Source organism: Haliotis rufescens, unplaced genomic scaffold (assembly GCF_023055435.1).
Source record: "Haliotis rufescens isolate VD_foot unplaced genomic scaffold, xgHalRufe1.0.p SCAF_11, whole genome shotgun sequence".
NCBI classification, from domain to species: Eukaryota; Metazoa; Mollusca; class Gastropoda; order Lepetellida; family Haliotidae; genus Haliotis; species Haliotis rufescens.
This window is the reverse complement of record NW_025963791.1, coordinates 3698433-3770521: the sequence shown is the minus strand read 5'-3', so window position 1 is coordinate 3770521 and position 72089 is coordinate 3698433. Positions and strand designations below refer to the sequence as shown.

The following is a 72089-nucleotide window of genomic DNA, read 5'->3' as shown; positions in this document are numbered from 1 at the left end:
TACAATGAACACTTTAATAGTGTAACAAAAGGGTTAACATGCGTAATTCAATACAGATTTGTTGATATTCTATTTCTGATGACTGATTATGACAGTCATATAATCTGACAGCCTGAAATTATACTAAAGAAAACTCTGTGTGTATTAAACACGAGAGATATATTTTTACAGAATTTAATTGCCCATAATTAAGGGTGCATAAAACACAAGAGTGCGTAATATACAGGAAAAAATAGGTACATTGATCAATCTGAAGGGGTACTTATTGGGATTGTTCACTTTCCAATATATCAGCAAATATTGCCAAAGTCGCTTATTACTTCGAAAACGGTAATTTTCGAAAACATATCTTGCCCTATATCTCCACAACCGGTAGTCACATTACTTTCAAACTTTTCATGTTCCTGCTGCTTTAGGTGCTTAAGATTTTATTTTATTTGACTTTGGTTACGTGGTCTGGCAGCCATATTGGATTCAAGGTTTTCACGGTGTATTTTGCTTTGTTTGGGGTACATGTTTTCAAAATCATATTCCTCTGAATCTACTGCGTGAAATCGTTCAAACTGACAGAGAATGGTCTCCACACATAATACATCAAACTATTTTTAATATCTTTTTGGGATGCGGCCATATTGGATTTTATTTCTGATCAACAATTTCTCATAAGGTTTACTATCATAAGGGGGAATTTGTGGATTCAAACATAGATGAGGCCAGGCATGAGTTTATAACATCCTGGGACACCCCAGCACATGCCAATTTCGCAGCCGCGATGTCACTCAAGGGGTGCCTAACTTTTGGTGGTGTTGGTACAAGCAAATCAGTTGAGGATTTGAACATGGTCTCACCATTGTTTCACCCATATGAAACACACAATTATTTCACTACATGAACTTTGTGTTATTCTAGCGTATTTAGATGCTTTGTAGCATTGCTGGTTTATCAGAAATGATTTTTGTGTGAACATAAGGACAGAGTGTTTGTAACCCTTTAGTTGCAATTTAATTTCAAACAAAACCCTGTGATCATGGTGATCATGATGATAGTTTTATTTCCCAAGAAGGTTTATTCACTACTTATTACTTATTTATTTGGAGAAAAAGGTTCGAATGAGTGGGGCCAGTGTCTTTTTGAAATATAAAGTGCTCAAGCAAGTATTTGTGTTTCTTTTTGTTTGGTGTGATCTAGTTTTACCATCTTTACAGGATAAACATATTTTTGTTCTGCACAAATTTAGTTGTGACCGGGAAAAAATATCAGGATTAAATTGAATTTTCACACACAGAACATTAGTTCCATCCCGAACAAATATATTGCAAGTATTTGGTCCATGCTTAAAATTCATGTATCTTTTCTCATGCCTCCCAAACAATCCCAAACCCTCCACCCCCAAAAAACAAAACAAAACAATAAACATGTAAAAAAAAAAAAAAAAAAAAAAAATACCCAAGCCCCATATTTTAATATATCCCATCACAAAATCCCTCTTTTGGACACTTGACAGTTACACAAGGTAGGACATCTGTGTGAAAATTCATGTATGACCGGAACCATTTCAGTGTGAAAGAAACCAAAACTTGACGCGATATGCACCTCCAAAGGAACAAATGTTGTAAGTAAAAGTTTCGCCAGAACTTGTATGCGAATGAAACCAACCCTGAACTTGATCATGTCAATGTTGGAACTATGGGGAACTATAAATCATATTTGGGACAAAATGCTTTGTTTTATTTTCCTAGCCAAGCCAATCCAACTGACTTAATTTTGCAGCCCTGTTCCTCTCACCATGCATACCAAATTATTTATTTTTTTTATTTGCAAGATTATCACAGTTTGACATCTAGAAATGTCAAAGAACCAACAATTATATGTCCCTCACTGATTACATTCTTTGGCGCAGAATTCGGCATCATCCTCAAGTGACCATGTTTGTCCTCGCGGAGATGAAGGATACTGTCCGCCTTCCTCCTTGGCTCTTCAACCTTGACCAGAAAGATGCCATCATTGAAACCCTCAACAAAAAACTGGCAAACAAGGTAATCACAGTGATGTGTGGTCAAATGCAAAAAACATGATAAAGTCACACTTAATTCTGAACACCGATATTTCAACAAGGATTAACATGATTAAACATGTTAAACATGTTAAAATTGAGGAGCTTGGAAAATATGCATTTTGTTTATTTTGCAAATATGCTTTTTCTGCAATATGTTCAAGCATGTCCAATGGGGGTGTCAGATGCCTCACTCACAATATCTGCATTATCTCTCTGTCTGTATATTTTGATCAATGCCCAATGGGAACATGTTGAAATGGAGACTAAATGTGTATCATGTGTGTGGTGGATTGACAGGATCATGAGACGTGTAAATGTTCCTAAGTTAGCAGATGTGTGAACATGGTAAAATACTGATTAGTGTATTCAATCTTCAAAAAGGACTCTTGGTTTGCCAGAATGTTCGTGGTTTTATAGAAAAGTTACAAAGTTTAACATGAATTGTATTGTCATTAATTTGAAAAACAGACAGCCGTGTCTTATGTATATAATATGTTTAGCATGATTAGTATATTATGATTACAATATATTAGCATGATTATATCAGCTGACCACCTCCTGTTGTTTGCAGGTGGTGTACAATGTGGGTCTGTGCATTGCATTATGGGATGTGCAGAGACTGGAGGACAGCTACATCTTCCCAGGAGACGGAGCATCTCACACAGTTGGTATGTAACAAAATAAAGTGGAACTGTAAATCAGGGTGTGTGTGTGGGAGGGAGGGGGATCCAGTTTCCAAGTATGTACTACATATTTGTTGTGAGAATAAATTTTTATTTTCCCCGGCAACCTAATAATTTTTCCGTATGGGGCGATTAAATAGTTTGGGTGGTTATGCTTGGAGACTTCATTGATTGCGTGACCTGGATCATTGCTCAGAACATCAATCACTGTTTTTTCTGGTCCAGGCTAAATTCTTTACAAGCTGCCATCAGATATAGTTGGGATGTTTCTGAGTGCAGCCTCAAACTACGAACAAACAAATATGGTCTGGGTAGTATAAGCTGATTGAAAAGGAATTATTGAGGGGCTACCGTCTGTGTTCTGGCTGATTGTAATATTATCAGTCTCTGACTTCAGTAACTAGTCTTATGCTTGAGTCTTGTGAATGTATGGTTAGCTAGTCTACTGGTAATAATAGTCCATATGTTACTACTAAAGTCTACCCAAGTTGGGGCTTGTAGACGGAAATATATTTGGCACAGACTGTCTTGGTACTCTGGCATCATGGATTCTTGCTTATGTAATAACCACTTGGGTAACACGATTGTTTACAGGATGGTCACTCATAGCTTTAGTGTGGCTGACTTCTATGCACACTGACCAGAGAAGATCTGGGTTGACAACAGGTCTTCAGCAACCCATGCTTGCCGTATGAGGCGACTATGCTTAAGAGGCAACTAACAGGATCTTGCATAACTGGAAATTTTCAGGGGAGACAACTCTTGAACTCTTAAGACAGCCGTTCATCACATTAAACATCTTCAGATACTGCCCCAATCAACAATGTTGAATTAAATCTGGGTAAGAACAGGTCTTTGCAACCTATGCTGGTCGTAAGAGGAGACCGAGGGGTCGGATGGTCATGCTTGGTGACTTTGTTGATTGCATGTCATCTTACCACATTGGTGTGGATCATTGCTCTTAACATCAATAGCTGGACTGTCTCGTCCAGATTTGAATATTTACAGGCTTCTGTCATATACTTGGAATCATGCTGAGTGTGGCGTTACACAACACAGGACATTTGCTGTGTTTGCAGGGCTTGATACAACCGGCAGTTCATTAGTACATGTAAGAGTGAGAGTGAGTGAATATGGTTTTACGCCACTTTTAGCAATATTCCAGCAATATCACTGCGGGGGACACCAGAAACGGGCTTCACACATTGTAACCATGTCGGGAATCGAACCCGGGCCTTCGGCATGACGAGAGAACGCTTTAACCACGAAGCTACCCGACCGCCCCTAGTACATGTAGGACAAGACAGGAAAAAGGTTTCAAGAATGAGTACTTCTGTCACAGGCAGCTTGTCTTCAATGAATTATTGAGTATTTGGGCTCATTCCATGGTGTCTAACCCTGTATGTGCTACGTTGCATCTTGTCTACAAACACATTTTGAATATGTAGTACATCTGTCTATCTTTCAGTTCACTTCCGCTATGTTGTATTTCGGCCATTTGTGGATGAGGTGTTGATCGGGAAGATCAAGAGCTGCAGCAAGGAGGGTGTACAAGGTGAGACAATGAGTATCAGCTGTTGTAGATTGTAGCATTCCATCTGCTCATTTCTCTCGCAAAGCTCTGTCTACCGTATAAATCACATCAAAACACAAGGCATTTCTTCCTTTGAAAAGAAGTTTTATTGACGTGTTGTGTACTATTATCCCAGTAAAAACATCAAGGGGCCACAGTCACACATTCACAAAACAGTGAAAAAGTTGCACTATGCTAAGGGAGGTCATCCCAAGTTAAGACTAATTGCAAACCACTAAAACAACAGCTGTACTACTGGTATGTAGGCTATACACGAACACAAAGGAATCACATTTAGATAGTCATGCTGTCTCTTGATGTGATGTTTGCTCATGCTATGAACCACTGGTTTGCCTTACCCAGATTCCATTAATTACAGGCCGTAATAATGCTAGATAATAATGCCTAATTTAAAAATTATGAACTGTTTTTGTATGAGGGTATCCTTACCATGCTAACACATGAACAATTCATAACCATACATGCTTATCACTGATTATTGTGGAGCTTATATTTTACCATTTTTCAAAATTCAGAAAGTAGTTGAAATGACTTTTCAATAGATTTCATGAATTCCATTTTGCAGTGTCAATTGGATTCTTCGATGACATCCTCATCCCACCTGATGCTCTCCAACATCCATCCAGATTGTATCCTTGAATGGACATTGTCCAGTCTTGTTATCTCACACTCAACATGTGGGGCGGTCGGGTAGCCTAGTGGTTAAAGCGTTCGCTCGTCACGCCGAAGACCCGGGTTCGATTCCCGACATGGGCACAATGTGTGAAGCCCATTTCTGGTGTCCCCCGCCATGATATTGCTGGAATATTGCTAAAAGCGGCGTAAAACCATACTCACTCACTCACTCACACTCAACATGTTCAGTTGTTAATAAACTCATCTCATACCTATTCGTAGTCCTAATGATGCTTCTATATAATTTTTATATAATACTCAGTAAACAAATACTCATCATGCCTATAATAATGCTAATGATGCACTGCAACTGTTTCCTGATTGGCTGATAATAGGGGGGAGGGGCTTGTGTTGCATTTTTGTGCTTAGTGAGTTTTTAATATCTTTTATAAATTATTTATAAGAATTGACATATATATTTTTATGCTTATGGTATAAGCATTAAAACTATGTGCACACTTTGTGTAAATCCTTTATGCAGATTTACACAGTGAGCACAACTATTTTTACATTTATACTTCCATAAACACAAAAGATATTGGAGTCAATTCTTGAATGTGCTGGGCAGGAAGACAACAGAAGAATTTTGATTTGATTCCACATTTGGTCTGCAGATCCATGAACCAACAAATTACGAATACATGTACCTTGCATTATTTTGTATTTTCATACCGTGCCCACTCACATTGATTCTGTGAAAAGATTATATCCCACATCTTTAATATGGATGTTATGAAGAATATTCATGCTCATGTTGTGACCTTGACCTTGTGAGTGATGAGCAGGAGCAGCTGTGGGCGTGGGAGTACCAGCTGGAAGACGGCAACAAACACGACCTGTTCATGGACATTGGAGAGCAGATCAGGTGAGCTATGGTATCTATATGTCACCTGCCCCAATATAAAATGAATAAATAGCAAGCTTGAGTGATGAAGTGATGGAGAATAGGTATCCAGTATCCCATGTTTAACAACTTCTATGGTGTAACATGGCTGACTGATATGTCCTGGTGGGTTTCTGATGGAGAATAGGTCTCCTGTATCCCATGTTTAACAACTTCTATGGTGTAACATGACTGACTGATATGTCCTGGTGGGTTTCTGATGGAGAATAGGTCTCCAGTATCCCATGTTTAACAACTTCTATGGTGTAACATGACTGACTGATATGTCCTGGTGGGTTTCTGATGGAGAATAGGTCTCCAGTATCCCATGTTTAACAACTTCTATTGTGTAACATGGCTGACTGATATGTCCTGGTTGGTTTCTGATGGAGAATAGGTCTCCAGTATCCCATGTTTAACAACTTCTATGGTGTAACATGACTGACTGATATGTCCTGGTGGGTTTCTGATGGAGAATAGGTCTCCAGTATCCCATGTTTAACAACTTCTATTGTGTAACATGGCTGACTGATATGTCCTGGTGGGTTTCTGATGGAGAATAGGTCTCCAGTATCCCATGTTTAACAACTGCTATGGTGTAACCTGACTGACTGATATGTCCTGGTGGGTTTCTGATGGAGAATAGGTCTCCAGTATCCCATGTTTAACAACTTCTATGGTGTAATATGACTGACTGATATGTCCTGGTGGGTTTCTGATGGAGAATAGGTCTCCAGTATCCCATGTTTAACAACTTCTATGGTGTAACATGACTGACTGATATGTCCTGGTGGGTTTCTGATGGAGAATAGGTCTCCAGTATCCCATGTTTAACAACTTCTATGGTGTAACATGACTGACTAATATGTCCTGGTGGGTTTCTGATGGAGAATAGGTCTCCAGTATCCCATGTTTAACAACTTCTATGGTGTAACATGACTGACTGATATGTCCTGGTGGGTTTCTGATGGAGAATAGGTCTCCAGTATCCCATGTTTAACAACTTCTATGGTGTAACATGACTGACTGATATGTCCTGGTGGGTTTCTGATGGAGAATAGGTCTCCAGTATCCCATGTTGTTTGTGTGGGCAGACTGAAGGTTTTTAGGGGAGCTAGGTTTGGTGTCATGGCTGATTGTCTGTCATTGTGCCCTCATCAGACTGGTAATGTGGATTGTTGCTTGTCTACTGATTTCCCTGATCCAGAGTTGACTATTTACATGCAGATTGTGTGTTACTTAATATTTAAAGTTATGACATGTCCTAAGCTAAGCTCACAAAACAGAAAGATATATTTGCTAGACTCAGACTTGAGACTAGTGTTGGTTTGTTTGATAGTTGTCTATCACAGCACTTCAACAATATTCGAGCTATATGACTGCAGTCTGTAATTAGTAGAGTCCGGACCAGACAGTCCAGTGACTGATATTGTGAGCAACGGTCCATGCTGTCCGGGTACGATGACATGCAATCAAGTCACTGAGCCCAACTACCTGATCTATGTAGTCACCTCTTCATCTTCCCAAGGCAAGAGAGTTAACTGACTTTAAAAGTCCAGTTTCCACCCTTGCCGAACTAGGCTGGTATTATGGAGTTAGATTTTGGCTGGACTAACGAGTCTATGCATAGTCCAATCAAAATCGTGCACTGAAATCAAAATCCGGTTCGTAAACTGTCATGAGGAGTTCAGTCGATTGCAGGATTTGCACAGCATGTGCACTGCCAACTCATTGTCAACAGATATTTTCCAAATCTTTTCAAGTTTTTAATCAAGGTGCTCACGTGATTTACTGCACTTCGCGATGTAAGACCCGTTTTATTACAATATAGATCTTGATTGTCGATCAGAGCGTCTTGACTGGGCGCCGCAATTTCGTTTGAAGCAAATGCAGGTTTTACGAGAGGTGGAATCTGATTGGTCCATAGGAGAGGCTTAGAAGGGACATCACTCGAAATAGCCACTGGTGGCGCTATGATCGAGCCCAGGAATTCCAGCCTAGTTCAGCAAGGCTGGAAACTGGACTTTTAAAGTCAGTTAACTCCCTTGCCTTGGGAAGATGTCACCTCTTATGACCAGCATAGGTTGCTGAGGAGAAATTCTAACCTGGCATCTCAACGTGACTTAAGTCCCAGGCTGCAATACTCCTCAGTCTGATTAACTCACAGTACATAAACCTTTAAATGTCAAGCTACTTACTTTTTGACTGGATTACATTATGCCAACAATCAATAATGCTAAAAAAGAGGGAGAAAAGTCTTCTTCAGCATGGTATTTTGTAGCCATTAGTTTCTTTCATATTGATATGAGATACATGTTTACATTAACAATGATAAAGTTATGGATAAAGTTTTATAAAAATAATTCTGTAAACATGAGTGTAACGTATCCATCAAGTCTCTTAATTTCAGAGAAGAATGAAATAGGGATGAGAAGGAGATGAGGTTAGTGATGGGGAGATTGTTTTAGGTTGTCTAGGGTCTATTTGAGACTCATGTTCATGATATATGATACTTTTCATGCATCTTCCCACGTTCGGCAAGGATGGAAGCTGCTTTTTGAGTGTCCAATGTCGACTTCTTGTCAGTTATTTCATTGGTCAGCCAAAGTTTGCGAAATTTCGTTCTGTCATGACCTGTAATGGGATGTCCTCAGAACTCTGTTTAGCTGTAGCAAGAACTAATATCTGATGTTAATGAGATTGACCATGCAGTGGTGGATCCAACCAGCCCACACTTTATTCTGTAATGTGGTTTTCTTAAAATAAGTACATTTGGGGGAAAGAGAACATGTTCCTTGAGATTTTCCCAAGTCTCAGACTAATGGACAGGTTGCTGGTCTAAACTTGCCATGGACACCACACTTGGCATAAGAGCAGGGTCAGACAGGGCCACTTGTTTCCTGGCCCTGAGACCATGGTGCGACACCTATGCTATCCCACAAGGCAAGTTAAGCTTCATACAGGCTGTTCAAATAGTAGAGATTTTTAGCCGAGTGTGTTACCATATCATCAATATCATATACTAGTATTAGGAATAATGATTGTCTTACACGAGCCTTTGGCAAGCATAATGCATATTTTTTGTTCCTAAAATGTGATATTGATGATAGAGAAACACACGAGGGAAACAATCACTTAATGCCATACTTTAAATAATGGATGTTTAAGATGTAATTTCACTCAGTACAATGTTTGAGTAAAATGCCCAATTTGTCAATTAGTGACAAATGACTTGCTGCCATGTTTGTCTCCAGAAACACCATGACTGTCCATGCATATTTGGAATGTTAGTCAATGGTTCATTGAGAAAGAAGGCATTTCATCAATGTATGGAGCCTAAAAGTAGATCCTAACAGACGACCTCATTTGCATATTTATCCGATCGCGATACCGGATCGATATCACTACTCGTGAACCATAATGTGATACATGTAATACACTATTCTGATTGCCTTCTAGCAAGTTGAATGACTATGATTCATCTCTATGTCAAGATTTGTCAGCCCTCCAAGAAAACTTTCATTTTACGCATTCAGTGTGGAGGCTTCTACACTCCCAGTACAAGTTAGTGAAGCATTTGGAGTGGCATATCTGGTTTCTGTATCATGTAACTGAACAAATATGGACATTTCCAAATTGAGAGTAATAATAGCCGATCCCGGAGCTGTGGATACTGTGGGGTGCCTTGGCATCTACACACAAACATGACAACATGTTCGATTCAAGGACAGAGGTGTTACATACATTAAACAAGCAGTCATTACGACTGGCACCGGATTGTGTTGACGGCATTAAGAATGTTTTGAGGCCAAATTGTTTTAGAAAGCTGACATCAATATACACAATCTTCATTTTGATCGGTCAGTTTGCTCAGGGTTCCTATGAAATGTTTCTCTGATTTTGATGGGGAGAGTGGAGAGAGGTATTGAATGACAGTAACAGATCTTTACGAGACCAAAGAGTTGGCCTCATGACATTCTGAGAGAAGCACTACTATAATCATTGTGTACAGTCACCATGAAACACTGAGATGCCAACATGTTCTGCAGCAAATACGGAAGATAATTATATGTTCTGCAGGAAACTCCAAGAGACTTCAAATCTTTTAAGTTGGGTTCCCTTTTCATTGTTGTCCATCGACAGGCAGTCATGTCTCAGGTGGTCGCAACGGGGAAACGTCTTGTTACACGTTACGTCCTGTTTTCTGAACTGAAGTTTTAGAGTAAGAAACTAACTGAGATTCTTAGTAAATAGCTGGCTTTGATACGCAGAGTTTTCTTGGCATGTTGAAACCTCCATGTCAGTGTTTAAACTTAGATTTTTTACTACATGTTTTGTGCGGAAGTTCATTAATTATTGGTTTTTTTTGCTGCCTTGGTAGTTCTCCAAATGTCTATGTGACATTTAAGACATCCGCTGGATTGGGAGCTGCTGATTACAATGGAGATATTTACGTTTTGTTGGTTTTCTCTGGCAATAAAAACATGAAATGTCAGATGTTATGGTGTTTGATGCTTAAATTAGGGCTTTGTCCTGGCAGGTTGTTTTTGTTGTTGTCACGTTCAATAAAAATGGTTAGGAGTCACTAGCTGCTCTGAATGTCAGAAGACTAGGTTATTTCTGATGTCAGTCCTTATTTTGAATGTTAATGCGGTCATTTGGAGTTTGGTGAAAGTGGAATTATTGATTTGTCAAAGGTTAGATTTTTTTTAAAATGGTAATTAGACCGTATTTAATAAATACACCATACTGTAAATACTGTTCCATTAAATGTTTTATGTCTCTTGTACATCTGAAGATCGTGACATTTTGAGGTATTTTTGTTTGCTGAGAGGGAGCACCTGATCCAATTGGTCGCCTCGTAGGATCAGCATAGGTTGCCAGGGACCTATTCTAACCTGGAATTGGGTTTGTGGGGCAGCCTAGTGGTTAAAGCATTTGCTCAAGACGTCCCCTATCGTGATATTGCTGGAATATTGGTAAAAGCGGCATAAAACCATACTCACTCACTCACTCACAAAAGCGGCATAAAACCACTCACTCACTCACTCACTCACTCACTCACTCACTGACTCACTCACTCACTCACTCACTCACTGGAAACTTATCTGTGCCTCCCTTGGGGAGTTGTGCTCTGACTGTTTGAGTACAGGCCAGGTATTGATATTCTGGATAACTCACACCCTCCCATCTCTAACGTGTGTTGCAGACATGGATGAGAAATGCTACATAATGAGAGTGTAACGCTCAAAAGAAGTTTAAGTACACCTGACGCTTTCATATTACTATAGTTAATCTTTCATGGCATACTTTAGAGTAGAATAGATAATGCTATGAAAAATTGACAAAATGTTGATTGTTTGGTAGTTGCACGAGCCCCATAAGGGGTACGGTTGGGATTCCAGGACCATATGGGCCCTACTTGCCTTAGGAATTGACTAGAATTGGGGTTGGGCTTTACACCTGGTTGATTGTGTGTCATCGTGCCCTGATGGCAAGGATTGGGGCTCAGGCAATCAACTGCTGGTTTGTCTGGTCCAGAGACCCAATCGTCAAGGCAGTCTTAGTGCTTAGATGATCATAACTCCTTTACTTTAGGATAATCATAGCACTAAGGTTTTGTAGAATGGGGTCATGATGTGATAAGCATTGTTTGTTTGTTGTTTAATGCTACACTCAGCAATATTCCAGCTATATGATGGCGGTCTGTAAACCAGACAGTCCAGTGATTGACATCATGAGCATCAATCCACGCAATTGGGATAAGGTGACATGCATCAACCAAGTCATGTATCAGATGTATACTTGAGTCTCTTACAAGATAAATACATCTTAACCTTTGAACCTGGTAACCATACTTTGCCTGCTAGTTTAAGACGGGAAAATCATCCTTTTGCGTAGAAGCAAAGTTACAAATTCTATTTTTCTCACATTATTAACAGATTACATGATTAAAATTCATGAACTGCAAAATCAAGGAACAAAATTGATATAAATGTATTATTCAAGTTTGTTAGTCAAGTTTTGAAATAATGTTTTTTTTAAATGTGTTAACTGCGTAGAAAGAAAATTCCTTTCCTTCATTTGCACGACCCATTGAAACATTTCATTTTTTAAATAAGCTACATCAGTGTTCCAAGTGGGAAGCTTTTCATCATACTAATTCACCCAATTACATGAACCACAAATAACATGTTGAGAAAATAACATGCTGGCAACTTTTGATCCGAAACATCCTGGCGAACTCCTTCTTCTGAAGGTCTAAATGCTGACGGATGAGTTTATATAATTTCCTAATTTATCTGCCAGCGTTTTTACCATTGGAGGAGCATCATGGGTGGCTAGGAATAACATGGCCTGAAAATAACATCAGCATGTCTAATCTTGTCCCTACATGTTAAAATGTGATACGACAGGTTTTTATCGTCAGGAAATGAATCCATTATAGATAAGCAAACAGGTAGCATGCATTAAAATCAGATAAAGTTTGCCTTGGGATCTTGTTGGCTGGCTCAACAAGCTTAAGAATCTCACTTGTAATGTATGTCAGAAGATTATTTTGGGGGTTTACAGAGAAGATTGGAGTGGGGAGGAATTTAGCAGGTCATACATCTTGATTCTTGTTCCTTGGACCAAGATGTGTTGTCTTTCCGAGACAGGACGCTGAATGTCTCAGACTGAAACAGCTCGAGGTGATTTTCTGTCACTTCTTTTCACTATAATCGTTGAAAATTAAACTGTTTCTCTTTCTAATGTGACTTTGCTATAATCTGGTCATTCAACATGGGATGGCATGCTGAGATTCAGAGGAGATATTAGATAGAAACAGGACAGGTGGGAAAGGTTTGTTTGTTTGCTTTGCCAAACTTGGCTGGAAATCCGGAGTTACATTTTGGCACAGTCTATGCACAGTCCAATCAAAATCACATAACAAACTAGAGATCCGGTTCATAAACAAATTGGATTTCAATGTGTAGATTTCAGTCGACTGCAGGATTTGCAAAGAATGTGTACTGCCAACTAGGCATCAACAGAAATCTTTTCATGTTTTTAATCAACAGGCTCAAGTGATTTGATGCACATTGCAGGATAAGACCTGTTTTATTACAATATAGATCTTGATTATCGATCAGATCATCTTGACTGGGGATTGTCATTGAAGCAAATGCAATCAATATGAATGGAATCTGATTGGTCAATAGGAGGGACATTGAAGGGACATAGCTCATATTAGCCACTGGTGGCGCTACGATTGAGCCTGCAAATTCCACCCTAGTTCGGCAAGGGTGGAAACTGGACTTTTATAGTCGGTTAACGCCCTTGCTTCTGGAAGATGTGTTTCAGCTTTTTAACAGCAGTCTGTAATTAATCCATGTTAGAACAGAAAATCCAGTGATTGAAGTCATGAGCCTCGATGCATGCAACTACCCATTCCATTTAGTCACCTCTTACGACAAGCATAGGTTGCTGGGGACGTATATTCTTACCAGGAATCTCCATGGGTCAAGCAGAGTATGAATAATATTGTAAACATTCTAAGAAAATATTGTCATTACAGTAGTATTGAGATTTCTCTTCAAATATTAATTTTTATGACAATATTCCATTTTGAAACTGTCTGATTGACTATATTAAAAAAAAAATAACATGGATTTGGACGGTTTTCCCCCAAAAATATTCAATATGATGTAATATCAACCGCTCCACCCTTCTTTTTTTTAGCAAAACATTTCAGAAACCAGTGAAAATTAATCTGTCATCATCTCCATATGTAAAACTTTTGATGTCACCCAGCAAGTTATGTTTTTAAGTTTTCATTGGCTCAATTGTAGCATTAGTTGTGAGAGTACATTTGGTTCACATGCGTTGTAAAGAGGCCCTCTTGGGGTGGTCCCATAAAGAAATGTCACAATTTGATCTTGTATTTGTTTTTTAGGCTTTTTATTCTTCACATGGACACAAGTTTGAGTCAAGCTAGTTTTCAGGTGTATGTAATTAAAGCCCAACTATGTTAACAATTCCAGTTTGTTTAGTTTTCCAATTCGTTAAATAATTGCAGCACCTCTCCCCTACAGACTCTGTAAGTCATGGTGGGCAGATAATGATGTTGGTATGAGAAGGCTGTAGCCATCGCCCCCATTCCTCCGTGGTGGGCCAGGCAATTACTTGTGTCTCATCCAACATGTTTATAACAATAACATGGTGAAGACAATCTAACATGGTGAAGACAATCTAACATGGCAGTGGCGGCGCAGAAGCAGCTTCACGGCCTTAATGAAACTGTAACAACATCGTTTAATGAGGAAATTGGCAGTTTTAAAGAGAGGAAATCAAATTTGGGAGGAATTTGGTAATGTAATGAGATTATTTTTTTTAATTTTAAAGTATGTAGATGAAATGTTTTCAAAGTTTTGCTTAAAAAAATGTGTTGGGAAATTAATTTGGCATATGCTTAGTGGCACAGATACGATTTATGAAAACTGTTTGGAAGTACGTACTTGAGATTGCTGTATAGTAGGCTCAGTATGATGGTTTCATGGTGCCTATTGAAATACTATCTCACAGTTTACCATGGATGTCCCACTTAGAAACTGACTCCAAGCTGACCAGTCCTTGTTTTAATAGCCCTTTAATGTCGATTACCAGGCAGGCTGACAACAAGTACCATCTTCTAATGCCCTTTGGTATGTTGTGGCTGGATATCAAACTCACGACCTTGTGCTCTCAGAGCAGATGCTCTATCTGCCAAACCACGGAGGTGGTCCCTGCCACCATGAAATACACAATGATGTTCCTGGAAAGGGTCCGAGAAACAATTTGACTCATCCATGTGTTCGACCAATCCAAAAAGAATTATATCCCATGTTAAGAGTATAGACAAGTTCAATATAAAACTGTTCGAGCCGACCAGTCCATGTTATCCCAATATGCCAAGAGCCAGGCAGGGTCAAAAGTCGTGACATCAGTGCGATCAAGGAACAAGATTTATTTGTTTCAGGTATCACTGTCATAATTTGATGGTATTTATTGTAAAATTATTCGACCATCTATGCATGAGAGCTTTTATTGATGTAGAATGAACATGCAACAAACGGGTGCATCTAAATACATCCCAGTAAGTTGGTGTGAATACATAAGAGGTCTGTGTAGCTCTCTCTTCTTATCATGTCGCATTGGACTCAGTGTACACCTAAGAAGGGTGTGGTTTGAGGTCAACAGAAATGTTTGGGACTTTATTATTCAGGGTGGATTTCCTCAGTTTGTGTGTAGGGACATGATAGATGACATGTGGCGATTCTTCTTGTTGAAGAATATTTATGTATTTCACACACACTGTCTTTATCTTTAGGTTATGTTTTGGCTACAGGCTTCATTGTCTGGGTAGTGATGTTCTAGTGGCATGCTTGACAGTCTGGAGGCATGCTTGATGGTATAATGGTATGCATGTTGGTCTAGTGGTATGCATGATGGTCTAGTTGTATGCATGATGGTCAAGTTGTATGCATGATGGTCTAGTTGTATGCTTGATGGTCTAGTGGTATGCATGATGGTCTAGTTGTATGCTTGATGGTCTAGTTGTATGCTTGATGATCTAGTGGTATGCGTGAAGGTCCAGTGGTATGCTGGATGGTAAAGTGGTATGTTTGATGTTGTAGTGGTATGCTGGATGATCTCGTGATCTTGAGGCCACTCGAAGGAGCAATGGCTAGACTCTGGGACTGGGGCTAGACACTGGGACTTTCCTGTAATCTCATCTGGCCAAACACAAGAGACAAACTCAAGAGAGGAAATCGGCATTTGCATCATACGCTAAGACCTGCTATATTTCACAATAATTATGGTTGATCAGGCTGTGCAGTTGGCACCAGTGCGTGGTGGCAAGTCCACATGTCGGTGGGAACTATTTACAAAGCAAATCGAGATGGTGCCAGCATATATCCTGCAAATATCTTAGAGCATGTCTGCTGGTATGATTTTGTGTCCACTGTGCTACTGTAACTGTTGTGCATTAGGATTCCTTTAAAATGTTTAACGATGTGTTTGAAGTCAATCCATCACCAAGACAAAGTGACTGAGTGCCAAATCATCAAAAAGTGGACATTAGATATCAAACAATACATGTATTAATGCATTCCTATTTTATAAAGGTCATGTATTGCTTATGGCAAAAGGGAATGAAAGTAAGCCTGCAACGCTCTTTTGACAATCACGTCACTGCATTGTAACCTCGTTTTGTGATGTTAGAAATTGAGGGAAATACATAAATGCACCCGTTTTTAACTGTTTGTTAAACTAAGCGCACTAAAATATAGAAATTATTACGTTTTGTAATAGATGAACGTTTGATCAGCATGTGGTTAAAATACTTTTAAAAGTTTATTCTTGAAATTTTGTTACTTATACTTTTATGAAAAACTGTCAAGATGGTGATTTCCTAAAAGGCCATTATAGTAAAATGTGTATTTGATGCGGTGGTTAATTAAATGGGCCTAGTGCAACAGGAGGCACATGAAGCACCTCCCGTTTTCAATTGGAAAGCGGGGCGGTCGGGTAGCCTAGTGGTTCAAGCGTTCGCTTCTCACGCCGAAGACCCGGGTTCGATTCCCGACATGGGTACATTGTGTGAAGCCCATTTCTGGTGTCCCCCGCCATGATATTGCTGGAATATTGCTAAAAGCGGCGTAAAACCATACTCACTCACTCACTCAATTGGAAAGTTTGATTCTGTCATCTAGATTTAAAAAACACCCATTGGAAGCGCCAAACAATTATCTTTGAACCCACAGTACATTTATAACATCACGCAAGTGAGTATGAACCAGAGCTCCTTTTCTGTAAAACCCAAAGACAACTCATTTGTTGCCAATACTTTTGTGAACAGATATTTTATATTTCATCAATATCCCAGGTGACGCCCCTCCCAACTCCTCCACTCCTCCTCCCCACAGCATGTCACCTAGTCGGCCCCTAAATCGGTTACACATGATCAGTGTGTTTTATGCCTCATCAAGGATGCACTTCTAACATTTGTTAATGCTCTAATAGATTAAAACATTGAAGATATAAAAAAAACCTAAATAACCTAAATCGGTTACAGATTATCTAACAAGGGATTTAGTATTTTAAGCCTCATAAGAAAACACTCCTACAGATTTATGTGCTCAAAGGGATTAAGACTTATAGAGCAAGACCTTTACGATATGAATAAGACTGCAGGGTCTCTGCTGAAACTCAAGTAGGTTTCTGTGTAGTCTGGAGATAATGTTTTCCTAAACATCAATGTCCCAGAGATTGTCAATATCCCCCATTATTTTCGAGTAGTCCAGTGTTTACATTCCAGTAGGGTGGAGTGGTTGCCACGACACATTATTTCGTCAGCTGACATTGATGATTGTTGACATTTATCACAGGACAGTCTGAGAATGAGCAATATGCACATTTCTGTCTTTTGATGGCTGGCGAACGCATGCACCAACGCACGCACCAACGCACGCACGCACCCACCCACGCACGGACTCACCCACGGACGCACCCACCCACCTAGGACGCACCCGCGGACGCACCCACGGACGCACCCATGCACTACCAAGTGCACCTCCATCCCTCCCTCCTTTTGCTATCAGATTCAAGTTGCAGCAGGTAAAATATTACAGTTAGTGAAATGTTAAATTGAGGTTAATTTTGTAAAACAAACTCTTAACATCATAGTTTAAAACCATACACTCAAAAGACTTAGGCATGATAAGGGTAGACTAAAAACAGCAAATAATTTGATGTACTACTTCTTTCAAATATATACTTGGAGTTGGTGATTGTCTTGCTTGTTTAACTTGAAAATAAGCCAGTACAAATAGTGTACCAAACATAAGCATATCTACATGTACAGTGTATGTACGAGCAGCATGCTATGTTTATACTGAAACAAAATACATATAATAATTGCGATGCACTGTATACACATATCTACATCCATTAAAACTATTACGCAAATACACCGAGTTGGCATACTTAAGAAACGATGTCAGAAGTATTTATCTTGCAGAGAATGGTGTTCAAGATATTGTAGGCATCCAACACGGAATGACACCTGTATTTATCTGTGATTATCTTGCGCTGTAATTCCGATAATTGGAGGTAAACACCTTCAGCTGCAGACAACCCATATGTTTTCTTACACAAGACAGTTTCGCTTTCCTCCACTTGCCGAAGAGCATAATCATAGTACCGCTGATACGAATTTACAAACACTCCCTGCCTGTTTGATAAAGTTGGCAAGGTGGTCCCAGCAAGATGGCTATTGTTGTTTGTGTGAACAAGGGGAGAGACACTGATGTCTCTGGTATCAAATTGGCCTCAAGATTCCTGATGTATTTATTTGTGTTGTGAATTGGTAGGTATCGATGGCAACAGGCTGAGGAGGATGGTGGTGAGTGGAGAGTGGGGATCTTTTCCATATGTCGTGTTGACATCAAGGAAGGAAAAAACAATTGTTTTATCTTACAGTTACCTTTTTTCGTGTTGACTTATACGTTATTTATCTTAGAAAAACAAGAAAAGAAGTGTTTTTTTCATGGTCCTGAATAGAATTAACATCACTTCTGACAGTTCGTGTATTTGAGAAATGGGGTGACCTTTTGGTGTTAAGTGGATTTAGAATGATAAATGTCTAAATTATTGCATATTTGTTATTTGGACCAACTTCATTAAATGTAGAGCTATTTTTTCAAAATGGCTGCCAGTCAAATGGTCATTCTCAATGAATTGTAGTTCATGTACCAGTGAGTATGGCGAGAAGTTCTCCAGTACTCTTTGATAATAAATCGTAATTACAACTGTTTAGGTACAATTACCACATACCTTCAAACATTTAGAGTCTTTGGTTTATTTGTATATTTGCCCCTGCTTTTTATCTAAGAACAGTGACATTTGACAGAGTGATTGATTGAAACAATAATCTATTATTTCATCATGTTTATGCCAGTTCATAAATGTAAGTTTGCAAAAGATTTGTCAGTGTGATATATTTCCACAATTACTTACCAACCAAACAATCATTCCTGTTGTGTTAACATACATGAACAAAGGAACTGACAATTGTTGTCGTGAGGGGTCTTTAACATAAATTTTTGTTATGGCAAAGAATGGCAGGTTGTTTTTAATATCCTCAATGGGGGTAGTCTCGTCAAGTCATCAAACATGTTGTAGGTGCAGGAACTCACTGAGTTGTGTCCCCTAGTCGGGAAATATGTTTTTCCTCTCAGAAGCCAGTTTCTAGATTGCTGCATTCTATGTGTATCAAGTGAATTATGTCTTCATTCTATTATGAGAAATACTCCCTATGAGATAGGTGGTGCTCCCTGTGAGATGGTTGGAGCTCCAGTGAGATAGATGGCGCTCCTTGTGAGGTAGGTGGAGCTACCTGTAAATTTGGTGGAGCTCTCTGTGAGATAGGTTGAGCTCCCTGTGAATTGTGTGGACATCCCTATGAAATATGTGGTTTTCCGTGTGAGATGGGTTGGTCTCCTTGTGAGATGGGTGTGTTGCCTTCTGAGATAGGTGGAGCTCCCTGTGAGGTTAGGTGTGTCTGTTTCTGAGATGGTGGACCCCTGTGAGGTTAGGTGTGTCTGTTTCTGAGATAGGTGGAGCTCCCTGTGAGGTTAGGTGTGTCTGTTTCTGAGATAGGTGGAGCTCCCTGTGAGGTTAGGTGTGTCTGTTTCTGAGATGGTGGACCCCTGTGAGGTTAGGTGTGTCTGTTTCTGAGATAGGTGGAGCTCCCTGTGAGGTTAGGTGTGTCTGTTTCTGAGATAGGTGGAGCTCCCTGTGAGGTTAGGTGTGTCTGTTTCTGAGATGGTGGAGCTCCCTGTGAGGTTAGGTGTGTCTGTTTCTGAGATGGTGGAGCTCCCTGTGAGGTTAGGTGTGTCTGTTTCTGAGATGGTGGAGCTCCCTGTGAGGTTAGGTGTGTCTGTTTCTGAGATGGTGGAGCTCCCTGTGAGGTTAGGTGTGTCTGTTTCTGAGATGGTGGAGCTCCCTGTGAGGTTAGGTGTGTCTGTTTCTGAGATGGTGGACCCCTGTGAGGTTAGGTGTGTCTGTTTCTGAGATGGTGGAGCTCCCTGTGAGGTTAGGTGTGTCTGTTTCTGAGATAGGTGGAGCTCCCTGTGAGGTTAGGTGGGCATTCCTATGAAATATGTGGTTTTCCGTGTGAGATGGGTTGTTCTGCTTGTAAGATGGGTGACACTCCTTGTGAGATAGCTGGAGCTCCTTGTGAGATGGGTGGCACTCTTTGTGAGAAAGCTGGAGCTCTATGTGAGGTAGGTTGAGCTCCTTGTGAGGTAGGTGGATCTACCTGTGATCGCATCATCAAACATGTTGAAGGTGCAGGAACTCACGGAGTTGTGTCCCCTAGTTATGAAATATGTTTTCCCTCTCCTCTGTTAACATTAGTATTATATCTTCACTCTATTATGAGAAATACCTGTAACCTATCTCCATATCTCCTGTGAGATAGGTGGAGCTCCCTGTCAGACAAGTCATGGTCCATGTGAGATACGTGGGTCTCCTATGAGGTAGGTGGAGCTCCCTGTGAAATGTGTGGTTCTCCGTGTAGGATAGGTGGGTCTCCCTGTGAGAAAGGTGGACATCCCTGTCAGACAAGTCATGCTCCCTGTGAGATAGGTGGAGCTCCCTGTGAGCTTGGTGGAGCTCCTTGTGAAATATGTGTTTCTCCATGTAAGATAGGTGGGTCTCTCTGTGAGAAAGGTGGACATCCCTGTCAGACAAGTTGTGGTCCCAGTGAGATAGGTTGAGCTCCTTTGTGAGCTAGATGGAGCTCTTAGTAAAATGTGTGGTTCTCTATGTGAGATAGGTGGGTCACCCTGTGAGATAGGTGGAGCTCCCTGTGAGATAGGTGGTGCTCCATGCAAGATGGTTGGAGCTCCCTGAGAGACAGGTGGTGCTCCATGTGAGATGGTTGGAGCTCCCTGAGAGACAGGTGATGCTCCCTGTGAGATGGTTGGGGCTCCCTGTGAGATGGGTGGTGCTCCATGTGAGATGGTTGGAGCTCCCTGAGAGACAGGTGGTGCTCCATGTGAGATGGTTTGAGCTCCCTGTGAGATGGTTGGGGCTCCCTGTGAGATGGGTGGAGCTCCCTGTAAGATGGGTGGAGCTCCCTGAGAGACAGGTGGGTCTCCTTGTGTGAGAGGTGGACATCTCTGTTAGACAAGTCGTGCTCCCTGTGAGATAGGTGGAGCTCCATAATGAGTGATGATGACATCAGTAGTGTCAGATTTCAGCTTCAGTCATTGTAGATGATGTACTTCTCCAGAACTGCTTGATGGATTGAGTTGAAATTTCTGTGTTGCTGATGGATGGTAAAAGAGTTCAAGTTTTATTCATGACATGAAACTTGAATAACTGGTTCCCTCTCCACCAAAATTAAATATTCAAACATTTAGAATGTTTCAACAAGTTTTATGCCCTGAAAAGATTTTCCCTCTGAAACCGAGTTTGAGAAATGGTTTGTATGTGTAGAAGACTCTATACATGATAAAGGGGATCAAGTGTTACGCATCTACAGAAGAGCAAGGAAGCCTTATCTTTGGATGATAAATAACAACCATCTGTCGTTTCAGGTTTGTTTATACCGACACTCAAATTTGGCTGAAATGATGCCGATGCAACGTTAAGTTTTAACTCACTTAACTCTATATCACCTCTCTGTACCAACCACCAGAACTAGAAAGTTTGTTGGTGTTCATTGTTGTTTAAACAAATTACAAAGTGTTAATATTTAAGAAGGTTAAATTATCTCTCCCCAGAAACTATATAAGGGCATGTTGGTTTGAACTTTTTTAAATGATGAAGTAATGTCACTTTTTTCTGCAGGATAATTGGCACTCAGCTTTGGCAGTTGTTGATGATGTTGCAAAAACATTTTGTCTTTGAAGTCCCTTAAAATATTAATGTCAAACTTGCTCAGTGGTTTTTAATGTACTAATGTTAGCAAAGGGGACAATCTTTTCCTGAAATTAGCTATTGGAAGTTTTTTGTTATTACTTGTTCTCTATCATCTTCCATTAATACACATGTGCACACTTCAGCATCAATTCATGAACAATTTATTTTTACAGCCATACTTTCTCATAAATCAGTCTTTATTTGCACAGTAATATAATATCATCAACTGCAATTAGGACAACAAGCAACAATTCACTTTCTTCAGCTCAATTAGTCATATACCAGTAGATATTATTGAGTAACACAGCAGCTGTCATCATGTTAGGTTTCTGGATGATATTGTGAACAAAGAAAAATGGATTCTGACCTAATTTGGGTCATAGATGGTCCTTAATATAAGACAGATGGACTTCAACAACCAACCAACTTGGTCAATGGTCACTGGATGATGATGTTTTGTCAATTATTACTTCAGTTGATATGTAATGATAATGTATAAAACTCAATCATTCTGACAAGCATATTATTTAAAGTCAAGGGATCAGAATGCACAATTGTGGAGAGTACAGGGGTAAGTGATAGCTTAGTATCCCTCACCTTTTTATTCCCTAAGTAGGCATAAATTGTGAGCCCTTTATTGTGTGTACTTAATACTATAACATAGCTTCAGTAATCTGTAAAGTGTCACAAATGCTAATTAGCTGTGGCATCCAAAATGATGTGATCCATATTTCAAAGTAATTGTTTCACCAGGTTCCGGGTTGTGGATGAGATCTTTGTGGATACAACTCCGGCAGGTCCTGATGGTGGTGCTGAACCCTCAGCCTCTGACATCACCATTGTTGACCCTGAGGCCAAGAAGTCACCTTACTCTCTGACAGTAAGTTACCATCTTCGACCTTTGCGGCCAAGGAGTCACTTACTCTCTGACGGTTAGTCACCATTTTTGAACCTTGAGGTCAAGAAGTCACCTTACTCTCTGACAGTAAGTCACTACCTTTGACCCTCAATGTCAAGAAGTCACTTTACCCTCTGATGGTAAGGCACCATTTTTTACCCTTGAGGCAAGAAGTCACCTCAATCTCTGACGGTAAGTCACCATCTTGACCCTTGAGACAAAGATGTCACCAAACACTTTGACAATATGTTACCATATTTGACTCTTGACACCAAAAGATCATCCTACGACAAGTCACAATCTTTCGTGAGGCCACAAAGTGACACTACTCCCAGATGGTAAGCCATCATTTTGAAAACCAGGTGCCTTACTCTGTCAACCTGAAACCAAGATGACCTACTCAGATGATACTTGAGTTTGATCCTTGATCTATCTATCCTTTACCCACGCGTTTCACGGAGTTGTCCACAGTCTGCATCCCTCTGAACTATCCTCCAACAGGAAAATGACAGACACACTATGATATGTCATCTAGTGCATGTGACTTATTTGTACAGAGCTCTTTGGCGATCTTTATCAACACACCCAAAATCTATCCCACTGAGTTAATTGCATGACATAATTAACATGCAATTAGCACAGCAGTGAAATCTGTAATCACGTTCACAAATAGAACGATGCTGCCATTAGGAGTAAATTATTTCAGTTAAAAAGTAAGTTTAATGAGCTTTCCATTTCTGAATAACAAGCTCAGCATTGTGTATTAGCTCACATGAACCTGGCATCACCATCTAAACCACACATTGAGACTGAAACTGAGAATGGATGACAACATGAATTATGATTTTAAACAGTCACCATAACCCAATTATGATAAATTGTCTGACAATGCTTGTTTTTGTTTTTGGCAATGAGATGGTGATAGAGTACCACATCCATGACTTCCTGTATGTACGCTTATGGACACAGATAAGATCACCACGCCCAACTATATGAAATGATTCATGAAGCTACCAGCATGTGTAATAGGCATCTTTATGATATACTCCTTATCATAAATTCTAAGTAAAACCCGTTCAGTGGAGTTTGTTCTCACCTAATTACAGTTTCATAATTAGATTATCTTATCTTAAATGTAGTTTATCACAGTAAGAATTTCCCCTCTGGCTTACAGTCGCATCGTATTATGATACTGTTATGTCTTGGAGCTGACATTTTCAGAAACGCTCGAATCTGCTCACAACTGCTTATCATGTGCAATGGAAGTGATTTGCAGCTATCATCATGTACCTTAATAGCTATGCTGCTATCATTAAGATGCCAGTGGATGATTTTAAACATGAAACTGATTTCTACTATCATTGTTAGGGTTTGACTGTTTATATGAAACATTTTGAAATAGGTTGCTATCAGCATGCAGGTCATATTGAACTCTGTTGAAAGATGAGTAGAATTTTCTCGTTCAGAGATGAGTAGGAGTTTGGTGGTTACCTTTATAGAGAACCTTGTTATTGGGCAAATCGGTATGATACCTTCACACAGTTTATCTGTTGGAAAAGGGTTTCATTAGTTAAAATGACAAATGTCAGAGCATTATTGAGCTATTCTTATTCTTCTTCCAGTTTATTTCTTGTTTGAAAATCCATAAATTGTGTTTTATGACTATGTCTGGAAGAGACTCCAGAGGGCTTCAATGAATCTTGAAATAAATAAAAAAACACATCATTTTGACTAGCATGGCTGTATGAAGGTGGAACAATGTATGGTCTAGTAAGTAATATGTCTCAACATGCTCAATGCATCTTGTCATGAATGGCTGCATGATCCTGCAGCAGCTCTGAGAATATTAAGCATTATTTACTCACTCTCCAAGTCACTGCATGTTTCTGTATATATTTCATGGAAATAGTTGGCCAAAACTTAGGCAATTAGGTTTGCAGAATTGCATCCCTTTGGCATGCCAGGATTCCATGATCATGGATTTGAATCCAAGATTTGTCCTAGGTTTCTCAGCACCGCAACCATGCTTGTGCGTTTCACCAAAGTTCTGAACGTGTAAGACACATTAAGCTGACACGCTGTGAGTAATGTGACATTATACCCAACGCACTCACTGTACTCTCAAATTTGTTTTACATAAAATCTGTGATAATCTAGTTATTGTACCGTCCTTTAATGACAGGATTTTATATGATCTAATATATTTGTTATTAATGTATAATGTTCTCGTCCCGATATGGCTGAAAATTTCCTATGTGACGTAAAATTTGCATTTATTCCCTCCCTCACTCACTGTACATAGGTACACGTCTCTGTATACACATCAATGTGTTTCTGTATAAACATGTGTGTGTATGAGACTCAGTGTATATCTCTATATTCATCTCTATATCATCAATATATGTCTGTGTACATTACTCATAAATTGGTGTGAATTATGTACACAGACACATATTAATGATATAGAGATGAATACAGAGATATACACTGAGTCTTTCCATACATAACTAATAAATTGGTAACCCGTGAAGATCCTGGGTAGAATAGGTCTTCAGCAACCCATGCTTGCCTTAAAAAGTGACTATGCTTGTCGTAAGAGGCGACTAACGGGATCGGCTGGTCAGGCTCATTGACTTGGTTGATGTATGTCATCGTTTCCTAACTGTGTGGATCGATTGTCATGATATCAATCACTGATTTGTCTGGTCCAGACTCCATTATTTACAGACCGCCGTGATATAGCTGGAATATTGCTGAGTGCGGCGTTAAACGACAAACAAATATAAATTGGTACAACTGCATTTTCTGATGTTTTGATATCATGATAAACTGATATTTAGGATATTTATGTTTTTACTGGTTTTACAAGTTAAGATCACCATTACTCCTTGATATGTTCTGCCAGATATGTTATAGCTACAAACTGACTGGAGACAAGTAAGTCCCCTGAGATGGAATTCATTGTTTGTTTCAGGGATCCATCAGCGAGTCTGGTCTAGGTTTGCTGTCATGGTGGAACTCATGATATTAGATGAAGATGTCAGTTATTGGTGTCATGGAGGAACTCATTATATTAGATGAAGATGTCAGTGTCAGGAACATTACATGAATCTATGGATTCCAGCGGATATTGTGTTCATGTCAATTAATGAAGTTGACTCTGATGGCTCATAGTGAACATTAGTGAACCAATCACTGATTGGTTAGAGTGGACATTATGTTTACATCAAGTAAAGCCATCATTGATTGGTTGAAGTGGACATAATGTTTACATCAAGTAAAGCCATCATTGATTGGTTGAAGTGGACATTATGTTTACTTCAAGTGAAGACATCAATGTTTAGTTCTAGATGACAGTCAGGGTTTCAAATGAAGACATAAAATAGAATCCCAAGGGAAATGTCTTACAACACCTAATGAGTATCATCACTGATTGGTTCTGGATGGCATTTTGATAATGTCTTCAGCTAAACATGGAGTGGTCATGGTACCAGTGACAGACAACAGACAGGATCCTTAAGGACTTTGTGGTCATGGCAGGTAACTGGATTGGTTTCAGAGAATAATGTAATGCTCACATTTCCTGAACATGTCTGTTAAGATTACCTCATGTGATTGAATATTTAATGAAAATGTGTCATGTGATTGTGGACCAGGTCCAGTGTGCAGACTGCTTGAAAACAAAGATGCTTGGCAAGAAATTGTTTGATTACCGTTCAGTAACATTTCCAAATCTTTTGGTCGGCATGGTTGCCCCAGTCGTACAAGATACAAGGTGCTGTAATTTGTGTACAGACTTGCATCCCTTAAACACAGAATGATCCTATGATCATTGGTGTGAATCCCTGATTTACCCTGATTATGATGATTGGTTTGTCAGCGGCTTACCCTTCATCACCAAAGTAGTAACTGTCTGAGATTTTGGGCTTTCCTCTCATATTATGCATATGAAATACATATCACAACAGTGTTAAGCCACTCAATCACTCCTTCAACATGCTCAAAGTGTTCTGTATCTGTACTCTATATGATTAGTCGGTACAGAAATTGTGCAGGTCCAGTGATGTCATTTCAACCTGAGTTGGTCATAATGACGGATTTCAAGATTGCATGACCATTCTCCTGGGATATTGGAACTGATACAGCTAAAGTAATTGAGGACTTTTTATGGTGGACAAACAGTTTTTATGCATATTGTTGGTTCATAAAGCCAATCTGTACAGCCCTACATTCTATACCAGCTTCTCCTGCACACTGAACTATTTCCATACGACTGCAGGATTGCCCTTTTTTTCCCATCCCCAATTGCCCAGTGTGTAATGTCTCCCTTCTGTTATGAATACCCTGGGCCCATATGCTGCCACAGCTTTGCTTTGAGCCCAGTTCCAATAGAGCGATATAAAAAATGGCCATCCATTGAAATTCCTCTCACGAGTACACCCATGGTTAAATGTTCCTAGTTTTGCAGAACAATATTGTTAAGATTGTTTACATGTGCATTAAAGTAATGTCATTCTTACTTGTATCTGTTGCATATGTTCAAATCAGTAATTCATTTGTTTGTTTCCCTCCATGGGTACAGTATGTGAAGCTTAATTATGGTGTCCCCCGCCATGATATTGCTGGAATATGAGTGCTACCAGTAAGGCAGAATATGCTCATCTATCACGATTATTTGGTGTGTTTGATTGTTTGATTGTAGTGTTTAACAACATCTTATATGTGATCATGTCTGAACCAAGCAAACCTGTGATTGATATTATGAACAGTGTCACAGTTTAGGTCAAGTCCTTGTACAAAAAGTGGAACCTTTCAAAATAACAACTCCAGTCCATGATCTCAGTCCATACCTTATCAATTCCAGGATTCCAAATGTCCACCCTAAACCATCATCAAGTTAAATCTGACAACACATTCTATGCTCTATCAAAGGTTCATCAGTATACATCCTTTGTTTTGTGTGGAAACATTGAAGGTAAAGGTAATAGTCTTGTTTAATGTATGAAAAGTTGTACACATGTCCCTGAGCTTGTCTTGAAAACAAAGACAAATAAATCCTGCCCTGATCTCACTAATCCAGAACTAATGTCTGAAACAAGGTAAACTCTCTGCCCATACAAATTTGGTTTTGACAAAGTTCACTGAAGTTCCATGGGTGAAACAAGGATGATTGTTTACTGATGGGCTATTTTACTGCAGTAAACATGTAAAAACTCACTCACTGTTTTGAAAGACAAGAATCTTACTTTATAGAATTGCCACTTTGCCAAATAAATGCACTTTAATGTCTGAGAATTAATGTAAATAAATGTGCTATGGTGGTGACATTATCAGATTGTATCATTGTGGAAATACATGGTGCATGATCAGATCAAGGTAATCATGTGGACATATCCATGCATCTGATAATGTAGATCATCTATGTTTGGAATGTTGGCATTGTGATAACACTGAATGAATGATTAATATGTGTGAAAGTTAAGAGATATGTTAAATTGTAAACATTTTACTTGTGAAACAGTTTGGAAGTGTGACAGGGGCATTGATGGGATTTGTGTGCAGAGTCGTGTCCCTTATTGTTGGTAGGATCTGCTGGTGAGGTTCATCAAAGGGGTAAATGTCCTGAACCTGTGATTTTGGATTTCCTCACACATTAGGCTCACATTCTGTGAAGTATCCTTCTGCTTACACCAGCATTAAACCAAACTCTCTCACACACCGTAAAGTATCCTGCTGCCTTAAACCAGCATTAAACCAAACTCCCTCACACACCGTGCAGTATCCTATTGCTTAAACCAGCATTAAACTCCCTCGCACACCATGAAGCATCCTACTGCATAAACCAGCATTAAACTCCCTCGCACACCATGAAGTATCCTACTGCATAAACCAGCATTAAACCAAACTCCCTCACACACCGTGAAGTATCCTGTTGCTTAAACCAGCATTAAACTCCCTCACACACCGTGAAGCATCCTACTGCATAAACCATCATTAAACCAAACTCTCTCACACACCGTAAAGTATCCTGCTGCCTTACACCAGCATTAAACCAAACTCCCTCAGACACCGTGAAGTATCCTATTGCTTAAACCAGCATTAAACTCCCTCGCACACCATGAAGCATCCTATTGCTTAAACCAGCATTAAACCAAACTCCCTCACACACCATAAAGTATCTTGCTGCCTTAAACCTGCATTAAACCAAACTCCCTCACACACTGTGGAATATCCTGCTGCTTAAAACAACATTAAACCAAACTCCTCCACACAGTTCCCTACATGTCCCTTCCTAGCATGCCGACTGCCAGAACACCGAACAGAGCAGTCTTTAAATGCTGAGACTTGTCTGCAACTGGAATCAATAAGCTCAGTTAGAATATACTCGAGTTATCATTCCCCATGACATTTGTATCCATGTACTTTAAAGACAAACTACTGACTCTCCTATCCATTGGACATTTCTGGATAAGTAAGTAATGTTGTTAAATTCCAAACGAAAATATCTGTGCGCGGACGCCCAACTATAAGTGTAACAAGGTTAGTGTATGTGCTGTGGGGTTTCTTATATAATTCTATGCTGCGAGTAACTGCAAAATTGCTGATGCAGCCTTATTCAATATCCACTTACTGGTGCTCCTATTCTGTGAGTATGTAAAAAATTGGTTTGTCAGTTAAGTTTGTTTACTGTTTAATGCCGCACTCAGCAAGCATTCCATTTATATGACGGCGGTCTGTAAATAATCGAGTCTTGACCAGAAAATCCAGTTATTGACATCATGAGCATCTTTCTTCGCAATTGGGAATCGATGGCATGCATCAACCAAGTCAGCGACCACCCGATCCCGTTAGTCGCCTCATACGACAAGCATAGACGCCTTTCACGGCAAGCATGGGTTGCTGAAGATCTATTCTAACCCGGATCTTCACGGTTGGTCAGTTGAAGTGCATCTATGTTCACTGAATTGCATTTATGTTTCGACTGCCTTCCTACTACTATTAGTTTAGAAGGCACGATATACAGCTGCTAACAGATCATAAAAGGGTAATGAAACTGAGGTGTATGCAGTGACAAAACTGGACCTCTGTTTAAAGTCTTATTATCTTACTTGTAAATCACTTGCAAGACCCAGTTTATGTTTAACAATGTGCACTGACACACACCAACATTCAACATCGCTGATACTAGATTAAGTTATTTTGTTGTATCTGCCTGTCATGCTTGGCACCTGTTCGTCAGTCACGAGGCTAGGGTTCCAGTCGTCCACAGAACTTGCTCATCATAATCACAAGGTTAGAAATCCTGTCGCCCTTGATGTCTTGTCATCATATTCACGAGGATGGGGGTTTAGTCGTCCACAGAGCCTGTTTTACATAATCATAAGGCTGGTGTCCAGTCGTCCACAGAGTCTGTTCAACGTAATCAAGAGGCTAGAAGTCCTGTCGCCCTCGGCGCTTAGTCATATTTACGAGGCTTTTGGTCCAGTCCTTCACAGAGCCTGTTCAACATATAACCTCGAGGTTGGAGGGTTTTGTCGTCCACAGAGCCTGTTCAACATAATCAAGAGGCTAGAAGTCCTGTCGCCCTTGGCGCTTAGTCATCATATTCACGAGGCTTGGGGTCCAGTTGTACACAGAGCCTGTTCAACATAATCACGGGTCCAGTATGTTCATCATCTACTAAGCCGATCGTAATTCTCATACATTATGACAATCGTAGCACTTAGATTGATATTCGTGGAGCGGTACCCAGATGCGATTTTTTAATGATTATTATTTGGATATGGCTGTGATATTTTACACTCACTCCTTCATCTGATGTATACTTCAGTTCATTAAGACGTTTTTGTGACAAGATAATTACATCGAAACATTTGAAAATGGCAATTATAGTTATACAGTTTGTTTAGTTTTCCAGACCTGTTGGCATAAAACGGGACAAATCATCATTTTGCGTGGAAGCGACGTTACAAATTTTATTTTCCTCACATTATTAACAGATTACAGCGCCCCATGATTAAAATTCATGAACTGCAAAATGAAGGAACGAAATTGATATAAATGTATTATCCAAGTGTTGAAATAATGTTTTCTTGAAATGTGTTAACTGCGTAGAAAGAAAATTCCTTTCCTTCATTTGCACGACCCATTGAAACATTTCGTTTTTTAAATAAGCTACATCAGTGTTCCAAGTGGGAAGCTTTTCATCATACTAATTCAGCCAATTACACGAACCACAAATGACATGTTGAGAAAATAACATGCTGGCAACTTTTGATCCGAAACATCCTGGCGAACTCCTTCTTCTGAAGGTCTAAATGCTGACGGATGAGTTTATATAATTTCCTAATTTATCTGCCAGCGTTTTTACCATTGGAGGAGCATCATGGGTGGCTTGGGATAACATGGCCTGAAAATTACATCAGCATGTCTGATCTTGTCCCTACAATGTGATATGACGGGTTTTTATCGTCAGGAAATGAATCCATTAAAGCCAACAGGTTAAACAGGTAGCATGCATTAAAATCAGATAAAGTTTGCCTTGGGGTCTTGTTGGCTGGCTCAACAAGCTTAACAATCTCACTAGTAATGCATGTCAGAAGATGATTTTGGGGATTTACAGAGAAGATTGGAGTGGGGAGGAATTTAGCAGGTCATGCATCTTGCTTCTTGTTCCTTGGTCCAAGATGTGTTGTCTTTCCGAGACAGAACGCTGAATGTCTCAGACTGAAACAGCTCGAGGTGGTTTTCTGTCACTTCTTTTCACTATAATCGTTGTAAATGAAACTTTCCCCTTTCTTTCGTGACTTTGCTATAATCTGGTCATTCAATACTGGAATGGCATGCTGAGATTCAGGGGAGATAAGCTAGAAACGTGACAGGTGGGATATGTTTTTTCAGTAGTGCTCCAGCAATATGGAGACAGTGTGTAATTAATCCACGTTAGAACAGACAACCCAGTGATTGACCTCATTAGCGTCGATTCTTGCAAGTGGTATGAAATGGTCAACCAAGCCTCACTACCATTCTATTTAGTCACCTCTTACGACAAGCATAGGTTGCTGGGGACGTATATTCTTACCAGGAATCCCCATGGCTCAAGCAGAGTATGATTAATATTGAAAGCTTTCTTTGAAAATATTGCTATTACAGTAATACTAAGACTTCTCTACAAATATTACATTTCATAATAATCCTTTTTACATGGATTTGGACAGTTTTCCAATTTTTTAATTCAATATGATAAAGAAATCGGCTCACCCTTCTTATTTTCAGCGAACACCTTTCAGAAAGCAGTGTAAATAAACCCTGTGTAATCTGTCATCATATCCAACTGTAAAACGTTTGATGTCACCCAGCAATTAATAGTTTCATTATTTAAGACTATTAATTGTGACAGTAGTTGTAAGAGCCCATTTGGTTCTCATCAGTTGGAAAGAGGACCTCTTGGGATTGTCCCATAAAGTGATGTTTTGTTTAAAAAAAATGTTTTTATTGTTTTTTATTGTTTTTAGCTTTTTTAAAACTTTTCTCTCTCTGACTCATCTGACGTAGATAGCATCTCTCTGAGTGGCTGTTTAGGGAGATAACTCTCGTCTTTAGAACTTGACATTTTTCTTTTGTAAATTAATTTTGGGTCAGGCCACAATATAAATAAATCAACATTATTAGGATTTACTGCTATGACATCAATAAAATGAAGGTAATGAAAAATGGACAAGGACCCGGGGGAGGATCTGATAGAGCTAGTACTCATTTCCACCTCAACCCGGTAGAACAGGTACTTATTTCCACTTCAATCCCAAAGAACAAGTACACATTTCCATTTCAATCCGATAGAACTATAGAAGTATTTATTTCCACTTTAATACGATAGAACAATCACTTATTTCACTTCAGTATGATAGAACAAGTATTTATTTCCACTTTAATACGATAGCACCTATTTCACTTAAATATGATAGAACAAATACCTATTTCAACTTCAATCCTATAGAACAAGTTCTTTTTTCACTTCAATTTCATAGAACATGTACTTATTTCAATTTCAATCTGATAGAACAAGTAGTTATTTCCGCTATAATACGATAGAACAAGCACTTATTTCACTTCATTATGATAGAACAAATGCTTATTTCAACTTCAATCCGATAGAACAAGTACTTTTTTCACTTCAATCTGATAGAACAAGTATTTATTTCCACTTTTATCCGATAGAACAAGCACTTATTTCACTTCAATATGGTAAAATAAATATTTATTTCCACTTCAATCCGACAGAACAAGTTCTTTTTCCACTTCAATCTCATAGAACATGTATTTATTTCCATTTCAATCTGATAGAGCAAGTAGTTATTTCCATTTCAATCCGATGGAACACTTGTATTGTGAAAACAAACACAATGTCTTGCTACCATATTCTATGCTTATGTCTACAATATTATTAATTTACAGTATGAACAAAATCAATTGAAGAAATGTGGCAAGACAAAAAATTAAACCATATTACTGAATTTTTTGTTGATAATTGAAGGTTTGATAAGTTTGTGCCATAGCAATGCTTGTGGTATCTAGAAGTGTGTTTTAAATGTGGGTGAAACATATGCGTTGTGTTTTACTGCTGCATGCTGTACAGACCTGCATGTTTTATTGCCACTTCATGGAGACCACCATTGGATTTTCTCACAACTGTCATTTGCATCTTCGATCTGAGCTGATGTGAGAAAACAACATTAGAGGAGGTTACACGTGAGTCTAGAGTCTTGTTTATAGTCACTGTCAGATATATTCACCAGTCAGGGACCTCCCTTTTGATATTCTTAGTGGGGAGGGGGACCTGGGGTTTTGTATTGAAACTGGATAGCTTGGAACAATGTATGTTTTGTGGTAGACAATGTATTGTTTTTTCAGCAGTCTGAAGCATAATTACTATTTTCAAGCATTTGCTGACACAATGTATTTCTTTTCGGTAAAATCCCAGGCAGCCCCCGAATATCAAATTGTCGGTCCCTAATAGCTTGGGTGTACACACACTGGAGGCTTGGACGTGCAAACCATGGGTCGATAGCATGAAAAACAAGCCAAGCTGTTGGTGTATGACTACACACAGTCAGCCACAGGTCGTATACTGCCCCAACTGATCTTTGAGATAAATATCAGTTGATGGATGTCTAGTCTGTTCCGGAATTCCCACAGGGATCAACACGTGGAAACAGACTGGCAGTGCATAAGTGTTTAAACACAGTACAACAGGATTAGCAGTTAAAGTGGAAGAATGTACGTGTCAGTTGCTTGGAGAATTTGTTATCCTCAGCTGTGATAAAATAGCATCAGGCATCCTAGATGTATCTTTTAAAAAGATAATTCATTGATTTCGCGAAGTTCTAAGTTGCTTTAGCATGATGTTCATGAAACGACATGACAAGTCAGAATTCTCATGGACATGAAAACATTGTACATGTACATGGGGAGGGTCATCCAAAAATACGAAAAGCATAAGGGTAACTAATTTCAGTACATCAGTGCATCAAAAATCTGACCCATCCCCCCTTGTAAATGGCATGACAGATTATCTATGAGAATATGACGGAATTGGTGTTCTTTAACTTCTTTTGAGAAGTATATTTCCCAAATTGAAAGAAATTGTGTTTTCTGTACACAGTTGTTAATATTCCCTGTCAAGTAAAGCTAGTTTTCAGGTGTATGTAATTAAAGCCCAACTATGTTAACAATTCCAGTTTGTTTAGTTTTCCAATTCGTTAAATAATTGCAGCACCTCTCCCCTACAGACTCTGTAAGTCATGGTGGGCAGATAATGATGTTGGTATGAGAAGGCTGTAGCCATCGCCCCCATTCCTCCGTGGTGGGCCAGGCAATTACTTGTGTCTCATCCAACATGTTTATAACAATAACATGGTGAAGACATTATAACATGGCAGTGGCGGCGCAGAAGCAGCTTCACGGCCTTAATGAAACTGTAACAACATCGTTTAATGAGAAAATGGGCAGTTTTGAAGAGAGGAAATCAAATTTGGGAGGAATTTGGTGATGTAATGAGATTTTAAAAAATAACTGAGCTCTGTCATTTTTTCTTGGAAGTATGTAGATGAAATATTCACTGAGTCTTGTGTTTGAAAATGAATTTTGTAAGTACTTTGTGGTACAGATTAGATTTATGAATACTGTTTGGAAGTACGTTGTTGAGATTGCTATCAGGTGAGGTGTTATGGGATTTCACATTACGTTCAGGATTATTGCCACTTGCGTCCACATGTGTGTAGCTGTTGGCTTATGCCGGTTTCGTAGTGCCCACTGAAATACTATGCCGCAGGTTTATATGGATAGCCCATGCAGACACAGTACACTGACACCGAGCTGACCAGTCCCTGTTTTATCCCCTTAATGCCGAGTGCCAGGCAGGGTGACAAGTACCACCTTTTAACGTCCTTTGGTTTGATGTGCCCGGGTATCGAACCCCTGACCTTCTGCTCTCAGAGCAGATGCTCTATCTGCCAAACCACGGAGGTGGTCCCTACCACCATGAAATACACAATGGTGTTTCTGGAAAGGGTCCGAGAAATAGTTTGACTCATCTGAGTATCCGACCCATCCGTAAACATCATCATTTACAAATGAATTACGTTGACACGTTGACAGTATAGACAGATTCAGTATCCTACCTGGAGACGACCAGTCCTTGTTTATCCCCATTATGAAAATAGCCAGTCAGAGTAACAAAACGTACCATCTTTTAACATATGATGCGTCCAGCGGATTGAACCACCGACCTACTGCTCTCCGGGCAGACACTAGCATCTGTCGTCTCCACCGCAGATGTTGTTTTTGTGAGAGTGAGTGAGTGAATAGGGGGCTAGTAGCCAGCGTCATAACACCGTTGAAGAATATTCACACACACAGCCTTAATCGTTAGGGGACACGGGTGGCCCAGTCGTCTAAGGCGATTCGCAGTGCAGGGTTGTGTCCCTTGGGCACGCCAGAAACCTATGATTGTGAGTTCGAATCCTGATTCGTCCCGATTATGTTTCTAGGTTTGTCGGCACCATACCCGTGCTCGTGGGTTTCACCGAAGTGGTAAACGTGTGAGACCTGCATCACTTCGGGCTTTCCTCCCACATTAAGCTGACACGCCGTGATATAACTGGAATACTGTTAAAAGCGGCGTTAAACCCAACTCACTCACTCACTTAATCGTCAGGTTATATTTGAGTAGCGGGCTTCATGGTCTTGGTAAATATGTTCTACGGGTATACTTTATGTTCTAGTGGTATACTTGATGGTCTAGTGGTGTACTTTATGTTCTAGTGATATACCTGATGGTCTAGTGGTGTACTTTATGTTCTAGTGGCATGTTTGATGGTCTAGTGGTGTACTTGATGGTCTAGTAGTATATGTTATGGTCTAGTGGTATGTTTGATGGTCTAGTGGTATACTTGATGGTCTACTGGTGTACTTGATGGTCTAGTGGTATATTTAATGGTCTAGTGGTGTGTTTGATGGTCTAGTGGTATACTTTATGTTCTAGTGGTATGCTTAATGGTCTAGTGGTATGATTGATGGTATATTGGTATGCTTGATGGTCTATTGGTATGCTTGGTGGTCTAGTGGTATGCTTGATGGTCTAATGGTATACTTGATGGTCAAGTGGTATGGGTGATGTCATTCAGGTATGCTTGGTGGTCTAGTGGTATGCTTAATGGTCTAGTGGTATACTTTTTGTTCTAGTGGTATGCCTGATGGTCTAGTGGTATGCTTGATGGTAAAGTGGTATGCTTGATAGTCTAGTGATATGCTTGATGGTCTAGTGGTATGGGTGAGGGTATAGTGGTATACTTTATCGTCTAGTGATATGCTTGATGGTCAAGTGGTATACTTGATGTTCTAGTGGTATGCGTGAGGGTAAAGTGGTATGCTTTATGTACTAGTGATATGCTTGAAGGTCAAGTAGTATACTTGATGGTTTAGTGATATGCTTGATGGCTAGTGGCATGCATGATGGTCTAGTGGTTTGGTTCATGGTCAAGTTGTATGCTTCGTGCTTCTAGTGATATGCTTCATGGTCTAGTCGTATGCTTTGATGGTCTTGTATGTTTCATGGTCAAGTGGTATGCTTGATGGTCTAGTGATATGCTTGATGGTCTAGTGGCATGCTTGATGGTCAAGCTGTTTGCTTGGTGGTCTAGTGGTATATTTGATGGTCTTGAGGTATGCTTAAAGGTCTAGTGATATGTTAGATGGTCTAGAGGTATGTTTGAAGGTCTAGTGGCAAGCTTGATTGTTAATGGTATGCTTGATGGTCTAGTGATATGCTTGATGGTCAAGTGGTATGCTTGATGGTCTAGTGATATGCTTGATGGTCCAGTGGTATGCTTGATGGTCTGGTGATTTGCTTGATGGTCAAGTGGTATGCTGGGTGGTCTTGTGGTATGCTTAATGGTTTAGTGGTTTGCTTGATGGTCTTGTGGTATATTTGTTTGTCTAGAGGTATGCTTGAAGGTCTAGTGGCAAGCATGATGGTTAAGTGGTATGCTTGACGATCAAGTGGTATGCTGGATGGTCAAGTAGTATGATCAATGGTCAAGTGGTATACTAAATGGTCTAGTGGTATACTTGATGGTCTAGTGGTTTGCTTGCTGGTCAAGTGGTATGCTTGATGGTCTGGTGGTATGCTTGATGGTCGAGTGGCATGCTTGATGGTCTGGTGGTATACTTGATGGTCGAGTGGTATGTTTGATGGTCTGGTGGTATGCTTGATGGTCGAATGGTATGATTGATGGTCTCGTGGTATGCTTGATGGTCGAGTGGCATGCTTGATGGTCGAGTGGTATGCCTGATGGTCTAGTGGTATGCTTGATGGCCAAGTGGTATGCCTGATGGTCAAGTGGTATGCTTGATGGTCAAGTGGCATGCTTAATAGTCAAGTGGCATGCTTAATGGTCAAGTGGCATGTTTGATGGTCTAGTGGTATACTTGATGGTCAAGTGGTATGGTTGATGGTCAAGTGGTATGCTTGATGGTCAAGTGGTATGCTTGATGGTCAAATGGTATGCTTTATGGTCTTGTATGTTTTATGGTCTTGTAGTTTTCTTCCTAAAGACAAAAAGACAATTATTGTACTCTGAGGTCTTTAGACCAATCATACGGGTTAACAGTAACATCAACAGACAGAACAACTCACGAGACCAACCACAAGAGCACTGTCTAGACTCATTAGACACTGGGACTTTCCTGTAATCTCATCTGGCCAAACACAAGGGACAGACTCAAGAAAGGAAATCGGCATTTGCATCATACGCCAACACCTGCTATATTTCACAATAATTATGGTTGATCAGGCTGTGCAGTTGGCACTAGTGCATGGTGGCAAGTCCACATGTCGGTGGGAACTATTTACAAAGGAAATCGAAATGGTGCCAGCATATATCCTGCAAATATCTTAGAGCATGTCTGCTGGTATGATTTTGTGTCCACTGTGCAACTCTAACTGTTGTGCATCGGGACTGCTTTAAATGTTTAACGACATGTCAATCTATCACCAAGACAAAGTGAGTGCCAAAACATCAAACAATACATGCATTAATGCATGCTTATTTTATAAAGGTCATGTATTGCTTATGGCAAAAGGAAATGAAAGTGAGGCTGCAACGCTCTTTAGACAATGACGTCACTGCATTGTAACCTTGTTTTGTGACGTTAGAAATTGAGGGAAATACATTAATGCGCATGTTTTTAACTGTTTGTTAAAAAACTTAGCACACTAATATATAGAAATAATTACGTTTTGTAATAGATGAACATTTGATTTGATAAATATTTTTAAAAGTTAAAATATTGAAATTAAACTGTCAAGATGGTGAATGATTTCCCGATAGGTTTCTTCAGTAAAATGTGTTTTCGACGCGCTAGTTAATTAGGTGTGCCCAGCGCAACAGATTGCACATGAAGCACCCATGTTTTTCAGTTGTATGGTTCGAATCCGTGATCAGATTGCTATATTAGTTCGATATCCCAGGTGACAATATCCCAGGAGACCACCTCCCCGCCCCCCCCACCACCACCACTCCCCCAACATCACTTCTTACGTTTTTTAAAGCTTTAATGGTTAATACTTTTGGAACAAAACATTGAAGATGTGAAAAAGAGCTCTTATCACCAAAATCGGTTACAGATTATCTAAGAATGGATTTAGTATTTTAAGCCTCATTAGAAACACTCCTAAAGATTTATGTGCTCAAAGGGATTAAGACTTATAGAGCAAGACCTTGAACGATATGAATAAGACTGCATGGTCTCTGCTGAAACTCAAGTAGGTTTCTGTGTAGTCTGGAGATAATGTTTTCCTGAACATCAATGTCCCAGAGATTGTCAATATCCCCCATTATCTTCGAGTAGTCCAGTGTTTACATTCCAGCAGGGTGGAATGGTTGCCACGACACATTATTTCGTCAGCTGACATTGATGATTGTTGACATTTATCACATGACTCTCTGAGAACGGGCAATATGCACATTTCTGTTGTTTTGATGGCTGACGATGTTTTATTCATCAATGTTTCAGTTATGGCACATTTAGTTGGCCTTTTGGGATATTCAGCGATGTGGTCTGTCAAGGCAGAAGCAGCACAAATAGTATTAGAGATGCAGGTATTGCATCAGACAATGAGGCACGAGAGGCAGTTTCAAAGGTCATCCCTGGGTCATTGGGCGGTTACAGTGTGTGACAATAACCCACCCACTCACTCACTCACTCACTCACTCACTCACTCACTCACTCACTTAACATCATTAACGTCATTAACATCATCATAAAGCCATACACTCACACGATTAGGGTAGACTAAAAACAGCAAATAATTTGTACTACTTCTTTTAAATATATACTTGGTGAATGTCTTGCTTTCCATGTTTAACTTGTAAATAACCAGTACAAATAGTGTACCAAACATAAACATATCGACATGTACAGTGTATGTACGAGCAGTATGCTATGTTTATCCTAAAACAAAAAACACGTAATAATTGCGATGCACTATATACCCATACCTACATACATTAAAACTGTTACGCAAATACACCGAGTTGGTCTACATAAGAAACGATGTCAGAAGTATTTATCTTGCAGAGAATGGTGTTCAAGATATTGTAGGCATCCAACACGGAATGACACCTGTATTTATCTGTGATTATCTTGCGCTGTAATTCCGATAATTGGAGGTAAACACCTTCAGCTACAGACAACCCATATGTTTTCTTAGACAAGACAGTTTCGCTTTCCTCCACTTGCCGATGAACATAACCACAGTACAGCTAATACGAATTTACAAACACTCCCTGCCTGTTTGATAAAGTTGGCAAGGTGGTCCCAGCAAGATGGCTATTGTTGTTTGTGTGAACAAGGGGAGAGATACTGATGTCTCTGGTATCAAATTGGCCTCAGGATTCCTGATGTGTTTATTTGTGCTGTGAATTGGTAGGTATCGATGGCAACAGGCTGAGGAGGATGGTGGTGAGTGGAGAGTGGGGATCTTTTCCATATGTCGTGTTGACATCAAGGAAGGAAAAAAGCATTGTGTTATCTTACAGTTACCTTTTTTCGTGTTGACTTATACGTTATTTATCTTAGAAAAACAAGAAAAGAAGTGTTTTTTTCATGGTCCTGAATACAAATGAAATTACTTCTGACAGTTCATGTATTTGAGAAATGGGGTGACCTTTTTGGTGTTAAGTGGATTTAGAATGATAAATGTCTAATTCTTTGCATCTTTGTTATTTTGCTCAACATCATTTACATGTGGAGCTTATTTTGCAAAATGGCTGCTAGTCGAATGATCATTTGCTATTTATGATCAAATCAATTTTCTCAATGAAGTGTAGTTCATGCGTCAGTGAGCATGGCGAGAGTTGTGAAGTTCTCCAGTACACTCGGCTAATTAATTGTAATTATAACTGTTTAAGCTACAATTACCACATACCTAAGTTACAATTACCACATACCTTCAAACATTTGGAGTACTCTGGTTCAATTGTACTTTTGCCTCATTTTTTATAAATGAACAGTGACATTTGACAGATTGGTACATTAAAAAAAAAATATATTAATAATGCTTATAAATGTACTTTAGCAGAGAAGTTGTCCGTGGGATATTTGTTCGCAATTACTTCCCAACCCAACAATCATTTCTGTTGTGTAAACATAAATGGACAAGGGAACCGACACTTGCTTTATGGAGCACCATGATGGTAGGTTAATTTAAATATCCACAATGCTGGACATCATCAAACATATTGAAGGTGCAGGAACTCACTGAGTTGTGTCCCCTGGTCATGAAATGTGTTATTCCGCTCCTCTGTTATCAAGTGGATTATATCTTCATTCTATTATGAAAATACCCGTAACCATATGAGATAGGTTGAGCTCCCTTTTAGATAGGTGGGTCTTCTATGAGAGCTCCCTGTGAAATGTGTGGTTCTCCGTTTAAGATAGGTTGGTCTCCCTGTGAGAAAGGTGGACATCCTGTCAGACAAGTCGTGCTCCCTGCGAGATAGGTGGACATCCCTGTGAGACCAGTCGTGCTCCCTGTCAGACAAGTCGTGCTCCCTGTGAGATAGGTGGAGTTCCCTGAGAGATAGATGGAGCTCCATATTGAGTGATGATGACATCAGTAGTGTCCGATTTCAGCTTCAGTCATTGTAGATGATGTACTTCTCCAGAACTGCTTGATGGATTGAGTTTAAATTTCTGTGTTGCTGAAGGATTGTAAAAGAGCACAAGTTTTATTTATGACATCAAACTTGAATAACTGGTTCCCTCTCCACCAAAATTAAATATTCAAACATTTAGAATGTTTCAACAAGTTTTATGCCCTGAACAGATTTTCCCTCTGAAACCGACTTTGAGAAATGGTTTGTATGTGTAGAAGACTCTATACATGATAAAGGGGATCAAGTGTTATGCATCTACAGAAGAGCAAGGAAGCCTTATATTTGGATGATAAATAACAACCATCCGTAGTTTCAGGTTTGTTTATATCGACACTCAAATTTGGCTGCTGTGTGCTATATCACCTCTCTGTACCAACCACCAGAACTAGAAAGTTTGTAAGTGTTCATCATGTTCAAGACATGATAACTGAAGGTTTGATTGTTGTTTAAACAAATAACAAAGTGATAGTATTTAAAAAGGTTAAATTATCCCTCCCCAGAAACTATATAACTATATATGTACATGTAGGTTTGAACTTGAATGAAGTAATTTCAGTTTTTTCTTCAGTGTGATTGGCACTCAGCTTTGACAGTTGTTGATGATGTTGCAAAAATCATTTTGTCTTTGAAGTCCCTTTAAATATAAATGTCAAACTTGCTCAGTGGTTTTAATGTATTAATGTTGGCAAAGGGGACAATCTTTTCCTAAAATTAGCTATTGGAAGTTTTTTGTTATTACTTGTTCTCTATCATCTTCCATTAATACACATGTGCACACTTCAGCATCAATTCATGAACAATGCATTTTTACAGTCATACATTTCTCATGAATCACTCTTTATGCTCAAAGTAACCTAGATATACCATCAACTGCATTCAGGACAACAAGCGACAATTCACTTTCTTCAGCTCAATTAGTCATATACCAGTAGATATTATTGAGTAACACAGCAGCTGTCATCATGTTAGGTTTCTGGATGATATTGTGAACAAAGAATAATGGTTTCTGACCTAATTTGGGTCATAAATGGTCCTTAATATAAGACAGATGGACTTAAAAAACCAACCAACTTGGTCAATGGTCACTGGATGATGATGATGTTTTGTCAATTATTACTTCAGTTGATATGTATTGATAACGTATAAAGCTAAATCATTCCGACACGACAAGCATATTTTTTTAAGTCAAGGGATCAGAATGCACAATTGTGGAGAGTACAGGGGTAAGTGATAGCTCAGTATCCCTCACCTTTATATTCCCTAAGTAGGTATAAACTGTGAGCCCTTTATTGTGTGTACTTAATACTATAGCATAGCTTCAGTAATCTGTAAAGGTTCACAAATGCTAATTAGCTGTGGCATCCAATAGTAACTGTTTCACCAGGTTCCGGGTTTTGGATGAGATCTTTGTGGACACAACTGCGGCAGGTCCTGATGGTGGTGCTGAACCCTCAAGCCTCTGACTTCACCATTGTTGACCCAGACGCCAAGAAACCACCTTACCCTCTGACAGTAAGTCACCATCTTTGACCTTTGCGGCCAAGGAGCCACCCTGCTCTCTGATGGTAAGACACCATCTTTGACCCTTGAGGACAAGTAGTCACCTTACTCTCTGGCGGTAAGACACCATATTTGACCACTGGGGCCAATACGTCACCTTACTCTCTGACAGTCAGTTACCACCTTTGACCCTTGAGATCGAGAGTTCACGTTATTCTCTGACGGTTCGTTACCATGTTTGACAATTGGGGTCAAGAAGTCACTTTACTCTCTAACGGTAAGTCACCATCTTTGACGCTTGAGGCCAAGAAAACTTTCACTCTGACGGTAAGTCACCCTAATCTTTGACCCTTGAGACAAAGATGTCACCCAACTCTTTGACAGTATGAAACAATCTTTTACTCTTGACACCAAAACATCGCCCTACGATAAGTCACCATCATCTTTCGTAAGGCCACGTAGTCACACTACGTTCAGATGGTAAGCCATCATCTTGAAAACCAGGTGCCTCACTCTGTCAATCTGAAACCAAGATGACCTACCCAGATGATACTTGAGTTTTAACCCCTGATTGTGCCTGATCATGTTTTGTCGATCCTTTACCCACGGGTATCCCTCTTGACATCCCTCTAACTGAAAAATGACATATTATGATTTTAATTAGCTGAAATACTGTGGAATTATGTTAAAAAACACACAGACATGCTATTTATCCAGAATACCTAACAAGGCTGTGTAACAACTGCAATATGTGATCTAGTGCATGTGACGTATTTGTACAGATCTCTTTGGCGATCTTTATTAACACACCCAAAATCTAAACCACTAAGTTAATTGCATGACATAATTACCATGCAATTAGCACAGCAGTGATATCTGTGATCAGGTTCACAAATATAATATTTTAACACTTTTATGGTCTATTAAATAGTTAAATTGATCATGTTACAAATATTAAAACAGTCAGGTACATGTAGGCTCCAGAGCCTCATGATTATATTTCCCCCAAAGATATATGACCTTGAGCATAATAGTTTGTGTGTTTTCAAGGACATGTACTTTAGTGCTTGTTTGCAAAATCTGTATTTTGATAACACTGAACCAATTCTATGATATTGTATTAATATAACATTTTTCAAAAGAAACAATAAGCGTGAAACTGAATTATGAATGAATATTTCTTACTTAGAGAACCTGGCCATATTGTCGTTCTAGGATATCAGATAAATTGTCTGACAATGCTTGTTTTTTATACCAATTGGGTAGTCACTGATTAGTATATCCGTGACTTCCTGTATATACGTTTATGGAAGCAGATTAGATCTAAATGGCACTTGTTAACACCACGCCAAGGTATATGAAATGATTCATGAAGCTACTAATATGCGTACTAGGTATCTTTATGATTCACATCTTGTCGTAAATTCTGAGTAAAACCCTTTCAGTAGAGTTTGTTCTCTCATAATTACAGTTTCATAATTAGATTATCTTATCTTAAATGAAATTATCACAGTGAGAATTTCCCCTCTGGCTTACAGTCGCATCGTGTTATGATACCGTTATGTCTTGGAGCTGACATTTTCAGAAACGCTCGAATCTGCTCACAACTGCTTATCGTCTGCAATGGAAGTGATTTGCAGCTATCATCATGTACCTTAATAGCTATGCTGCTGTCATTAAGATGCCAGTGGACGATTATAAACATGTAGCTGATTTCTACTATCATTGTGAGGGTTGCCTGTTTATGTGAAACGTTGGAATGGGTTGTTATCAGCATGCAGGTTATGTTGAACTCTGTTGAAAGATGAGTAGGAGTTACCTGTCTAAAGAGAACTTAGTTATTAAGCAGATCGGTATAATACCAGTACACTGTTTATCTAAAGGAGAAGGATTTCTTTGGTTGAAATGATAAATTTCAGAGCATTATTGACGAATTCTTATTCTTCTTTAGTTTATTTCTTGTTTGAAAATCTATAACTTGAGTTTGATAACTATGTCTGGACAAAGTAACAAAGAACCATATATGTGACCAGACATCTGATACGGGACCTAATGAGTGAACAATCACATTTTGACTTCTTATTATATTTTAAAATGTCAGTATCTTAGGACCCAAAAAGTACTATTCATAACTACAATTCATATTTATTACAAAGATACAAGGCATCAAACAGTTCGACTAATTTTCTGCAAAATTCCATTTTCATTATATGTAAGTTTTTGTGATGATTGCAGTTGATATATATCACGTCTGATTAATTGTAAGTAGAGATGTTTGCTAAAATATATACTGTTTTTATTATGTTACGAACTAACGAGAGTAAAATAAGATATTTTTTACAGTCCGCACACATGGCGATTTATGCGGAAGTAAATTGACGTCAAACGTCTTTCTTTATGACGTCACAGCACAATTGTATCCAAGCACCCATGAGGCCCCTTTTCTCCTGGTGGGTAACATATGACTAGCATGGCCGGATGAAGGTGCAACAAAGCGTGGTCTAGTTTGGAATATGTCTTATAGCATCTTGTCATGAATGGCTACAAGATGCTGATGCAGCATTAAGCAAATTAAGCATTATTTACTCCCTCTCCGAGTCACTCCATGTTTCTGTATGTATTTTCGGTGAACACCTGAAGCAGCTAGGCAATTACCTTTCCGAATTACGTCCTTTAGGCATGCCAGGATTATGATAATGAGTTTGAATCCAAGATTTACCCTCAACATCGTTCAAGGTTTCTCAGCACAATAACCATGCTTGCGGGTTTCACAAAAGTGCTGAACATTTAAGACACATTAAGCTGACATGCTATGACATAATGTGACACTATACCAATGCACTCACTGTACTCTCAAACTAGTTTTACATAAAATCTGTGATAATCTAGTTATTGAACTTCAATGACAGGATTTTATACACTCTAAATATATTTGTTATTAATGTATAATTTTGTCTCGTCATGCTATGGCTGAAATATTTCCGATGTGACGTTAAATTTGAACTCACTCACTCCCTCAATCACTGTACATAGGAACACATCTCTGTATACACATCCATGCGTTTCTGTATAAACCTCTGTATGTATAAGACTCAGTGAATATCTCTGTATTCATCTATATATCGTCTTTGATCTTTACTCATAAAGTGGTACAACTGCATTTTCTGATGTTTTAATATGATACACTGGTATTTATGTTTTTACTGGAACATAAATAGAGTTAAAATCACCATTACTCCTTGATATGTCCAGCCAGATGGTTATAGCTACAAAGTGACAGGAGACAAGTAAGGTTCCTGGGATGTTTGTTTCAGGGATCCGTCAGCGAGTCTGGTCTAGGTTTGCAGTCATGGTGGAACTCATGACATAAGATGAAGTGATTGGTGTCATGGAGGAACTCATAATATTAGATGAAGATGTCAGTAATGGTGTCATGAGGAACTCGTTATATTGGATGAAGATGTCAGTGATGGTGTCATTGAGGAACTCATAATATTAGATGAAGATGTCAGTGATGGTGTCATGAAGAACTCATAATATTAGATGAAGATGTCAGTGATGGTGTCATGAGGAGCTCGTTATATTGGATGAAGATGTCAGTGATGGTGTCATGGAGGAACTCGTTATATTGGATGAAGATGTCAGTGATTGGTGTCATGAGGAACTCATAATATTAGATGAAGATGTCAGTGATGGTGTCATGGAGGAACTCGTTATATTGGATGAAGATGTCAGTGATGGTGTCATGAGGAACTCATAATATTAGATGAAGATGTCAGTGATGGTGTCATGAGGAACTCGTTATATTGGATGAAGATGTCAGTGATGGTGTCATGGAGGAACTCGTTATACTGGATGAAGATGTCAGTGATTGGTGTCATGAGGAACTCGTAATATTGGATGAAGATGTCAGTGATTGGTGTCATGGAGGAACTCATAATATTGGATGAAGATGTCAGTGATGGTGTTATGGAGGAAGTCGTTATACTGGATGAAGATATCAGTGATTGGTGCCATGGAGGAACTCATAATATCGATGAAGATGTCAGTGATGGTGTCATGAGGAACTCGTTATATTGGATGAAGATGTCAGTGATGGTGTCATGGAGGAACTTATAATATAGGATGAAGATGTCAGTGATGGTGTCATGAGGAACTCGTTATATTGGATGAAGATGTCAGTGATGGTGTCATGGAGGAGCTCGTTATACTTGATGAAGATGTCAGTGATTGGTGTCATGGAGGAACTCGTTATATTTGATGAAGATGTCAGTGATTGGTGTCATGGAGGAACTTATAATATTAGATGAAGATGTCAGTGATGGTGTCATGAGGAACTCGTTATATTGGATGAAGATGTCAGTGATGGTGTCATGGAGGAACTCGTTATATTGGATGAAGATGTCAGTGATTGGTGTCATGGGGGAACTCATGATATTAGATGAAAATGTCAGTGATTAGTGTCATGGAGGAACTCATAATATTAGATGAAAATGTCAGTGTCAGGAACAATAAATGAATCCAGACTCTGATGGGTCAAAGTGAACATAAGTGAACTAATCACTGATTGGTTACTGTGGACATTTTGTTTTCTCAGTAAAGCCAACATTGATTGGTTGAAGTGGACATAATGTTTACATCAAGTAAAGACATCAACGATTAGTTCTAGATGACAGTTAGGGTATCGAATGAAGGCATACAATAGATTCCAGAGGGAAATGTCTTACAACACCTAGTGAGTAACACCATTGATTGGTTCCGTATGGTACTTTGATAATGTCTTCAGCTAAACATGGAGTGGTCATGATAACAGTGACAGACAACAGACACGGAGTCTGAAGGACTTGGTGATCATGGCAACAAGTGGAGATAACTGGATTGGTTAAAGAGAATAATGTTATGCTCACATTTCCTGAACACGCCTGTTAACATTACCTCATGTGATTGAATGTTTACTGACAATGTGTCATGTACAGTTGTGGGCCAGGTGCAGTCTGCAGACTTTCTGTTTGATGAAAATAAAGATACTTGGCAAGAAATTGTTTGATTACTGTTCAGTAGCATTTCCAAATCTTTAGGTCGGCACGGTTGCCCAAGTCGTACAAGATACAAGGTGCTGGAATTATGTGAAGACTTGCATCCCTTAAACACAGAATGATCCTATGATCATAAGTTCGATTCCCTGATTTGCCCTGATTATGATCATTGGTTTGTCAGTGGCATACCCTTTGTCACCAAAGTAGTAACTGTTTGAGACCTTCTTGATTTTGGGCTTTCCTCCCATATTATGCTGACACACCATGATACAACTGAAATACTGATCACAACAGTGTTAAGTCACTCACTCACTCCCCCAACATGCTCAAAATGTTCAGTATCTGTACTCTATATGGTTTGTCGGTACATAAATTGTGCAGGTCTAGTGATGCCATCCAACCTGAGTTGGTTATAATGATAACTGTCAAGAACACACAGAGGATATTTCATGTGTCGATTGAAATATCATGTTTCTCTTATCGAGTGACGGGGGAAAAGGAGATATTTTCATTTTCCCTCGTCACGGAATGAGAGAAGCATGATATTTCACTCAACACATGAAATAACATATCTATTATATACTTTTTGTGTAGTTGTCTACCGGAAAATTAAATTATTTCATTACAAATGTAAAACCTTGAAACGTAAATTCTCCCCACCTAACACCAGAGACCTCTATTATATGGTCTATGCTAACACACAGGGACGGTTCACCACCCCGTGTATTTGCGACTTAAAATGTAGTTTCGTGTTTGTAAAATCTTAAAAATAAAAACAAAAGTAATAAAAACATTTAGGATCTCGAAAAATCTGCAGCATACATATAGATATGATTGTATACAAAATCAACTTTAACAGAAAATAATCTTGAAAACTAGGGGACAGCTGTTGGGAGCGAAAGAATGCACGCTGGTTAAGTAACAAAAATGGCGCTTTGCGAAACGGTTGACTACTTCAATGAGAGATTTACAGTTTATAGCGAAATATTTTCAAGAGAATAACAAACAGCATGAAGCGATATAAACTCCATAAATGACCATCTGTCATTATTTTGCCTTGTTAATGTGGAACTAACTTACAAAGGAAGTCAACAGTTTGTGTACGGGCCAGACACTTACGATAAAGGCAGACAATTTGAGGGAAGGTAACTCTTGTATGACAATAGTTCCGTCAAAGTGTCAGGGTTCACAGCAATGAAATATCAATTGTTATGTTCACTGCAATGAAAATATCACTTTTCTCGGAAAACTCGGTCTTTCACTCCGAAGTATATAATAAATGACCATTCTCCTGGGATATTGGAACTGAAACAGCAAGAGTAATTGGTGACCTCATGGTGGACAAACAGTTTTTATGCATATTTTTGGTTCACAATGCCAATCTGTACAACCCTACTTTCTATACCAGTTTTTCCTGCACACTGAACATTTTCCATACGACTGCAGGATTGCCCTTTTCCCATCCACGATTGCCCAGTGTGTAATGTCTCCCTTCTGTTATGAATACCCTGGGCCAATACGCTGCAACAGCTTATCCTTGAGCCCTGTTCCGAAAAGTGCGATTTTAGAAATGGCCATCCATTGACATTCCTCTCACTATGGTTGAATGTTACTTATTTTGGCCGAATATTATTGTTAAGATTGTTTACATGTGCATTAAAGTAATGTCATTCGAACTTGTTTTTGTTGCAAATGTTGGAATCAGTAATTTATTTGTTTGCTTCCCCATATGGGTAGAATGTGTGAAGCTTAATTAAGCTGTCCCCTGCCATAATTTTGCTGGAATATTGCATAAAACCATAATCACTCACTCACTGTTTCTATGTTTTCAGTATTTAGGTGCCCATGTTGGCTTGGCTGGTGGCTGGAAAATAATTTAGGATAAAATTAACATTTCAGATATCTTATTGTTTTTCCAAATTTACGTAACCTGCTACAGAGTGTGCAGTGTTCGTAAGGTCGGTCTTGTCAGGGTTGCAGTTTGTGTATAGTTTGTACAATTTCGTTTATGTTAATGCATAAGCTTGTATTCAGCTGTCTAAGAAAGATCATGCTGTTAAGATTGTTTTTGCTTTGGAGGGTCAAAATGCATGACTAGTCAATCAAGAAAAATATTAGAACCAAGGAATGTGTAAGTAATTTAGAAATTTCTTGTATTCATTTTGTCGGACAAACTTGACCCTGACCTTAACGCAGCACGGACTACACGTGACCTTAAACATCATGCCACAGGAATGCTACATGTAGGGCAGTGTATCCTAATCTGATATGCATATTTGGTTTGTTTGATTGTTTGATTCTGCAATATTTCATTATTTAACAGCGGTTTGTGTATGATTGACTCTGAACGGGACAAATCTGTGGTTGATATTATGAACAGTGTCCATGTTTAGGTCAAGACCTTTTGCAAACAGCGGAACCTTTCAAAACAAGGAAGCCGATCCAGATCTCGGTCACTACCTGATCAAGTCCAGGATCCCAAATGTCCATCCTAAATTATCACAAAGCTAAATGTGACAACACTTAAAATAGTCTCTCCATATAAAATGTGCATCAGTATACTTCTTTTAGCTTTGTGAAAACATTGAAGGTAAAGAAAACAGACTTTTTAAATGACTGAAACGTTGTACACATACTTTCATTCCTGTCAGGAAAGACATGTAAATACTGCTCTAACCTCACTAATCCACATCTAATGTCTGAAACAAGGTAAACTTTCATTCCATTCAAATTCAGGTTGAGACAAAGTTCACTGTAGTGTGTTTTGAAAGGAAATATTGTCACTTCTTTGAACTGCCACTTGGCCAAATTAATTGCAGATGATTACTGAGAGTAATGTCAGTATATTTCCTGATGTGACAATATCAGATAATGTCATTGTGGAAATGTTGCATGATCAGATCAAGGTAATCATGTAGACATCATGATATATAGTCATACATCTGATAATGTAGAGTATCTATGTTTGGAATGTTGGCATTGTGGTGACATTGAATGAATGATTAATGTATTTGGATGTTAAGAGATATATCTTATCATAAACATTGTACTCATGGAACACTTTGGACGAGTGACGGGGCATCTAAAGCATTCCAATTTGTGCAGAGTTGAGTCCCTTAGTCCTGGTAGGATTTGCTGGTCAGGGGTAAATGTCATGAACCTGTGCTTTGGGATGTCCTCACACATTAGGGTAACACATAGTGAAGTAATCTACTGCTTAAACCATGAATTTTGAATTTACTCGATTCTAATTGGTCAATCAGAGGCTATTAAATCATATTAAACCCCATCTGATTGAAACAGCTGGTTTAATGGCCGCATCAACGCGGAAGCTAATATTCATAGAATAGTACTATTTTCAGTCCTTGTCGGTAGGCATGTTAAAATAATTATATCTACAATTATCTGTATATCTGTAATCTACAATTACAGGTTACAAAATGCACAGATGCGGTTACTACAATATTCAAGGGATGTGTGGCAATACATTTCGTGCAGAAAACATGATAGAAATCTACAAAGGGAATGTTTTTACGTTACGGAGACAACAGAGAGCTTGGAATTTTGGCGCTTTTCTATATACGACTGTGACGTCATATCTTTTGCGCCACAATGAGCGATATGACGTCATAATGGTGACACGCGATGGAGAGAGAAAGCCTTGCAAAGCTTGCTTTGTTTTCTTTATGGATGCCCACCTCATTTAGCTTACCAAGTATGCTTTCAATGCCTGTCATATGTTCAACCTCTGCCGAACTATGCTGGCAGTATGGAGTTATGATTTGGCTGGACTAACGAGTCTATGCATAGTCTAATCAAAATGGCGTAACGAAATCGACATCCGGTTCATAAACTACCGTGCACATTTGGTCGATTGCAGGATTTGAACAGCATCGCCGACTCGGCGTCAACAGATATTTTCCAAATCTGTCCATGTTTTTAATCAAGGTGCTCACACTACTTGATGCACTTCGCGAAGTAAGACCCGTTTATCACAATAAAGATTTTGATTATCGATCAGATCGTCTTGACTGGGCGCCGCCGATTTGTTTGAAGCAAATGCAAGTGATGAGGTGGAATCTGGTTGATCAGTAAGAGGGACAAGGAAGGGACATAACTCGTAATAGCCACTAGAGGCGCTACGATCGAGCCACGATACTGCAGCCTTCATCAGCAAGAGTGGAAACTGGACTTTTACAGTCACTTAACACCCTTGCCTCGGAGCAATGCATTAAACCACAGTCCCCCACACACCGTGAAGTATCCTATTGCTTAAACCAGCATTAAACCAAACTCCCTCTCACATCTGTGAAGTATCCTACTATTTAAACCAGCATTAAACCAAACTCCCTCTCACATCCGTGAAGTATCCTACTACTTAAACCAGCATTAAACCAAACTCCCTCTCATATCCGTGAAGTATCCTACTACTTAAACCAGCATTAAACCAAACTCCCTCTCACATCCGTGAAGTATTCGACTACTTAATCCACCATTAAACCAAACTCAGACAGTTCACTACATGTTCCTTCCTGACCTGTCCACAACCAGAACACCGAACAGGACAGTCTCCCAATGCTGAGACTAGTCTGTAATTGGAATCAATAAGCTCAGTTACAATATACCAGAGTTATCATTCCCAATGACATTTGTATCCATTTACTTAAACGACAAACTACTGCCTCTCCTATTCATTGGACATTTCTGGATAAGTAAGTAATGTTGTTAACTTCCTCACGAAATTATCAATGCTCGGAAGTGAGTGAGTGAGTGAGTTGGGTTTAACGCCGCTTTTAACAGTATTCCAGTTATATCACGGCGTGTCAGCTTAATGTGGGAGGAAAGCCCGAAGTGATGCAGGTCTCAGACGTTTACCACTTCGGTGAAACCCACGGGCATGGGTATGGTGCTGACAAACCTAGAAACATAATCGGGGCGAGCCGGGATTCGAGCCCACAATCATAGGTTTCTGGCGTGCCCAAGGGACGCAACTATGCACAGCGAATCGCGGCACCTTAGACGACTCGGAAGACCAACATCAAGCGTAACAAGGTAAGCGCATGTGCCATGGGGTTTCTTATATACGCTTTGCCGCGGATAACTGCAAGATTTCAAATGCACCCTTAAGAAATAATTAACCTGTATGCATAAAGACCCCCAGAATGTTTCTCCTAACAGTTTCTTCGTTTGTCAGCATCATATCCATGCTGGTGGGTTTCATCAAATTGAGACTTACAATTGAAGATTTATCCATCCATTATTTCTGATTTTATGATGTATGACATTGATATAAATATACCTGTCTAATTTCCTCATTGAAACCTATGTATTTAAATGACAACCTCGTGCAGCTGAATTAAAAAATGTACGACTTATAAGGTAAGAAATACACACTCTTTAATTTCTATCAAATTCCTTTTCGGTTTTGTAGGTCATTTCGCCAAAGATAAGTGGTCCGTTTTCGTCAAATTGGTGTCATTGTGGCACATCAATGTCAAAATACTGATTCATTTGGGGTTTTTTCATTATCCTTTTATAAACAACTTAACACTTCATTAACCTGAACTTTCCTATGCTGTTTTGGTTAATGACGTTGTTTCCGGAGGAGTCGGACAAGTCGAACTTGTACTTGTAATTCATGGTAGTAGCTATAGGCACGCAGCATACCAAAGATTGAGTGAGTGATTATTGCTCTATGTCGTATCGGCGACCTTGTAGGTTTTGGGGACGAAACAACATTCCAGAGACAAGAGCTTAGTACTTCTGACATTAACGCAGTCTTGACATGTATAAGTAATTACCTTTGACAAGGCCAAACATGAACCCCACGGTGTTACTAGCACTTAGATCTGTTGAAATGACGTTCCAGCTGGTAGGCAAAAGTCCGGTCAATATGTTCCCTGGTGTTTGACCTTGAAGACTCTTGTACCGTCGCAATAAGTTACACCTTCGCATAGCCCGCATGCTGCAGTGTCAGACCTGTAAATGTGGATACAACATAACACCACTCAGACAGTAGTAAACGAGGTTCCGCTTCTTGAGGTTCGACTTCTTTATACACCATCAACAATCCGTGAACATCTACGATAATGCAATTAGTGCTTCTAGCACATTCTTTTCAATGACAACTGTCTTCTATTGATAAAACCACCACCAAACAGGAATACCGGCGTCTGCTGCATGGCTGCAAGCAGACGACAAAATGCACCCGAGCCAAGCCAGATACCGCCGTCTATTCCACGTGGCATGTGAGCTATAACGGTCACTGAGTGGTTTCTTTCATTGGATAGTTTGGCACTGATTAGTGGTGTTTTTCATGACACTTCTTGCGCTACCGTTGTCAGAAACTCACAAAAGGGGAATTGGATGACAAGTGTTTTTGGAAAAGTCACCTATTTGTACTAACTTGTTCCAGTATATTTACTGTGATAACATAGCTAAGGGGTATTTGTCTTGTTACAAGCTTTAGACAACGATTTGGCTACCAGTTGTGACTTTTTAAGTGACAAGAGCCAGCGTATTTGCCACTTGATGTCATCAACACACTAAACATACTGACATGACCTCTTGTATTGATTGTTAGTTGTTTAACGCCGCCCTGAGTGATAGTTCAGGTGTATGACAGGGCTCTGTAAAAAACCGAGTTTGGACCGGACGAACCAGTGAAGCAGATCATTATCAGTGTGCCTTTGTTCAAAACAACCTTAGCGCTACGACTGCCGCAAGTCTATGTTAAGGTATGGGAGAAACGATCACCTTAACGCTTTGATCGCTTTGTTCAACATCGCCCTGGTATATTCCTCCCATAAATCCCCAAATCTTCTCTGGATTCACCCAAGGGGACCCCCAATGGTCTGGGTACGATATACGAAACTGACCAAGGTACAGATCCTTTACCACCTGATCATCCATCTTCCCGAGGCAAGTTGTCCATTAGCCTCTATCAAAGTCTAAAACTAGACACGGGAAGATGCTAATCAACACACCTCTTACACAAGCATAGGTACTAATAACAGTGTAGTGGTAGCCCTGTCAGTGGTCGTGGGCTTCACCTAAGTGGTTAACGTCAAAGACATGTATCATGTCAGGTATTTCTCCCACATAAAGCTAACATGCCGTGAGAAACTGAAATACTGTGCAAAACAACATTGAACACACCTCATTTCCCAATCGAATTAAAATCTGATCTTTTACTCCGATCTATCTGCGTGAGGACCAAGAAACATCTCCATAGGAGCCTCATGTTAGCCAAGAGATGATTGTGAGAAGGAGTATGCCAGGTAATTGTCTGAGTGGTCAATCTCTGCTTGAAGCAGAGAGGTACCGTATCCTGTAAAAGATGTTAATGTCAAAGTGGTACGCTTTTTCTTTCCTATTACAGATAGTGGAAGGAATATCGAAATATTTTCTTTTAAACATGAGTCACAGTTTTTAGCGTTTAGTACAGTGCTCCTTCTTCCTGGATATCCAAACAAAACCGTATCCCTTGTTTTATATATACTGAACCGCAAAAGAAACGTCACCCCAAGTAACATTGCATGAAGATTGTCATTTAAATATCTGGGTACTTTTTGTCAAAGTTTCTAAAATTTAACTGTAGCTTGTCCGGAAAAATGAAATTTGATGATAAAATAACAAAGCAGTTGACAATAAAACCGATCACCCAAACGCATCACGGCAACGGCCATGGTAATCCCATGCACGTGACTTCCGTGCAAATTGAAACGCATATACGTTCCCCAATTTCTTGCCCTATAAAAATCCACCCAGATCGGATAACATTCATTAGTTTTTGATGTCAAGATTGGCAAGAAATCAGCGACACCAAGCCCTTGTAAGTTTGTAAGCTGGACAAACCGCCCGGCAAGAAGCCTATGCATTTCAAGTCCAGGTAAGGACCATATACAGGCTCCAGCAGCGGTACCAGACCACCAACACTACAGATGACCGACCACGTAGTGGAAGCCCAAGGGTCAACACCCGACGTCAGGATCGTCAGATTGTGCGACAGCATCTTCAAGATCGCTTTGTTACTGCTGTGGAAACTGCTCGACAGACCATTGGGACACACCAGCGACACATTAGTGCGGACAACGTGCGTCGACGATTGACGAGCAGACACCTCCACTATCACAGGCCACACCGAGGACCCATTCTGACATCAAGTCATCGCAGGGACCGTCTTCAGTGGGCAACACAGCACCAGCATTGGCGCCACCAGAGAGAGAGTGAGAGTCTGTCCACGCCGTGGGGAACGTTATTCGGATACTTGTGTTGTTGAGAGAGACTCGTGGGGTTGTCCGAGCATCATGGTGCGGGTTGGAATTGGTCTTGCACAGAGGGTCGGCCATGTGGCCTTCCAGAACATCGGTCCAGGGAGGGGCAATGGTGTCATAGCAGCTCGGTACATTGATCAAGTCTTGAGACCACACGCCATACCTCATTTGGCACGTCGCCGTAACCACGATTTTCAGCATGATAACGCCCGTGCCCACATTGCAAGAGCAACAAGAGACTTCCTCCAGCAGAATGGCATCAGAACCATGCAGTTGCCTGCCCCAGTCCCGATTTAAATCCCACTGAGCACCCGTGGGACGAGATTCAAAGACGGCTGAATGACGTACGACCAAGGCCGACATCTGCAGCTGAACTGCGTCAGGCGTTCCTCAGAGTGTGGGCTCAAGTGCCTATGGCCTTCATCAACCGCCTCATCCATTCCATGTGTCGACGTTGCACGGCAGTCATCAATGCACACGAGATACTGACTTTCTCATTTTCTCAGAGACTAGTATTGTGTTCACTTCAAGAACATTTGACACTCTAATTTCAACCTTGATGATCAGTTTTGCCAAGTTTCATCCTTTTAATATGGCTCAAAGTATGTTTACAGTGTTTGGACAAATAAGGTTTCTCATATATCTATCCATGATGACGTTTCTTTTGCGGTTCAGTATGTACTACTCAAAAGTAGGCAAAGAATCTGGATTGACAGATTAGCTTCAGTAATTTGAAAAAAAACATCGAGTGTTCTTTAACTCCCTTTCAGTGGTATGTATTAATTTAGTACCTGCTAAATCTTTAGCAGGTTCAGGTTTTTTCTCAGTTGTAAAATTCATAGAATAGGTGTTTTGCATTATTAACCCCTCTTGTGATGACCTTGTGATGATGGATTACCTGCAGCTCCGGTCTTGACCTCTTACTGTGAAAAGTTTCGTAGAAGTAAACAAGAGCTAATGAATCAGTGAGTTGGGCTTTATCATTTTTATGTAATCATATTGTGTTATTTTCAAAACATATAAAAACACACCGCTCTGTAGCTCACGTGAATTAAGAAGAAATAATGGCGAAATGCAATAACATTAGAAAAACGGGGGTACGTGAAGGTCAAAGGTCATAGCTTACTCAAAACTCAGAATATGCCGAACAAACGTATTGTATGTTATGCGACATACCATATTTATGTGATAAATACAGACATGCCTGAGTAAAGACATTGTCAATATGGTGGCCATGTTATAAGTCACATCGGAATTATGTGAGGTAATCTTAGAGACCCCATAGCTGGGATCATTCTCACAAAGTTTCAGCTCCTTGTGTCTTGTAGTGTCAGGGGAGATGTAAATACAAACCGTAACGATGGATGGACAACCGGACGATGGACTTGACTTTCAATGAGGTGAGCTAATAAGTTGAACCCCAAGACGCCCCCTTTTTCCCCCCACAGACAGCTTGGCAATTACACCCACCGCCGACAGGTCCGCTATCTCGGCGCTTTTATACGATCAGTTATTTCCGTTCTGATGAAAATTTGAATATTCGATACAAAACAAAGGGAACATTGTATTAACTTGATACGGTTTCCACTCGTTAAAGATGGAAGCGACGGCTTCCTTAACCCGATGTCAATAAGACTATTAACTTGTCCTCTTAGCGCATGTTCCGACACGGATCCAATCGACGCGAGGCTAACCTAAAGGTCAAATAGAGAGCATGTTTCAGTGTCAAGGGCGGGTCAGTCAGATCACACACTACAAATATGAACTGTATCGGAAATGCATTTATGGGACAAAGGTTCGTTGCTTGGTTTGTTGTTTAACGCTGCACTCAGCAATATTCCAGCTATATGACGGCGGTCTGTCAATAGTCGAGTCTGGACCAGACAATCCAGTGATATCATGAGCATCGATCCACGCAATTGGGATCGATGACATGCATCAACCAAGTCAGCGAGTCTGACCACCCGATCCCGTTAGTCGCCTCTCACGACAAGCATAATCGCCTTTTACAGCAAGCATTGGTTGTTGAAGACCTATTCTACCCCGGATCTTCACGGGTCATGGGACAAAGGAATATGATGAAGCCAACTGTTCATCAAATGTCAGCCTATTGTAGAAGTACTGACGGATTCCACTCTGGCTTGTCTGACATTCGAATAACAAACCATTGCTAGGAAATGATTTTATCTTCCCAATTCTGTGTAAACGTGTAAACGTCCTGATAGACTGTATACCAGTACGGTATGTCCCGTGTCGCTTCCTGTCATGCGCAATGGTTAGATATTTTTCTTGAAAGGTTGAATGATTAATGGCGCATGAATTAGGTGTAACTTTGAAAAGTATTTACGGCTTAATGTAAGCATGATGCCGGTCTCAAACGTTTACCAAGTTGGTGAAATCAACGAGCACGAGTTTGTGGTCATTAATCAGATATGACACACCAGTGACCCCTGGCAAAAAGACCCCTGCTGATAACGGGAGTTGGTTTTTTTTTTTTTTCGCCAAAGGAAGCGAATGGGTTCAGCTGTTTATCATAAAAGAATGGTGAGGCGTACCTTGGTGAAACTCACCAGCACCTGCGTACTATTGGTGTTGACAAGCCAAGGCTTGTAATCGGAACAAATTTGACATTCGAACCCATCATCAGCGGATTCAGGATCGACTAAGGGACACAACTGTGTAGTTGTGGCGCTTATGTCCACTGATCCCCTCTAGTCATGCTCAGTGTTTCCGACTACGTGTTACAGTTATATCATGGCCCTTTTAACGTGGGAGGGAAACCCACAGTTGACACAGGTCGTAGACGTTTAACATTCTTGGACCCGAACCAACGCTCAGCGGATCCTGAATTGCTAAAGGATACAACTCTGAACAGCGAATTGTTGTGATCGACATTCATTTGAGAGTGGTTCAGATCATTTTTGATAGTGAGTGAGTAGAATCTCCATACTGGGGGACACAAACAATGGAAACATATTGAGGTTAATCTATCGTGCACCGGTCAGACGTATAGTCACCTCTAGCTACGGGATAACAGGACCTATTTCATCTGTAACTTTCTGACATTCACAATGATACAAACATGGAACCAGTAAATATCTTCAGAATTCCAGTCTGGCATCAAATACTTATTCCACCTACAGATCACCCCGATCCGCAAAAGATCAGACATATTTCCCCCCAGATAACATTCCTCACGTCCTGAAGGGGTATGGAACAAATGCGATTTGGTCAAGTTACGCAATCCCTAGAGGTCAAACTATGGTACCGGAAATGACGTCATGGGCGTATCCGATGCCCGTTGATCTGTTATTGAAACCGCGACATTTATAAGAAAGCTGTTGAATCCTGGTGTGTAAGAAGGACATCGTCTTGAGAAAGAGGCTATCCTGTTTACGTAGGCTGGAGCGTCATGTGGCGTCCAGGTGTACAAGTGTATTTGATATTGTTGATAATAATGAGTCCCTGCTGGGGAACATGCTTGTGTAGGTATATACTAATGTTCACATTTACACAAATAGATTGTTTTGGCACTCTGTAGAGACGGAAACTCGTCACGATGTGGCTGCGGCTACCTTGCCACATGAGATCACCACAAATTAAGGATATGTTCTTCGAAACCTCACCCTTGTGTGAAAAGATTCATGGTATGCCTTCATTCATCTATTTGTTAAAGATCCATTCATTATTATGAATTGGATAAATTATTATATTCATACATTTATCCTTCCAAATGAATAGCAATAAAAGAGTACATCAAAAGAGAACAAAAACACATCCTGAATTTAATAACTGTGATATCTGTCATGTGTCTGTGGCATTCCATCAGTAAATGAGACATCAACTTGTGCCAATAAACAGATTAATGTAAAATCTGTATTTGAAAGTAGAAATAACAATTATCATATGGAAAATAAAGCATTCGCGGCCCCTTTCGCAATGTCCAATGCCATCAGTCATTTATCATTCAAAGAGACGTGAGACAATATTTCAAAATCACAATAAATATTAAAATATATTTTTACGAATTTCATCCTACGTGAATAACCGAAGACCAAAAATGCATTTGTTGTGGCCTAAAGAGATATCACGCAATGCACATGCCATTATTTGATATGTATTTTCAGAACAAAGAACATATGCATATTAGTTTTCCATTCACACTCGATGTAGAATGGTCTGAATATTGCTGGCACTTCAAACGTTCCTTGTGAAATAGCCCCACAACAGAATATATTTAACACTGAAATGAAACATTGCCAGGACGTGAATGGAATACTGTTAGTGTTTTAATATGCTATAACAGTATTATCCTACTGTCTACGCGGTCAATTAAAACCAGGGGTGACTATTGGTCTGGAAATCACTATTGCGATAATTATTGATATTGCAAGCAACTATTGCGATAAATATCGACAGTTTCAGTGTATTATTTTAGATGAATTTTAGTGTTGAAATAAACCTTGGACTTGAAGTTTCTTTCGAATGTGGTAACCATAACAATAAATAAAAAGTAAAGCTTGAGATATGACTGATTTGTTTTTTCTTTACCCTAAAGGGAAAAAAGAAATTTCCACATTACAATGTGTAAATTACTACCACTCCTGATCAAAAGAACAAATTTGAAAAGCATTGCATGTATTGTATTGAAACTGTAAAACTATGGTAAATACAATCGAAACTACCGGTATTCCTATCTGAAATCGAAACTTTTGATCGGAAACTGCTTTAACAATCTATTTATTGACTTTAAGTGCTGACCAATATATATATATATTGACATTATCGATATTATTTATCGAGACGTATCTGTCAGAACTATTATTTACATGCCGAGAGACCATCCGGACGTTTACAGCTGTTCACATCAGTTTGAGTGAGTACACGTGTGGAAAACGGATATTGAAAGAAAACTAAACGAAAACCATATTGGATTAGCGATGTTGATGAAAATTGACATTCTACGATTCGGTTCCCAGGAAACCTGTCTAGATTGTAAGACGGGCAGACGACATTCAATTGAACGAATCAGCGTCAAGACTGACGTCAAGTTCCGGTTCCGTTGACACGATCGACGCTGACATACAGATTCCGGACTTCGAAATTATTGACAGTGTGCCATGACATATTGTCACATATATTACCGTAAAAACCCTACTTAATGACGGTGCTCGCCCCCGCATGCTCATTTCCTGACAAATCATGGAGGTCAATGCCCTTCGGCCAATGTTTATGCGGGCTGTCACTTCAGGCTTTGTTGTGAACGGCCGACTGCAATTTGTTTTGACAGCTTGTGATTGGTCAGATGAACGATAGCAGGCAGCGTTTGACCTCGCGTGGAATCCCAAGAATACAACATCCGCTTGGATTAGGATGTTCTGTGTATGCACGAAGTTTGACGTTGCAGTACGCGTTGTTTATGTTGTTAATGGCAATGTCCGCGGAGACCTGAGTGTCAACAAACAAGGTTAGGGCAATACATCCAAGCAAATAGGTAAACAACGGTAGTCTAAATACTAGAAACAGTCGTTACCGTGTTGTTATAAGTAGATGTAGTGGTTATATTGGTGTCAAAATAGTAGTCCTAGTGAAGTGGTTTTGCGCTATGATAAGGTATTTGGTGCATTTAGGGTGCATTGGTTTTGTGCAGGTTCACGAACATTCGATGTTAAAGCGCGACAATTATTAGTAATTAGCAGAAGTATAGATTAAAGTAGTGGGAGTCATATGTGTTGAATTGTTTGACAGGCATTACTTAGAAGTTGACGGATGACAAAGTAGACAGAATTTATGGATAACAACTTCTTTAATTACTGTAAAGGCGACGTTTCGGTATAGATCCTTATACCGTTGTCAAGCAGGAAAGTCTAACTTGACAACGTCCTTTTCATTGTGTCTACTTTGTCATTATTATGTGTTGTAGCAGCAGTAACAGTACAATACATGCAGTAACAGAAATTGTAGTAGTATGGTCGTTGTAGTATGACGAGAATCGGCAGCAGTAGTAATTACCACGGAATCTAAGTGACATATTCATACATGGAATTCCTTTCTCTACGAACTCTAAAGTAATTTGACATCTATGGATAAATAGTGTTTATGGGCAACATTAAACAATAACAATCAATTTACTGCAAACTGGTACAGTCCCTGATGAAGCATATTGCTTGATCTAAATACGCGACCGCCATCTGGTCGTGTAGGATATAGATGTACATGTAAATGGATAAAGAAACAAATATTAATTGCAGATTCAGCACATTAATATGTTTTATTGTGAAACAATATGAAACGAGTCAGTGACACCCCGATCCCTTTTAAGTCGTCTCCGTTGAGACCACGGTGAAGTGAAAATTGTTGTGGTGACGTTACACATAACGCTTGAAACAGTGTGGCGAAATTCTGATCGCTTGCCAGAATAGTTCCCCGACGTCGCATAAAAGCACATGAAAGCAATTTGACACACCCCATCGTCACATCCCTAAAACCGCGAAAGAAATTAATTGAAAATGATACAACCGACGATAAGGCCCCGGGATGAAGTATTAGCACCGAACAGTCCGGAGTGATGGTGACTCACCCCTTACCATGTCGAGCTGTCTCCCCAACTATCAGACAATTCCACTTTCTTGTACCATCGATCTGTTACTCACCATTCTCCAATCTTGCCTGGAAGCACATTTTCCAATTGCACGTACATCTGTTTATTAAATAACTACTTTGATTGTACACTGAAGCCATCAATTAAGCGAATTACATTGACATGTGTCCACGGTACAAAGATTTGCTCGTTGCAAATGGATAAACTGGGTTTCACTTTGGCCAGCCGTAACGAAAGCTGCATAAAAGCCCAGGCAAATTTGCAAAAAGAAAGATTTAATTTGATTTATCCACGGGATGTTATCATGTATTATTATTGTTAGTCAAGAGTGCAAATGGACAAAACGTCCTCCCAATCCGGTTTCTCCTGTCCTACATGCCATGCAGAATGACAAGAACTAATTGATTACGTTCTCAATCATTGCATTACTGGACGCGGCCATCGCCACTGAGATCCCGAATCTTATCAACAGTGCTCATCCATACAACTGCTCAAAAATAGACTTCGTTTCGCCCCGGTTTCCGACAATTTTGGCCTGAGCTATATTGGGTATTCTTTGGTGAGGTCTTTTCACTTCGTCTAATCAACGACTGCGTTCAACGTTGTATTCTCAGTAAATCTTGTCGCAGCCTGTACGTTTCTTGTGATTCGTTCCTGAAATAGACTTCTTTGACAAGTGCAGCTTCATGGTATTTTGGGGAAGGATTTGTGGAACGTCGACCCACGGTTGAAAAAGAATGTCTGTAAATCACTTAACTTACGGCGTCGGAAGGGGATCCCCGTTTACAGTGCAGCATTGGCATTATCGATAAATTTGAGCGCGTTGAATATCTATAATGAACGCCCAGTGACGACTTCAGGTTCCAAGGGGACTCATTCGGACTACTTGCTGTTATTCCCCTTCGGACTGCTGTCCGTATTTTCAGTTCATTGTGGTTCATACTCCCGATAATTGAGTTCCACAATATTGGTCAAGGAAGACACTGTGACAACTGCAAGGGTGATACATGGTACAGGCACTAGACATCTAGATACATCTAGAATATCTCCGAATTGTTTCGGTAGAGTGCTGGTCGATCATACAACAGTACGTGTGTAACACATTAAAGTACGCCTTCGGGCTCATCACACATCAATTTACGTCTTCGATCTGCTCACACGTCCAATCTACATCTTCCATACGACAACACGTCCAATCTACATCTTCCATACGACAACACGTACAACACGTCCAATCTACATCTTCCGTACGACAACACGTACAGGACGTCCAATCTAAATCTTCCATACGACAACACGTACAACACGTCCAATCTACATCTTCCATACGACAATACGACAACACGTCCAATCTACATCTTCCATACGACAACACGTCCAATCTACATCTTCCATACGACAACACGTCCAATCTACATCTTCCATACGACAACACGTCCAACACGTACAACACGTCCAATCTACATCATCCGTACGACAACACGTCCAATCTACATCATCCGTACGACAACACGTCCAATCTACATCATCCGTACGACAACACGTCCAATCTACATCTTCCGTACGACAACACGTCCAATCTACATCTTCCGTACGACAACACGTCCAATCTACATCTTCCATACGACAACACGTCCAATCTACATCTTCCATACGACAACACGTCCAATCTACATCATCCGTACGACAACACGTCCAATCTACATCTTCCGTACGACAACACGTCCAACACGTCCAATCGACATCTTCCGTACGACAACACGTCCAATCTACATCTTCCATACGACAACACGTCCAATCTACATCTTCCATACGACAACACGTCCAATCTACATCTTCCGTACGACAACACGTCCAATCGACATCTTCCGTACGACAACACGTCCAATCTACATCTTTCATACGACAACACGTCCACCACGTCCAATCGACATCTTCCATACGACAACACGTCAAATCTATATCTTCCATACGACAACACGTCCAATCTATATCTTCCATACGACAACTCGTCCAATCTACATCTTCCATACGACAACACGTCCAATCGACATCTTCCGTACGACAACACGTCCAACATGTCCAATCTACATCTTCCATACGACAATACGTACAATACGTCCAATCGACATCTTCCATACGACAATACGTACAACACGTCAAATCTACATCTTCCATACGACAATACGTACAACACATCCAATCGACATCTTCCATACGACAATACGTACAACACGTCAAATCTACATCTTCCATACGACAACACGTACAACACGTCCAATCTACATCTTCCATACGACAACACGTCCAATCTACATCTTCCATACGACAACACGTCCAATCTACATCATCCGTACGACAACACGTCCAACACGTCCAATCTACATCTTCCATACGACAACACGTCCAATCTACATCTTCCATACGACAACACGTACAACACGTCCAATCTACATCTTCCATACGACAACACGTCCAATCTACATCTTCCATACGACAACACGTCCAATCTACATCTTCCATACGACAACACGTCAAATCTACATCTTCCATACGACAACACGTACAACACGTCCAATCTACATCTTCCATACGACAACACGTCCAATCTACATCTTCCATACGACAACACGTCCAATCTACATCATCCGTACGACAATACGTCCAACACGTCAAATCTACATCTTCCATACGACAACACGTCCAACACGTCCAATCTACATCTTCCGTACGACAACACGTCCAATCTACATCTTCCATACGACAACACGTCCAATCTACATCATCCGTACGACAACACGTCCAATCTATATCTTTCATACGACAACACGTCCAATCTACATCTTCCATACGACAACACGTCCAATCTATATCTTCCATACGACAACACGTCCAATCTACATCTTCCATACGACAACACGTCCAATCTACATCTTCCATACGACAACACGTCCAATCTATATCTTCCATACGACAACACGTCCAATCTACATCTTCCATACGACAACACGTCCAATCTTCATCTTCCATACGACAACACGTCCAATCTACATCTTTCATACGACAACACGTCCGATCTATATCTTCCATACGACAACACGTCCAACACGTCCAATCTACATCTTCCGTACGACAACACGTCCAATCTATATCTTACATACGACAACACGTCCAATCTACATCTTCCATACGACAACACGTCCAATCTTCATCTTCCATACGACAACACGTCCAATCTATATCTTTCATACGACAACACGTCCAATCTACATCTTCCATACGACAACACGTCCAATCTATATCTTCCATACGACAACACGTCCAATCTACATCTTCCATACGACAACACGTCCAATCTACATCTTCCATACGACAACACGTCCAATCTACATCTTCCATACGACAACACGTCCAATCTATATCTTCCATACGACAACACGTCCAATCTACATCTTCCATACGACAACACGTCCAATCTTCATCTTCCATACGACAACACGTCCAATCTACATCTTTCATACGACAACACGTCCGATCTATATCTTCCATACGACAACACGTCCAACACGTCCAATCTACATCTTCCGTACGACAACACGTCCAATCTATATCTTACATACGACAACACGTCCAACACGTCCAATCTACATCTTCCGTACGACAACACGTCCAATCTACATCTTCCATACGACAACACGTCCAATCTTCATCTTCCATACGACAACACGTCCAATCTACATCTTTCATACGTCCAATCTACATCTTCCATACGACAACACGTCCAACACGTCCAACACGTCCAATCTACATCTTGCGTACGACAACACGTCCAATCTATATGTTCCATACGACAACACGTCCAATCTACATCTTCCATACGACAACACGTCCAATCTATATGTTCCATACGACAACACGTCCAATCTATATCTTCCATACGACAACACATCCAATCTACATCTTCCATACGACAACACGTCCAATCTACATCTTCCATACGACAACACGTCCAATCTATATGTTCCATACGACAACACGTCCAATCTACATCTTCCATACGACAACACGTCCAATCTATATGTTCCATACGACAACACGTCCAATCTACATCTTCCATACGACAACACGTCCAATCTATATGTTCCATACGACAACACGTCCAATCTATATCTTCCATACGACAACACATCCAATCTACATCTTCCATACGACAACACGTCCAATCTTCATCTTCCATACGACAACACGTCCAATCTATATCTTCCATACGACAACACGTCCAATCTACATCTTTCATACGACAACACGTCCAATCTTCATCCTCCTGACGACAACACGTCCAATCTACATCTTCCATACGACAACACGTCCAATCTTCATCTTCCATACGACAACACGTCCAATCTTCATCTTCCATACGACAACACGTCCAATCTACATCTTTCATACGACAACACGTTCAATCTTCATCTTCCTGACGACAACACGTCCAATCTACATCTTCCATACGACAACACGTTCAATCTACATCTTCCATACGACAACACGTCCAATCTACATCTTCCATACGACAACACGTCCAATCTACATCCTCCATACGACAACACGTACAACACGTCCAATCTACATCTTCCATACGACAACACGTACAGGACGTCCAATCTACATCTTCCATACGACAACACGTCCAATCTACATCCTCCATACGACAACACGTACAACACGTCCAATCTACATCTTCCATACGACAACACGTCCAATCTTCATCTTCCATACGACAACACGTCCAATCTACAACACGAACAGAACAGACTGTACATATTTTAGAACCAAGGCTTAAAGCGTGACAGGCGAACCCAATAACCGTTAGGCTAGCCGACCTCACGTACACATTTTTCAGTTTAGTGACAAAAACTGTGCATTTAATATTTCTGCAGGAACTAACATGAACTACCTAACATCACTGTGATGAAGTCAGATGACGAACAGCTGCCACCAACATCATTTGATGGCATTGAAGAGCAAAGGAGGGCCAGTGCTTCGAATTTGTCACATCAAATAAGTATATGTGGTTGGGGAGAGATTAACGTTGGAACCAACCTATCCGCTTCAGAAGTCGGAAATAGTTCATTGGATCTTTGATGTGCGTTTCAACACAGGCCTCGGGCGAATCTAGAGAGGAATTCCACATCATCTGTGCGAGAATCGATAAAAACATATCTTTTATAGTAGCTAGACAGACATATATATTTCCCAAAACGAAAATGGAAAGTTTTTGCAATGATTAAAACTAGCAAGTCGAAGACGTGGTTGTAATAAAATGTTTGTTGTCGGGGCAGGCGCCGACAGTCCTGAATCGATACATGTGAATGGCCGATGTAGGGACCTTTCCAGAGCTCTCAATCTACTGCCTCTCCATATTGAACAGTCATACGTCCCCGAATAGCCCAAATTTAAGTGTATTTATATCCTTAATGACTTATTGACGAATAGTTTATTGTTCGTTTTTGGCGGGGGGCGTAATTACCACATTTATCAACCGCAGTGTTGCTGGTATTTGTAAATACGTTATGATATGTTTATTTGCCAGACACAAATTACACTATATCGAACAATCAACACAGCAGTAGCCAATATAGCCTCTCGTAATAAAACAGAAAATATAAATTTCTCCATACCATCTTAGAACACTTTCGGTATATATACAGCTGCCAGTATATACTCCTGATGTTTCAATACCACCTATACGTTTATGTCTGTAGAACCTGTCTGTATATCTAGCGATGAGGTGCGGCGTCAGCAATGAGCGTAGCGTCTAGGGGCTATTTCTATTGACATGCTGGAAACTTGCAACAATCTGGAAAACAGCGCGCAGTGGCCATAGGTTCAGGGTTTCACAGTCTGTGATTAGCAGAATATAGAACGGGCACCAACAAACCCTAAATGTTGACAACATATCGCCAACAGACATCAATGGTGAAAGCGAAACTGAGGTAATCATCGCTGGTCACGTGTCATGTTTTGTGATTTTCGTGTCATGAGTCCCGATTAAATTGCACCTCCTTGATAAGCGTGGTCCCGTCTGGCCACGTCGAAATGAAGGTCAAGCTAATGTCAACCGCAGACCTCATGACTGATTTGGCGGTCACAACATCTACTGTCATACTTCACTACCGGTTGTAATATGTTTCCAATTCGTTCCTTATCATACAACTATTGGAAACTAATATCTCTTAATATCTCTTTTGGAAATTTTAACTTGTTTCCAAAAATCCCCTGCTCTTGTTAAAGAGTATTATTTTATTTTTTTGTGTGTGTGGTATATTTTGCGCGTTTATGCATATTTAGCATTCAAATAATTTTCGAGTCCAGGATTTGGCTTATTGGCTTATTGTTTTCCCCCTCATGTTATAAAACCTTAAGTGACCTAGAATTTGGACTTCCTTGATAAGTGTGGTCGTGTCTGGCCACGTCGAAATGAAGGTCAAGCCAATGTCAACCGCAGACCTCATGACTGATTTGGCGGTGGATCGGTTATGGTGGGGGGTGGGGGTGGGGGTGGGGGTGGTTTGGCATCACTATGACTGACCGAACCCCACTCCACATTGTGAAAGAAAGGGTCACTGGACTGGGCACTCGGGACACATACTGACACCTTTTGTTGTCCCGTTTCCAAGGCGTGTGGGCCGACGTTTTTGTCTTTCAGGATGACAGTGCCGTGCTTACGGTGCACGAATCGCCAATGCTCACCTCCAGCAACACGACATCCATAGAATTCCATGGCCAGCAATGAGCCCGGACCTTCCACCCATTGAACACGTCTGGGACATAATAGGAAGACGTATGCGTCAGCGTCAAAGGCCGCCGACCACAATGGCTGAACTTGGCCAGGCGCTGCAAGAGGAGCGGTGTAGGCTCCCTCGAATCGCCATTGCGAGACTCTAACACAGTATGCATCGTCGAGTGAATGAATGTTGTACGGCTTGTGGTGGCATTACGCACTACTAATCCAAAAACGTCAACTTTGAAATTTCTCATCTGACCCCAAACGTCCTACAAAATCGTTGACGGCCACAACGTCTACTGTCATACTTCACTACTGGTTGTAGTTCCCAATTCGTTCCTCATTATACAACTATTACTAGAAACTAATATCTCTTACGATTTTGGAAATTTTAACTGGTTTCCCCAAATCCCATACTTTTGTTAAAGCGTATTATTATTTTTTACTGTATGTGTGGTATATTTTGCGCGTGTATAAATTTTCAATATTCTAATCATTTTCGAGTCCAGGATTTGGCTTATTGGCAGCTTTGTTTTCCCCCTCATGGTATAAAACCTTAAGTGACCTAGAAGCGAAATTGGTCAATACCTCTTCCAAGAGTTTCCCCTTACAAATTATCTGGAAGGCAATAAGTATTTAATCAACTCGAACCCTCCCTTGATGATTCCTGGCATTAATATTGGTATCCTCAGGGTGGCGACTAGCACTGCTCGAGCACAGGTCATGTGACCCAAAACAACCACTCGAATTGGCTGGTCAGCGTAACATAAGCGACTGATGAAATGCGAGCTATGTAAGTAAACGCTTATGAAACAGCCTTTGGTTGATTGTTTGTAAATATTGGATAATTATTGGGTCACTATGTATATTGCCAGTCCCATGAGACTCAAATAGAGTTGTGTTATCGATGTAATGATAATACTGACGGTGCCTACGTCAAGTCGATCGTTTCGCCCGATAATACATGCCCACAGCGAGGTAAATTACGTCATACGTTTCAGTCGTTATCGAAACGTTATAAAAACAATTATGTAAAAAATAGGAGCTCTAAAAGGTCTCAATGGGATTCAAATTATTGACTTATTTCTCTGCAACATAGTGGGGGAAATATGCGTCTTGCATACTCTGGAGGCTGAAGGCCGAAATGCAAACTGGTACACGGTACAGGGTCCCGTTCCGCAGACCGCTTGCGTCGCGCTGTAGTGATCGTAACGCCCACATTGTAACATTGGCTTGGGATAGTCGTAGCACTAAGATCGGTTTGTGAAACAGAACCCAGTTTTGTGTCGACATCGCAGTACCAGAACAGATTTAGTTGGATACTCCCCTGTATTACATTCTACGAATATTTGCATGTTTACATAAAAAAAATTGTAATCTTCAATAAGAGCATCCTTTCCCTGTTTCGGCGGTATATACACTTTGTGTCGGAACATGAATTTATGTTGATCATCTATGCAGTTTTACTCTCACTGTTGAAATTTATTCGACTGTATTTGCTAAGCCAATACGCCCTAGCCGTTCGTAGGCATAGCAATGTGCCGCGAAGTTTTGCAGATACTATAGTTCAGGTGAAGCATCAAGTTTAAGTTGATATGTCATGTTTTAGGTCCTATGTCATGTTTCAGGTGTTATGTCATGTGTCAGGTGCTATGTCATGTTTCAGGTGTTATGTCATGTTTCAAGTGCTATGTCATGTTTCAGGTGTTATGTCATGTTTCAGGTGTTATGTCATGTTTCAGGTGCTATGCCCTGTTTCAGGTGTTATGTCATGTTTCAAGTGCTATGTCATGTTTCAGGTGTTATGTCATGTTTCAAGTGCTATGTCATGTTTCAGGTGTTATGTCATGTTTCAGGTGTTATGTCATGTTTCAGGTGTTATGTCATGTTTCAGGTGCTATGTCCTGTTTAAGGTGTTATGTCATGTGTCAGGTGTTATGTTATGTTTCAGGTGCTACGTCATGTTGGCATCACTATGACTGACCGAACCCCACTCCACATTGTGAAAGAAAGGGTCACTGGACTGGGCACTCGGGACACATACTGACACCTTTTGTTGTCCCGTTTCCAAGGCGTGTGGGCCGACGTTTTTGTCTTTCAGGATGACAGTGCCGTGCTTACGGTGCACGAATCGCCAATGCTCACCTCCAGCAACACGACATCCATAGAATTCCATGGCCAGCAATGAGCCCGGACCTTCCACCCATTGAACACGTCTGGGACATAATAGGAAGACGTATGCGTCAGCGTCAAAGGCCGCCGACCACAATGGCTGAACTTGGCCAGGCGCTGCAAGAGGAGCGGTGTAGGCTCCCTCAAATCGCCATTGCGAGACTCTAACACAGTATGCATCGTCGAGTGAATGAATGTTGTACGGCTTGTGGTGGCATTACGCACTACTAATCCAAAAACGTCAACTTTGAAATTTCT

General features: G+C 40.1%; 2 protein-coding genes across 2 annotated transcripts in view; both read left to right on the top strand.

The window, feature by feature from the left end:
• The window catches only part of LOC124134333 (DNA-directed RNA polymerase III subunit RPC8-like), a 28507-nt gene extending 1245 nt beyond the window's left edge, over positions 1-27262 (top strand). Inside the window, exons 2-8 of the mRNA XM_046499095.2 lie at positions 1901-2036; positions 2628-2724; positions 4208-4294; positions 4899-4962; positions 5784-5873; positions 22599-22725; positions 25718-27262. Coding sequence (XP_046355051.1) covers positions 1926-2036; positions 2628-2724; positions 4208-4294; positions 4899-4962; positions 5784-5873; positions 22599-22725; positions 25718-25768 — 627 coding nt within the window. The 5' untranslated portion in view covers positions 1901-1925 and the 3' untranslated portion in view covers positions 25769-27262. The remainder of the gene's footprint in view (positions 1-1900; positions 2037-2627; positions 2725-4207; positions 4295-4898; positions 4963-5783; positions 5874-22598; positions 22726-25717) is intronic.
• Positions 27263-46868: 19606 nt separating this feature from the next.
• LOC125378048 (putative uncharacterized protein DDB_G0282133) lies at positions 46869-71706 on the top strand. The gene is made up of 3 exons (XM_048392849.1): positions 46869-47006; positions 64141-66690; positions 71611-71706. Exons 1-3 carry the CDS (start codon positions 46869-46871, stop codon positions 71704-71706), a joined length of 2784 nt encoding a protein of 927 aa, XP_048248806.1.
• Positions 71707-72089: the final 383 nt, after the last annotated feature.

Bases quoted from the DNA above. Each gene is read 5' to 3' on its own strand.
- LOC125378048 (XM_048392849.1), top strand. From the start codon at position 46,869: ATGTCAGTGATTGGTGTCATGGAGGAACTCATAATATTGGATGAAGAT. The intron at 47,007-64,140 runs GTCAGTGATGGT...CAACACGTACAG, and splicing joins CTCATAATATCGATGAAGAT to GACGTCCAATCTAAATCTTC. The intron at 66,691-71,610 runs GTACGACAACAC...GTTATGTTTCAG, and splicing joins ACGTCCAATCTACATCTTGC to GTGCTACGTCATGTTGGCAT.